The sequence below is a fragment of the Hydractinia symbiolongicarpus genome, chromosome 12 (genome assembly GCF_029227915.1).
Source record: "Hydractinia symbiolongicarpus strain clone_291-10 chromosome 12, HSymV2.1, whole genome shotgun sequence".
NCBI classification, from domain to species: Eukaryota; Metazoa; Cnidaria; class Hydrozoa; order Anthoathecata; family Hydractiniidae; genus Hydractinia; species Hydractinia symbiolongicarpus.
In genome coordinates, this window is record NC_079886.1 from 6,879,346 (window position 1) to 6,940,293 (window position 60,948).

The 60,948-nt window shown below is 35.3% G+C and overlaps 6 protein-coding genes across 6 annotated transcripts; 2 read left to right on the forward strand and 4 right to left on the reverse strand.

Moving 5' to 3' along the window:
• Positions 1-919: 919 nt before the first annotated feature.
• LOC130621199 (uncharacterized) lies at positions 920-3,595 on the reverse strand. The gene is made up of 2 exons (XM_057436515.1): positions 3,482-3,595; positions 920-3,214 (listed from the first exon to the last, which is right to left on the reverse strand). The coding sequence occupies exons 1-2, from the start codon at positions 3,593-3,595 to the stop codon at positions 920-922; spliced, it is 2,409 nt and encodes an 802-aa protein (XP_057292498.1).
• Positions 3,596-6,097: 2,502 nt separating this feature from the next.
• Positions 6,098-10,162, forward strand: LOC130621439 (potassium voltage-gated channel subfamily KQT member 4-like). The gene has a single exon (XM_057436724.1). It carries the CDS (start codon positions 6,116-6,118, stop codon positions 7,523-7,525), a length of 1,410 nt encoding a protein of 469 aa, XP_057292707.1. The 5' UTR covers positions 6,098-6,115; the 3' UTR covers positions 7,526-10,162.
• A 6,246-nt stretch (positions 10,163-16,408) lies between these two features.
• On the forward strand, positions 16,409-23,118 carry LOC130621438 (coiled-coil domain-containing protein 12-like). The gene is made up of 7 exons (XM_057436723.1): positions 16,409-16,543; positions 16,641-16,660; positions 18,069-18,163; positions 18,253-18,311; positions 18,709-18,743; positions 19,194-19,270; positions 22,830-23,118. The coding sequence occupies exons 1-7, from the start codon at positions 16,526-16,528 to the stop codon at positions 22,892-22,894; spliced, it is 369 nt and encodes a 122-aa protein (XP_057292706.1). The 5' UTR covers positions 16,409-16,525; the 3' UTR covers positions 22,895-23,118.
• On the reverse strand, positions 23,003-29,338 carry LOC130621435 (glutamic acid-rich protein-like). Its single transcript, XM_057436721.1, has 4 exons — positions 28,844-29,338; positions 24,963-27,683; positions 24,699-24,787; positions 23,003-23,764 (listed from the first exon to the last, which is right to left on the reverse strand). The coding sequence occupies exons 1-4, from the start codon at positions 28,896-28,898 to the stop codon at positions 23,486-23,488; spliced, it is 3,144 nt and encodes a 1,047-aa protein (XP_057292704.1). The 5' UTR covers positions 28,899-29,338; the 3' UTR covers positions 23,003-23,485.
• A 147-nt stretch (positions 29,339-29,485) lies between these two features.
• LOC130621437 (kelch-like protein 18) lies at positions 29,486-33,252 on the reverse strand. The gene is made up of 3 exons (XM_057436722.1): positions 32,062-33,252; positions 31,176-31,378; positions 29,486-30,987 (listed from the first exon to the last, which is right to left on the reverse strand). Exons 1-3 carry the CDS (start codon positions 33,195-33,197, stop codon positions 30,554-30,556), a joined length of 1,773 nt encoding a protein of 590 aa, XP_057292705.1. The 5' UTR covers positions 33,198-33,252; the 3' UTR covers positions 29,486-30,553.
• Positions 33,253-35,667: 2,415 nt separating this feature from the next.
• On the reverse strand, positions 35,668-58,051 carry LOC130621200 (SCO-spondin-like). The gene is made up of 48 exons (XM_057436516.1): positions 58,006-58,051; positions 57,289-57,460; positions 56,665-56,912; positions 56,175-56,348; positions 55,623-55,793; positions 55,281-55,451; positions 54,753-54,923; positions 54,306-54,476; positions 53,926-54,096; positions 53,529-53,699; positions 53,065-53,235; positions 52,489-52,659; positions 51,967-52,143; positions 51,630-51,800; positions 51,107-51,283; positions 50,453-50,744; positions 48,733-48,751; positions 48,003-48,096; positions 47,177-47,249; positions 47,113-47,125; positions 46,889-46,931; positions 46,509-46,698; positions 45,965-46,215; positions 45,696-45,869; positions 45,440-45,610; positions 45,119-45,295; positions 44,733-44,903; positions 44,257-44,427; positions 43,770-43,940; positions 43,186-43,356; positions 42,791-42,967; positions 42,187-42,478; positions 41,917-41,933; positions 41,123-41,218; positions 40,808-40,875; positions 40,606-40,648; positions 40,161-40,350; positions 39,684-39,934; positions 39,240-39,413; positions 38,984-39,154; positions 38,663-38,839; positions 38,270-38,440; positions 37,841-38,011; positions 37,449-37,619; positions 36,908-37,078; positions 36,514-36,690; positions 35,943-36,234; positions 35,668-35,762 (listed from the first exon to the last, which is right to left on the reverse strand). The coding sequence occupies exons 1-48, from the start codon at positions 58,049-58,051 to the stop codon at positions 35,741-35,743; spliced, it is 7,545 nt and encodes a 2,514-aa protein (XP_057292499.1). The 3' UTR covers positions 35,668-35,740.
• Positions 58,052-60,948: the final 2,897 nt, after the last annotated feature.

Below are 60,948 nucleotides of genomic sequence, written 5' to 3' on the forward strand. Positions count from 1 at the left end.
GTGGCGGAAAGCGATCAGCTTCTGGTGTCAGGATTACCCAAGCGCGTGAGTGGGAGTCACCGTAGATACCACACCAATCTGTGTACCGTGCTTTTATTCTGCCCATTTTCCCCTTGCTTATACGATCAATATTTTCACTATTGCTCATGCGTATCTTTGATAGACTGTTTCCCATCTTTTTCTTGCTGTTCGTCATCTCGCTTTTCATCTGTCTTGGACACATGCTTCACGGAGAGCTGAGTGTGATTAATTGTATGAGCAGCAACCAAGAGCGGAGCCAGATATTTTCCAAAGGCAGAGTACACAAGGATCCCCAAATCTGCCATGGAGTCTTTAATGATGGGGTCCTCTTCGATGTCTTTTCTAAGTCCTTCGACAGAGTCGATTTTGACGTAATTTCCCACAGCGTTAGCGTACAGGTTGATAGCATGCGTAGAGAGTGCTTTGGCGGTCTTTTCTCCCTTTTCGTTGAGCTCTCGTTGAACATAGTCGGCGTACGCCTTGTCGATCGCCTCCTCAGGAGCTTTGTCGACAAATCCTTCGGTACATTTTTTGGGTAAAAGATGCGATTTCCCTTGCCTTATCGCATCCTTCAAGGCTTGGCGATTGTCTGCCGGTTTTTCTTTGGCTTGAAAGGCTTCTGCTGGTGTGTCATCAAATATAGCTGTAATCTCACTCATCTTTATTAGAAGCCTTCTATAGTGTAAAAACCAGAGCACGATCAAGACGTATGGAAGAATTATTGCTACAGTGAGGCTTATGTCGTTCATCATTTTTATTTTTCAAAACAAAACCCTCGTGGTAAGGGTATGATTGGATAGCGCAACACTTTCCAACTCACACGCATCTTTAAGCGAGCATTTGTAGCTCTTTTTTACTTGCTTGTATAGTGCATCCTTTACATTTTTAAATCCGCGACTTACAATTCCAAAGGCACCGTATGTATACCATCCTCGAGTACCTTTCGCTTATCATAAAACGCCGAGAGGCCCAGCTTGTTTTGTTCGTACGTAACCATCCCCTGGTTGCGCACCCTGAAACCTACGTTTTTCACAGTGTCAATAAAGCCATTCAACGCGTTCTTATACCTCTCCCATGTCATAGCGTTCCGCTTCTTCGACATGCCCTTTAAGGAGAATTTTGTGCCCTCTTTACCTTCCACAAAGTAACACTTGGTTGTGTCAGCGATCATCCTAAACCCGATAAATTCCGGTTTGAATATCCCTCCTGTTCGACTTGAGTACTTATCAGTGACGAGCCAGTTTTTTACGTCTTTGTCGTACTCGTCAAGTAGTTCAGGGCGAACGACATCTCGCAACTCTTCCCCAGAGATCGCAAAGTATCCACTGTCTGTGTCCATGTAGACGTACTCAAAGTCTCGACGATCCACGTACTTATTCAAAAAATCGTAATAGAACTCAAGCATGCGCAATTTGGCCAGCTGGTACACTGCAATGCCACACTGGTACGCTCTGTCGATATGCACCTTTTTCTTTCCTTCTCGGATCTCGTAAGCATCACCTATCTCTTCAAGATCTTCAAGGTACGGCGATCTCATCGCTGCATCCACCGTCTTTTCATCTCTCGTAAAGGTGGTGTTCGCATGCCTCGCTGGGTCCTCGATCATTTTTCCATAGAACGTGTTCCCCTTCAACTTCGCCGTATCTCCCGCGATGCGCTTGTCGGGGTCTTTATCGGCTTGTCGTCGTGCATCTGCAATTTCTTCCGGAAACCACGCAAACGGTTTACCTCGAGTGTACTTGATGAATTGGTGAAAAGCAGTCACTTTCAGGCCATAGTCAAGGTACCACTCGAGAAAGGTTGTGAACAGCAAGATCTTTTCAGCTTTCATCAACCCTAGGAGTTTACGTGTGCCTGAAATACGTGTTCGCCCTGTTGCTTTTAGGTACTCGTGCATGTGCTCGGGGATTTGATCGTCGGGTATCTCCTTGACCACAAATAGCGGAGCCATCTCGCTGAATTTGTCATAAAGTTTCAGAGGGACCTCGATGTCGACCTGCGCAAAACCAAAGAGGGATCCATTTTGCATACCTTCTTTCAACAGTCTGATGTTGTGCTCAGCCGTGGGTGGTTTGATCTTGATCAGCTTCTCTTTACCGCATGGAAAGTAGTTCATCAACCTACTAGGGTACAGCAGGTTCGCGTCAAGCCCCAAAACAGTTTTGCACTTCCGTGGCTCCTGGTAGATGTGAGATCTGATACCCGTCACGTCTCTCTCGTGGTACCTACAGAATACGATGGCAGGCCCTCCCACCATGCCCGTCTGCAAGAGCTCGTAGGCCTCATTCTTCGTGCACTCAGTGCAAGCCTTTTGCACCTTTTTGCACGCCTTGCACTTCTTGTTGAAGCAGTCTTCATTACACTTATGCTTACAAGGCTCTCCTGGAGCGTATAGCTCTAGCTTTGGATTCAGTTGTAGAGACTTATTCAAGACGTAGCGCATCGATAGGCCTGAAATAATTACTGCGTCTTTCAAGATGTCTATCTCGTCGTCGTAGTACTGCAACCTTGTCTTTTCCACAGCTTCGATGAAAGGTTCCACGTCGGCTAAATTGTACTCACACAACCAGTCCATCATGGTGACGCAGCCTCGCTTGTAAAACTCTGCACGGAATGTTTTGTACTCATCAAGAGAGGGGGTGTTTTTACCAATAAGACTGCTATAGAAGTGTTCGTACGCCACGGGTCCGACGTGGGTTAGGTCGTCATAGCTCGTCAGCCACTCGTATGGGAACACGAGCTTTTCGAGTTTGCAATCCAGAGACTTGCACCATTGGTCGTAGCTCATACTAGGAGCGAGAAAATTTTTGATATCGAGAAATTTGAACCTCGAGGTTGTGAAGAACATGTGGTCGTTGTCTTTCTTCGCGACGTTGATCTTTTCGCTATCGTCTTTGGCAATTTGATCGACAAAGTACCGCTTGATCATGTTCAGGTCATACTTGCCACTGTTGAAGCCGATCACGGCCACTTGGTTTACCCACTCGTTCCATGCATTCTGAGTCTTATCTGGAAGCATGTCAAAATCCTTGGGTCTCGGGTACATTCTCTCCACCTCTTCCACGATGAGGGCGTGTCTCTTGTCGAGCTGCTCCACAAACCGTTTAACCAAGATCTTGGGATCATCGTGCTCCAGGAACGTTGGATCTCCGTTCAGACTATCGTGAATAGCGACGCTGACTGCTGTTTGCCGCTGATTCAGAGGGAGCATGAGGGCCTCGAAATCAAACACGATGTAGTGAGGGTAGGGTCGAAATTCTTTCTTGAAGTACCTCTTGGCTTTGGGTAGGCTCTCACACTCCCACACTGTGACGAGGTTGTAGCCAAGTTTTCGGATGCCTTCCTCCTTTGATTTGGTGGCCGTATATCGATTTTTGTTTGTTCCTTGGCAGGGGCATCCGTGCCACTTGCAACCGTGGTACTCATAGACTGTCCTGGTCTGAGGTTCATAGCCGTCTACCTTGTAGACCTCATTTTCGTTCTCCCCGTAGCGAATCACGCGTTCTCCTCCATGCCCACAGAGTGCGTGATGGATGTGTCTTTCAGTTTCGCTCGAGCCATTTACAAGCGTCATAGCTGAAGCCCTCACCGTAAAAGACCTTCTATGACTTGCTAGGCATGCGCTTGACCTTCTTGCCTTTGCAGATGATAATCGGCTTTTTTCCTTCACATATCTTCTTATGTCTCGTAAGATCTCCGCCGCTTGTAAACATTTGCTTGCAGGCTTCGCATTCCCATTTCTGTCGTGCCAGTACGTCTAAATCCTTGATGTAGAAACAGTGCCCACCCAACATGCCGAGGTTGATTGTGTCTAAATCTTTTTTGTATTGATTCTGACCGTACACGAGTCTCCATGGCGCTTTCTCAGAGTTGGTCTTGGGTTCAAAGACTCTGATATTGATCTTGAAACGCTTCGCTATGCCCTCGAAGTCAACGAGCTTCGTAGCACGCACTTCTTCCCTCTTTAGTTTAGGATTCTCGTAGTACTCGCGTGCTATTGCGAGAGCTGGTCTCGTGACACGTTTCTCGCGCTGCTCTTTTTCTCCACGGTAGTGTACGGCAAGACATCTCCAGACACACAAATTGTCGGTTCTCTCATCCTCCTTGTCAAAGCTGTAGATGCACCTCTTCTTTCGCAACCAGTCTGGTAAAGGTCCACAGCCTAACAGGGGCTCCCTTGTGGAGATGATCTTGATCTGCACATACTGGAAGACTATTTTCCCTTCGTACGATCCTGGGGTCTCGATTGTTCTTTCTGGTGGCAAGTACGCCTTCCCCCAAAACTCATGATCTCCTAGATCTAATCGCTGCATTTCACATTTTTCGATAAAGGCTTCGATGTCAGCTAGGCTCGTAAGCGATCCTTCGCTTCCCTTGGTCTTGTGATACGGAGCCGTGCCACCTCCTGCTTCGTAGATGGTGCAAGCGAAACTGTAGACTACCTTGAATCTCATGTCTATGTAGGGCGTAATTTTTCGCATGATGGCCTCCGCCAGTGGCTGATTAAGGTTCTTGGAACTATGTTCCGCGTTGCTGTTGAACCGCCATGTCTTGACACGATTTCCGTCTTCCAACATCTGTGTGTCATTTTCATCAAAAATATGCTGAATGTCTTCGACGCCTTTGGATCAGTTTTTCCCTTGTGGGAACATGTGCTTGATGTCTTCGACTCCGCTGTATTCGTCTTGTATGTCTCCAGCATCATAAAAGTCCTCTCGCGCTTCTCTCTCGATTTTATCGTTCAGCGTTGCCCTTCCAGCAATTTGCTCCCTCGCCCTGTTATAATAATGCCTAACAGTGTCTCACACGCTCTGTAGTCGACCTGCAAGAGCATCGCGAGTTGCTGCTACTGGCGCTGAGACAGCGCTATATAATTTACTAATTGCATTCTTGAACCAACTCATTTCTCTTTATTATAAGTACATTCAGACTTCAACTAACAGCGGTCGCAATTTGAGTAGGGAATTTCCCTTTCTATTCAAACAGATTTGCGCGTTTGTTGATGTCAGCAGTTTTGTCGAGTGCCGTCATGATGTCACGTGACTTGTTTACTCATTTGAGGCATGATGAAATCTGTGACGTCACAGATTTTTTAGGGGTCTAAAAGCAGCGTTTTTTAATGAGGGTTTGACCGTCGAAAACCTAAACTGTACGCATAAGGGTGTACTACTCTAGCTAAATTTCTTGTTGTCTTTAACTTTGTAAAAAAAATAACGCATATTTGAATAAGTATACTACGAGTTTTCGATTTTTTTGCCATCCTAACATTTTTAAAAGTAATTTCTGTAGTATAAAAAGACTTTGCCACTACAAATAAGGCTCTTCCAGGCTTCCCTTTGAAATAACACATCGAATAAAGTACCTTTGATATGCGTAAGTTAAACGACATATTTGATTAAATGGGTGAAATGATTCAGCTCCTTTTTAAGCATCACGCACACCACGTTATTAAACTTATTAAGTAACAACTATGCAAGTTTGCCATTCTTTGTATGGAGAAAAATTTGAGGAGATTTAGGAACCTTTTTAATAAGAATTTTCAAACTGTTTTAAAGAGAACGGTGTTTTAATAAAAAGATTTAAGAGGATTTGGGGAGATTTTCACATTTTTGTAACAAAATTTAGAATATTAGAGGAGACTTTAAAAGTGATGCAACAAATGAAAATCAAATTTTTGCTGTATCCATAACGCTTTTTTATGCATTTTAAAAATAAGAAATGCATGCAGGCTGTAAAATTTATATTGAGAAGATTTGAGGAGTTTTAGAGAGGCGTTCCAACCCTGCAATAGAAAGTCCCTGTTTGAGTCATCCAATTTAACGCTCGGCGGAATTGTTTTCTTAATTGGTGTTGGAATTGATATTTAAATAGAAATATATATAGTTGTGTCAAAATTTTCAATTAAATTCAGTTGCGAAACACCTTATCTGAAGAGAACTTCTTTAACAAATTTATTCATATGACTCTGATTTGTAAATAGAGAATACTTGCATGGAAGAGATAACAACACAGTTACTTAGTAGCCGAATTTCAAGAAAGAAACAATAAGAAAAAGTCAGTCATTGTAAGAAACAGTAAGGCGAAGGTCTTTAAAATGTCTGCTCGACATCAAGAGGAATTATGGAGACGGAGAATTTTTTATTTCATGGAACGTCCCGACACAACACTGGCAATGCTATTTAACTTATTAAACTTGGCGTTAATCATTGGGAGCGTTATCATAAGTGTGCTGTCAACAATCCAGGAATACGAAGACAATAAAATGTTGCTTAAATTAACCCTGTATTACGAACTAGCTTTGCTTGCATGGTTTTCAATGGAATATATGCTTAGAGTATGGGCATGCAGCTTTTTGTTGAAACACAAAGGTTTCGTTGGACATATTCGTTTCATGATGTCTTTTCACATGGCTATTGACGCTTTTGTGATTATCTCGACCTTAGTTTCAGCAATTTTGCAGATAAAAACAACGTATTTTTCAATTCTCCGAATTACTCGGTTTATACAAATATTTCGTATTTTGAGATTGGATAGGCCTAGAGGTCATTTAAGAACTATGGGGCAGTTGGTGTATAAACACAGAAGGGAGCTTGTCACGTGTTATTTTGTTGGTCTTATCATTTTATTTGGTGGAGCATATGCAGTTTATATGCTGGAAAAAATGACCGACGAAGAGGTCACCATCAACAATATGGGGAATGGATTATACTGGGCCATTGTAACCGTGGCATCTGTTGGTTATGGAGATATAGCCCCTCAATCATGGCAAGGGAAGTTGACAGCAAGCATATTTGTGTTAGTAGGCTGCGCGTTTTTTGCGTTACCTTCAGGTATACTTGGCTCTGGATTAGCGCTGCAGGCTGCAAAGCAAAAGAAAGAACGCAGGAATATGAAAATACGTAATCCCGCAGCCATTGTTATTCAAAGGTGTTGGAGAAATCACTCACTGAAACGCAACAACTGCCACCTGCAAGCTTCATGGTATTACTTCTCACATCAGTTAAAGAAACCAGACTTTTACAAGATACTCCCTGGTATCATATTAAAGTCTGATTTTTTGTCACCAGTCTATTTGTCTGCTGAAAAAGACGAAATCAAATCGAAAAGAAAAGATCGAAAAAATGGGTTTGACTTACCCTTAACCTACTACAAAAAAATTGTAGAAGAAGGAGAAAAGAAACATCATCAAACAGAAGATTATCCTAAAGCAACTCATAAAAGCAGCCTTTTGCATCTCATTAGTCCAAAGTATAAAGGTGCAATTCGATTCATAACACGTGTTAAATTTTGGAATGCCATAAAAGTTTTTAAAAACATTCGCTACCCATTTGTCACTGTCCAAGACATTATGGAAAAAAGTGCATGTTCCCATCTGGAAACTATGTCTCATTTGAATCGAATACACGATTGCTTGGCTGACTTCCATGCTGAAATTGAAGAAATCAGAAATGTACTAACAGATTTGCAAGTCCAAAGTGGAAATGGTCCAAATTGGCAACGATAATATGGAAACCTTTTAGCACAGAATAGGTTGTAGATACAGATGTATAGAATGCGAGTCAAGAGGACCCGGTGCTAAGATGTTTTAGATTGTGTGTCTGTGTGCCTCACGGTAACACAAATATGCCGGCTTAAAAGCCAATAACAGATTTTCTAACCTTATTTTCTATTGATAATTTGCATGTTATAAACTTTAAGATTAATAACCATAGTTTCTCTACTAAACGGTCGAGGCGCTTATTAAATATTTTCGAAACTTACGGAGGGGTTGGGGGACATCTAAAAGAAGTGGGTTATTTACTTAAATAGCTGTGTGCGTTAATTCTGAAGCTCTAATAACCGCTCGATCGCTTATATGATGACACGAAGAACATTTTTTACTAGTCGTCTGGGCGTTTGTCCACCCGATTAAAGAGAATGGATGGAATCTTTTTTTTTAATCTTTTTGTCAAACTTTTGTTGTCTACCTTTGTATTTTGGTAATATGACTTGTAAAGTAGAAATATAGTATGCGGTGTTGGAGAAGCGTGTATATATACAACTGGATGCAGGTCAGAATCTAGTTTGCGTTTTTGACAATGCTAAAAAAATGCGCGGTAACATAGGGTTTTTGTCTATCAACTATGGCGGTAAAGGGTTTGGCGGTGTCGGTCCCGAAAAAAGTGAAAGTGTTTGTCGGCGGCGGTAAAACTTGCATGAGGAAGATTCGAAATGGTATCCGAAGTTACAGAACCTAGTAGTTTCTGGCTGGTTCTGATAATGTCTGCTTCCACGAAGGATCACAAAGGTGGTTGTTGAGTGTTGAAAGCTTCCATTTGAGTTCTCAGAAATATCTGCTGCATCTCTATACCTAGCTAGCGTATAGAGGTACAATATACCTTTACGATAATGCAGGAAAACTTACACTCTCCATCGCAGCTTATTTTGCGATCAGAGAAGGTAAATATCACATTTTTTAGGAGTTTATTAAGGAGAAAACATGTTCTTTCGTGATAACTTTTCTTGGCGAGTTTTGTTTTTATTTAAAAGTACACATAAGTTGTATCTAATTGTAACGTTTCCTGAAAATTTAAAACAGTCAGGGAAATCCTCTTAACCTGTACATCAGCTTAATTAGGATGTATGATACAGTCTAATTAGGCGTTTTACAGCTTAGTTAAGATGTACAAAACTTTGATCGTCTAAAACACACATTTAACTAAACTAAGCATCTATCTAACTGAATAAATCCAATATTTACGTGCATATAGATGACTTGCTCAAGCTTTGTTTACAATTTTTTTTCAGCAGGCAAATAGTTTTTTAACCAATCAGACCTTCTAACAATAATTATTAGCCAATTGAATTGCTTTATTTTGCCTGCCAAGAAAATAAAAACAAAGAATTTATCAAGATAGCAAGCTATCTAGCTATAAACATCTCCAATATTATTATTTTTTCGTAGCACCCCAGAGATCCACTAAATTTGAAGTTTTAAAAATATTCGCTTAAATAGGATGTATCACGTGATGTGACATCCAAACTAGGATGCAGTACAGCTTAAATAGACTATCCCTAACAATGAACCATTGTTTATAGTCCATATTTTTTGAACCCGGGGTGCTGGAAATACTGTTCCTCTTTTATAATATAGTGGTCAAACTGACGATGAAAGAGCTGCAGCGGTGATTCTGCTAAAATTTACATTTTTCAAGAAATCGAGGAAAAACTTTTTTTACCTCCTAATTTAGATGTTTGTCACCTAATTAAACTGTATGATACAGCTTATTTAGGAGATCTCCAAATTAGGCTATAGAGCTTAATTAAGAGGATTTCCTTGACTGTAAAAGAAATTGATACGAAGGAAGTTAAAAAACTGGAGAAAACACGCTTTCGCTCTAACAATTCTCATTACTTTTTCTATTTGACTATATGGTACTGAATTTTCATTTATACTAATTATAATCAATAATGCTTTTTCATTTTAATCTTTGTAAACTTACAGTATTTACTGACATATGAAAATATTTCACATTTTTCTTGGTGGCTTTCTCCTTTGTTTAGCCTTGGCTATCGGGAAAGTCTCCTTCCTAATTGCTAATTTATTCTTTTAGTAATGTAAATTGTCATTTCTTAGGTAAATAAATGTTTACTTACTTACTTACTTAACAAACTTTTATAAAAACATGTTTTTTACCTCCTTTCTCCCGATATTGTAAAACGATGGAGAGCCATAGGAATGCCATTACAATTGAATTATCATAAAGCAGGTGTATTTTGCCATTTGGTCAGCCCTTGAAATTAGAATTTTTTTACGTCGTTTTATGTTTTATTGCCGACGTGGGATACATTTCAACTGATTTGCGTTGGCATTTTTTTTTTAATGAAATTTCTTAGCTGGCAATAACTTTCGTCATTCACGTTTTATTAGAGGTAGACCTCTCATAATTTTAATGCATTGATCTCCTAAGACAGTGAAAAACGGGAATTGGCATAACTTCCGGATGGTGAACTAACTGGCTTTTTATGTTTCGAGATAAATTCATTAGGTTAGAGCATCATTAGGTTGTATATCACAGAAGTCGCCGGTGACATGCTTAAAAAATGCTTGTCACCAGCACAGTTTAACATGAAGCAAAACTGTACAGGAGACTTAATTGTTAGAGTCTTCGCAGAACATCTCTTCTCACAAAATCGAGGGCAGGGCTGACTTATTGCCTGCTGTGCCATGTGGGAGAAAGAACTTCTGGACTTCTTTTTAATACGATATACAATTTTTTCGATTATTATTACTAAATAGTGTAATAGTGAATTGTTTCAAGGGCAAGGGTGATGCATTAGAAAGGGGTAACTATAGAGGTTTGAAGTTGGTTGATCAAGTAATGAAAGTTATTGAAAGAGTGATTGATAAGTTACTTAGAGAAAGAATTGATATAGATAAGATGCAATTTGGTTTTGTTCCAGGGCGTGGCACTACAGATGCAATATTTTTACTCAGACAGCTTCAGGAAAAGTATTTAGGAAAGAGAAAGAATCTCTATTTTGCCTTTGTAGATTTAGAGAAAGCTTTTGATAGAGTGCCACGTAAAGTTATTTGGTGGGCTATGAGAAAATTAGGTGTGGATGAGTGGCTAGTTACGATGGTTCAGTCTATGTACAGCAATGCTAGAAGTCGTGTCAGGATTAACGATTCACTTAGTGATGAATTTAGTGTAAATGTTGGTGTACATCAGGGTTCTGTACTTAGTCCTTTGTTGTTTATTCTAGTCTTAGAAGCGCTGTCGATGGAGTTCAGAACAGGTTGTCCATGGGAGTTATTGTATGCAGATGATTTGGTTCTCATAGCAGAGTCGATGGAAGAATTAGTTGAAAAGTTTGAGAAGTGGAAGAAAGGACTAGAAGAGAAAGGGCTGAAGGTAAACACAGCAAAGTCTAAAGTCATGATAAGTAGCATTGCAGCCAAGTGTGACCTTGTAGTTGGAAAGTGGCCTTGTGGAGTTTGCAGGAAAGGGGTTGGTAGTAACTCAATTTTTTGTCAGACTTGCAAGCATTGGGTACATAAGAAGTGCAGTAGTATTAGTGGAAGGTTAAGAGCTGGCATACAGTTTGTATGCAAGCGTTGCAAAGGTGAGATTATGGAGATTGAAGTATTTCCAGCTTTAATGATGTACAACAGTGGCTCGTTAGAGATAGTTAAGAACTTCTGTTACTTAGGTGATATGTTGGGCAGTGAAGGGGGTGTTGGAAGAAGTGTTACTTGCAGGATAGGTTCTGCTTGGAAAAAGTTTAGAGAGTTACTTCCTTTATTGACTAGCAGAGTTCTGTCAATTGAGGTAAAAGGTAGGTTGTATGAGGCCTGTGTAAGAAGTGTTATGTTGTACGGTAGTGAGACATGGGCAGTGAAGCAGGAAGATCTTGACCGTTTAGAAAGGAATGATATGAGAATGGTTAGGTGGATGTGTAATGCCAGTCTGAGAGACAGAAAGAGTTCAGATGAGCTAAGAAGCAGGCTAAGTCTCTGTAGAATTAAAGATGTTATCCAGATAAGAAGATTGAATTGGCGGGGGCACTTGGAAAGAATGGAGGAGGATAATTGGGTAAGAAAGTGTAGAGACTTGATAGTTCCTGGGGCAAAGCCCAGAGGCAGACCGAGAAAGACTTGGCAGGAGGTTATAAGGACAGACTTAATAGAGAGGAAGTTGAGTTTAGATCTAACACAGTCTAGATCAGATTGGAAGAGGGTCATTAATATACCCCGTCCAACCCATGCTAGCATGGAAAACGGACGTTAAGCCGAGAATGATGATGAAATGATGATGAAAAATATTTGATTTCTCTTTCCCCTTTTAAAAGGGTTTTTTAAACTTTATTCAACAATTTTTTTTCTTTGGTATTACATCACAAGAACATTCGTCCGAAAGCTGTATTAAGGTACACGACACCTAACCTCTCCCATGTTCTGGTTATATTTAACTTGCATGGGTGTGCACTCTTCTCGCAGTATTCTCTGTGACGATGAAGGTCGGACTGACTTTTGGTATGGTTTCAAATGGTCTTCCGTCTTTCGTTTGAGTCTCAGTGTAATACACCAGCCAAGCATAAGAGTGTCAGCATGAAGAAATGGGGCTGCGACTTTAATGTTCTCTATACCTTACGTTCTTCATAATAACACCGACCATTTTTAATTTTGGCATTCATAAGCTTTTTGATTTTGGTGACGCTTTAGTTCAGCCTAACCTACTAAACTTACTGAAAATCGAATTTAATTATTTTGTAGTCGCATTGAGTGAAAGAAGCTCAAACAAAACTAAAATTATTGTTATTTAAAAATTTCACAATAAAATTACATTGGCAATTTTTTTTGCCGACGCAACAACGGTATCTTCGTATTTTACGTCGGCAGTGCCGAATGCCGACGCTAATTTTAAGGGCTGTTGATACAATTTCGCTATAAAGAAATAAATTGAAGTTTAAAAGGTGACGGTATATATACCTTTAATGTATAAAAAAACAATTTTTTTTATCACCCATTTATTTAGCGTGATGTCATAGCAATTTTTGCAGGTGAAAAGTTTCTGTATTTTAGATGAAGAGAGTGCAGAGCTAGACACATTTTGGAGTTTTAAGAAAAATTTTAGGAAGTTTGAGCAAAGATAATTTTTTGGATCAAAATCTAGATAGCTAAGCATCATTTCCAGACAGATTTTTATTGTGGTTACCTTTCATTAGCTAATTATTCTTTTATTTTCACATTTTTTAGCACTCTTCCCCCTACGAATTAGGTTTGTTTTCACCCTGCGTAAATTTTAAAAATGGCGGATGTAGCATAAATATGATTCGTCAATTAAACAAAATGTCAATCATCACTACGGCAACAAAGCTTAACCAAATCGCGGAATACTAAAGAAACGACGATCTTTCCAGTGGTGAAACTATATATTTATTTTCTGACGGGGAAAATTGACTTTATCCAAATAACTAACTTTTTCTATTGGTCTTTCACACCTTCAAATTGAATAGGAGTTACAAGTGAATGTTTTTAACACTATCATCCTTGTGAGTATAATTTCTCAAAATAATTCTTTTATATTTCCTTACTGAAAGAAATGACAATCTGGAAAAAAACCACCTCAAATCTTTCATTTCTAAAAATGTCAAGTTATTGTAAAACGGCTTTGTGTGTTTTAAAAAAAATTTTGCTTTAATTTCTATGGTATACTCAGTCACGTCTTTGTGAATAATAAAATTTAAAAGGACAACCTTCTGAATATTCATCGCCTTGGAAGTGTGAAAGTATCGCCATTATCATGAGTATGCTTGAAAGGTGTGATATATTTAAAAACCTTAAATTTTTGCGTAGTGTTTTTTCCGTATACCATCTATTACATTTCAAATCTCTTTTACAAAACTACAGAAGCTCTACAAGGGGGAGTACTACTGTGCTGAAGCCAACGTGTTTATCTAAAGCGATTTTTTTATCCTTAAAAAAATCAGGGATTCTTTATATATTACATTTTAAAGACAAAAGTTTGAGATAAAAATGGCCTTTTAAAAAGTAGAATAAACCAAAAACAGCGACTAATTAAAAAATCGTTTTTGCATACATCTATATATCACAATTCTAAAGGACATCGAATGAGAGTTGGAAACGAAGTAGTTTTGTAAATAAAGTCACTTTTTAAGGCAGGGTGTGTTTGTCTCTGTACTTTTTACAAGTTAAAACGTTTCAAATTATTTTTATATTATTTTATAGGTATTTAAAAATGCTTTTAGATGATGTATGAGTGAATAACTTTGGTTAACTATCACTGAAAAAATTGCGATTTTAAAAACTATACTAAAAAGGTATACTGTCACCTTAAACTTACGTTCATTGATGTACGCTTTTTCTATGGATCCATCTTAATAAAAAATACTATGTTCAGATAAACATGACGTGGATTATCTTTTCTTAGTTAGCTAGATCTTTTATTCGCAGTTTTTCATTTACCTCGCAGCAGTGGTAAACTTCGCCTTGCCTCATTTTGATAAATTTGAGGAGGTTCACTTTATGAACTCAAATGCTTTTACGTAGACAAGTCAAAGTGGCTTAAAAATAGTATAGAATGGATTCCCACCATGACGTTTTATTTGTTCACTTTTCAGCGGTAAGGTATTTGGCTCTGGCATTTGCCTGGCAGAAAAGATGCTAGGATTCGGTGAAGAGAGTTTTTTACCTGTGGATATCTTTTCACAGAAACATCGTTTGAGGTTTTAAACTATTATCAAGCGTAGATTTAATGCCTTCTATATTTTTAAAATTCATTTAATGGCCTAACAATGCCTTTGTGTGATGAAATGGACTGATAATTACTTTGCTTCACTGCTATTTTTACCAATAAGGGCAATTATCCCGTTTTAAGAAAATTGGTATATATCATTAGTATCATCATAATAATATAAACCAAGAATATTTTCGCACATTTTCTTTTAAAAAATTAATTAGCAAAAAAAGAGCAATTTTAAGCAATTAACTAAAATTAAAAGAAGAAATAGGAGTCTGTATAACTTATTCAAGTTTACCAAAACCAACACAAGCAGATGGAAGTTTAAACTAAATAAATTTTATTTAGTTGACCAAACAGGTTGTTTTGAGAAAGGCGTGGACATATCGTTTTAAGTTTAGCACTAGATTGTATAACTTATTATATTTTGTATTCTCAACTTTCTAGTCTCAAAACTGTACAACTTGAACTCATATATACTATATAACCAGGAATGCCTTTTTTTTCCAGTTAAGGAGTTTCTTATTTTTTTCGTCACATTCAGCCTTAATTTTCTTGTTTTTGTTTTATGCTTTAAGTATAAAGAATTCTTTACAAACTTTCATGATGACCCCAAATTTAATTTGTGCAAAACCACAACCAATATAAGCTATTGTCAACATCCTTATTTTTAACATTGCTTTCTGAAAAAACTGAGTGTTTTACATGATTAGTAAATCGCACTACAACATTTTCTTAAGATTTTTATTTTCCTTAAAGTGTAGAAATAAAGAAGTACATTAAATTGAAAGTAAAACATGTCTACAAATATACAAGTGGACATTTAAAAATACGTTATTATAGAAAGGCTTCGTAAGTATATAGAGAACAATGCTAGCAACAATGCTAGAACAATGGTAGCCATGGATAAATCCTTAAAGGAATTTAAAACTCCAGCTGATGAAGATGGGCTGCATGTTTTTTATGAGCAACTGAAATTTTAAATATTAGGCTGTGATATGCTTATGCGAAAAACACAAGCATGCTTAGAGTATGCTAGGTACAGTCGTTATGTTCCTAATTTTCAGAAAATTTCGTCACATTCTGTTTGTCATGTTTTACTGACTGTAGGCTTGCCAAAGAGAAGTATTTGGAAAAAGAGTTCTGCATAAAACATTAGTCCATGACATTATTGGTTACCTTTACTTTAGCTGCCATTTTTGTTAAAGTATTAAAAAACCTCTCCTAAATTGTTTAACAAAGAGTCACTTTAGAGGTTTTTAATTGTGTAACCAAAATTCTTGTAGGAGTGACATTATTTGATATCATTCTTAAAACTATAATGTTGGAAGTACAGTAGTTGTAATCAAAGTTTTCACTTTAAAGACAAACTGTAATGTAATTTTTTATAAGATTATCAATTTCTTGCCAGAGTGTTAATTATTCTTATTTCTTTGTTGTTCTAAACAATAGTTCCATTATTTTTAACCTAAAATCTCATTCTGATATCCTTATAAAGTATACTCTTATAAAAGAAAAAGTGTGTAACGCTTCAAATGCTGAATCCCGGAATAAAGGTGTTAAAAACGCAAGACACATCATATAATATATTTCATATAAAATTTTATATTGATGAATTTATTATCAGGCCTTTCCAGGAAAATTTTAATACGTGTGTGCCAAAAAGCACGCCTCAAGTATTTTAGGTGTGTTTTTGGGTGTGCTGCACTGGTTAACTTCTTATAAAATTTGTCATTTTGCAGGTGCTATTAATAGCACGCCTAAGCCATTTTGTGTGTGTTAGGAGGTGTGCGCGTGCTATTGCACGCCTCTCCTGAAAATCATATATCATATACTTAAATTAACTTTATTATTTGATATTAAGCAAAAAGTACTTTTTAAATACATAAGGCATTGTCATATATTAAGTATTCCCTATCATATGAAAATGTTAATGTTTTCACCCCTGTTTTAGTTTTAATCTAGATCAAATCTTGAAATTTTTTCCATTAATGCCAACCATGGTTGTGCTTCAGAGACTATATTTAGGCAAATAGTTCGCCTAAAAATTTTCTTGATATGTCACTGTTTTCCCTGCCTTTTTGGTTTTACAAAGATTTGACACATCCAGTTGTCATTAAGACTGCCTGGGGGTAAAATATGTATTTAAAGTAGAGGACGCTGTGCTGTAGTGTGGTTTTTATCTTATGCTATACATTATTCTTATGTATATAGAGATAACGTTTAATTAAAACCTAATTCATGCAAAATTTGATGGCAATATGAAATCCTCATACCATGTAAGTTTTTGTTTTGTTTTTTAAGTTTTTAATAATGCTTTGATAAAATATTAGAACTTATGTGTTATATGTAAAATTCTTATTTTTTTTTTTTTAGGCAGGAGACAGTGATACAAGGTTTGTATTTTTAATCCTTATTGATTTTGAAGGCTATTTTCACTTTCATTTTATGTGGAAGAGACTGGAAAGAAACAGAAAAGCATCCGAACATGCATACCTAAAATGTTTATGTCACTGCACAGAAAATTTCTTATCTTGTCCTGGCAAAGTAAATTGAGTTCAACTTTTTCTTTGTGTTGTGTACAGAAACGACAAGTAGAAAATTAGTTAGCCAATCAGAATATTTCATTTCGTGAGAATTGCGCAAAGTGTATTTACTATCTGTGTTAAAATGTGCGCAATATTATAAAGTGGAAATTACTAGCAGAAAAAGTTCTGTTCTGTTTCTGTCCATTTCGTTTCGTTCCCCAGAAAACATTTTGAAGTGGAAAATAGGCTTTAATCATTTGACAGTTTCAAATTTATATATGGTTTTCATCTTTATGTTTGACCTGATGAGTATTTACAAAAAGCTTCATATTTTATTGTACATTTAATGTTCTTAATAAAATGTTACTATGCCGAACAATTTTTCTATAATATGTGTTCAAAATAGCGGAGAATTGTAAGTATTCTAGTTAAGTTTTAGGAAATGAATAGTATATATAAGATATTAGTTTTAAATTACTGTACAGAGTGCTCTTTTGTATAACCAGAGCTAAAATATATAATGGGTGAAAAGAAAAACTGTCATAAGCTCAATAAGCTAAATAAAAATATACTTTTATGTATATAAAGGTGAACATGGCAAAACTTTTGTTCGGAAATGGTTTATTTAACTACAAAAAAAATACAAAAAATAAAAGAAAAAAGTATAAATTTAAATAAAAAAATGCCCTCTTTTTCATCTTCTTTTTCAAAAATGATAGGTAATTACCTATCTTTACTGTGGTAGTCACATTTCTCATGGCTAAAAATGTCAAAATAATAAAAGTCAAAAAATTAAAAAATGTACAAGCCAATCTGTTTACAAAAAGAGTTATAAAAAAATTTCAATACAATAATAAAAAAATTTGCCCCGAAATGACAAAGTTGAACTAATATGGCTTTTTTTTCTTGGTACCATAATTAATTATATATCTGTTTCTTTTGTTCAAAAATATACATGTATAAGGGTTAGCAACAACTCTTCTAAAATTCAGGGTATATTACCAACAACTTTTTAAAGTATATCTTCTCCTGGGACCACTTCAAAGTATTTTTATTGTATTTCGGTTGACTGTGTAAAATGCTATGGATCTTTATTGTCAGCTTTGCTATTAACACCACAAGTCTTCTTAATTTATAACTTAAAATATTGCTCCAGTCTGCATTATCCTGTCAAAACATTTCTAAATCATTAGATTTGTTTAAGTAGCCACTGTGGGATAGGATTTTCCCTTTTTAAAACAGAAATTTTCTAATTTTACGGGGTGTTTATATTTAGTGAACCACCGAAGAAGGTGATTAAATTTCGTAACTATGCCCCGAAAGATGATCAACTGAAAACGAAGAAATTGGAGAAAATAAAGCCAAAAGATGGTATCAAAACTGCTTCTTTTTTAAACTATTTTGTCTTGTGCATAATATACAAATAATGAATTTAATTTTCTATTTTTTTGTTGTTGTAGTCTCAGAAGAGCTTACTGAGCATCTGAAAAAAGCAAAACCTGAAAAAATTGAGGAAGTGGTTAGTATATCTTTGTTTGGACAGTCGATTTAAACTGTATTCTTAAGTCCGAAGAGTTATAGTTATGAGGAATGTCGAGTAGATATAGAGTGTGTACCTGAGCTGCCGAACAAAACTGAGAATCATATTGATGAGCAAAGTAGATCTTCTTATATAATATATAATATAACTTACACGGATTATACTCACCGTCATGATTGGAGCATTCTCTGTTGAGAATGAAAAATATATACAGATGTGCCATGAAAGATATTCATCTTTGAAAAATGAAAATAATTGAGTTAGTATGATTTCTTACACTTTGTTATCAGGAGAAGTGCTACAATTGAAATTAACCCAAGAATAGAGACTGTATAATGAGGATTTTTTCTGATGCCTTATTTTCCTCTTTTTTTAGGATTTAACAACTCTTGCACCAAGAAAACCAGATTGGTAAGTTATAGGTTGTATAACTTAAATATTGGAAATAAACCGAAAGATTTTTATTTTTTACAAAGATGTCATCAAATTGGCATCTTTTCAGTTAATGAAACTACCGAGTAAAACCAGATCGGATAAACAGTGATTTGTATTGTTTAACTTTTATATTTTTATTGTTAATGTTAAATTACACTGCCCTTCCCCCATCATATCGTAAAAATAAATAGAGCTATCCCTTTCAGTGCGGAAGGTCATTAGAAAAGAGAATATAAATTGTGAATCGTTCCTTAGTGTAAATTGACCCTTAGTGTGAATCTTTCCTTTCTGATTACTATTCAGTATGGTTGACATTTTTGGCGATTGTGTAGTTGGTTGGTTGCTATACTTGCATGATCTACGGTCTACTTTGCGGTACCCTAGAGAGGCTTACTGCGTTAATAATCACAATAAATCTTTTTTTAGGGATTTGAAGAGGGACATAGCGAAGAAATTAGAGAAATTAGAAAAACGAACACAAAAGGCTATTGTCGACCTAATACGTAAGTGAAAACTGTTTTTACATACACCTCTACGATAATTCAATTGTACATGCGTTCCTATGGCTCTCCATCGTTTTACAATATCCGATATTGTAAAATCAAGGAGGTAACAAGCATTTTTTTATAAGAGTTTGTTAGAGCGTGTTTTTTTCAGTTTTCAATTTTTTCCAGATTTTCAGGAAACGTTAACAATAATAAGATACAACTTATGTGTACTTTTCATTATAAACAAAACGCGGCAAGAAAAGTTATCACGAAAGAACGTGTTTTCTCCTTATAAAAGCGTGATGTTTAACTCCTCCGATTGTAGAGTAAGCTCCGATGAAGTGTTAATTTTCCCGAATTATCGTAAAAGTGTATTGCCATGTAGCCTTCGATGCTAAAAAAATGGGATGCCATTTCACGACTTGTAACCTTTGTTTCTTCAAACTTTAAATACTGCATATTAAGCGAGAACTGAAAGTTAATTAATTCAAAAACCTTAGGTATGTTGAATTCGAAAAGGACTAGCCAAGTTTTCAGGGTAAATAAAAGATGTATTAATATTAAAAACATATTTTTCAAGGAGATAAAAAATAAGTAAATTTATAGTAATGAAACAAATCGAAGGAAAGAGTGATATTAGGTTGTTAAGGGTTAAAATAACTATTAAATACGTGAGTGAAAAACAACAACGCTTTTTAACGCACTAGGAGCGTATATGCTTAACCGCTGAAATACTTTAACAGTTTTTGGTTTTAAAATGGTGTTTTTATTGAAATGAGGTACGATAAATCTAATACTTTCAGGTGTACCTCTGTGGTGGTCAAAATTTTGTTGTTAAGTATAAATTAGTCCATTTTGGTTATCAATTTGAACAGTAAAATCATAAGGATTTCATTCGTTTCCAGTACTTTTGTACTTACAATGATTAAGGTTGTTCTGGGCTTTTTATAATTCTTCAGTTCTAAAGTGTATCAGAGGGGTGCGCTTTATGGAGAGGTATGCTGCTTTTAAATTGGATAACCTCGTTCCGGGGCCTTATCCGAGACATCATTATAAAAAATTTGGGAAAAACCCTCGGAACAAGGTTAGGAAGTTACATACAGGACACTAAAAGTATTTTAAAATTTAGAGAAATATAATGACTCGTTAAAAAGCAATTCTAATTGCTATAAACTTTTGTTATTGGATATTAAAAATCTGTGTTCATTAAAATGTTGATTATTTCCCGTGTGCGGAAGCGATCGTTCGTGTAATTATTTTAATTAAACGAAGCTTAACAGCGCTTTTTTTATTCCCTGCTTCTACCATCCCGTTTTTCAAATTGATTATCTAACACTATATCATGTCTGTTATTTGTATTCTTTTGGAAAGCTTTTGGTTAACTTCCACTTTTAGTTTAATAGCGTCTCTTTCTACTTACGTGTGTGCTATTTTTAATTTTTTCACGACGTCAGATAAGTCTGTCAGTAGTCTTTTGTAATGATATAATTTATTGTCTTGACGTCAATCGAAAAGTGGTTGTGTGCAGCTTTTAGCGGCATGAAGACTGAAATGTTTTAAAATGGCCGGACAAAATTTTGTTTAAAAAAATGAAAAATGAAATTAATGCTACCATAATGAGAAGTGAGGTGCGTAGAGAATGTTATGTTGTTCTTTTTCACGTTCACCGCATTACAATGTCTTTGTGCAAAAGATTACAAGATTTTTAACAAGGTTTTTTTAAAAAAATCATTCTGCTAATAATTGTAAACTTAAACTCTCGATATTAGAGTGCGAGCAGTCCCGTGTAACTATTTTTATTTCTTAGATGCTTATAAGATTTTATAAGATTGACAGGTGAATGATAGGGGAAGGTCAAAACATTAACGTTTGGCTACAAAGAAACACGCACCAAATTTATTTTATCACTATATTTTTTCTTTTTGTACACATTCTGTTTACTTCACGCTACTCCTATATAAACAAACTGAAGTGCAAGAGTGTTCAAAGAAGTGTGATATGTTACTACTAAACTATAAAGTGCTTCACGCAAAGTTATTTATTTTTTGTTTTTTGTTTTTCTTCTAAAATAGTTAGTGCATCTGCTTTTTGTTATGCAAATATCGCAGCTCGTCAGCCATTTACATCAGGTCCATTTATATCAGGTCCATTTTGCCAGGTCCAATTTCATGCCATTTGCCGATTTGAATGCTATCAGAAATTTTCTTTATTTTTGGCCTTCGAGTTTGTTCTTTTCGGAGTTCATCAACTTTTGCGCTACCTTTCGCTCGTGGCCGCTTGGGCTGGGTCGATTGGTGTTGAGTTGCGATTCTCTCTTCGAGCGTCCTTTTCTTGTCTGAGGCTGTGTGTATTTCGTGTCGAAGTTAAAGTAGTCGTATTCGTCGAAATATTTCTCCATTGCCGTATTTGCCGTAAACAGATTCTGTCTTCTTACTTGAACTTTCATATTTTTTCTGCAAAACTTTCCCTACCATTAACTGTTTAAACTTTGCGTTGTTTTGTTTTTATTCAGCGATATAAAAATACACCAATGTTTACATTAATGATTAATCTCATTGGACGATCATCAATTAACAATGTGATTGGTTAACAAATTTTATTCTCGAATCTTCATTGGTTGTGTTTATAATTTGTTGTAATAAATTATAGCGTCATTCAAGCAGCTGTGTTTATATACATTCTTTAGAGACACGGCCAGCTGAAATGAGCAAATAGAGCCGTTGTTTCTAAAAACGTGTGCAAAATAATTTGCAAAGTTTGCAGTGAAAAAAACAAACTCAATACTGTCACATGCTATCACAAAAAAATTAAAATCGATAGATGCTTTTTGCCATAAACACTAACAAAAAATTTACGCCTTTTTCCAGCTTAATTTGTAACCTAGGTTTTAAACATCAAAGAGGATCATTACCAGACCTTTTAGAAATATCATTCTTTTGATGTCATTACTATAACCACACGAAAAAACCAAAATCATTACACTTCTTCTTCTGTCGTAATTACGACGCCGAAAGTATTCGCATTTTCCGTCGTTTTGGTTTCACTATGGTTTTATGATTCGCTACTAAGCAGTAGGCTTTTCATCTCTTGATTGATCAAATCATTTGTTTCAATTTCTACTAGAAAATGTTTAATTAGAAATCATTAGAATGCCAAAATTATGACAAGATTATTCGCTTCTGCCAATTCCACCCCGATACTATCTTAGACCTCTAAATAAAGGGTTGGTTTTTTTTTATTAAAATGAGTGTAGAAAAAAAGGTATTTTAGGCCATAATGTTCTTAATTGGATTTTTATTTCTATATTACATGTTTTTCTTTATAAAAAATTGGTGTCTATAACTACTGCATCCCACGTATCTATATTATAATACCCGTATACGTCTGTCCGTGCGTCTGTCTGTCACGCAAAATGGTAGCTTAGCTGCGCAAGTAGCGACACGCACGCAATATGCGGTATAACAAGGACGGGCTAACCCGTGGATTTTTCCACGGGCTAACGACTAGTTTAAATATATTGTTTAACGCTGAGAAATTGCTTGCAGTTTGTTGAAATTATGATATTTTGTTGCAGGAGAGCGATTGACACCTGAAGACGATTTAGCGTCAGCGGTCAATGCAGTCACTGAAAACGGATAAGCAGAAAATTGGAATTATATGCTTAAAGAGTCAAGATTTTGGAAAGAAAATGGTTTACGTTGGTTCTAATGTCGTGCAAAATAATACGGCGAAAAAAATTCAACTTGGTGGCTGTACCAGACTAAAGGTTTTGGTGTGTACAAAATATAAATATCTATGTAATTCTATGCTCGACAAAAATATTTGTCTTAAAATATATACATTTTAAAGTGTGTTTTTATAAATGTGTTTTTATTTTATCTACAAGGTTGTGTTTGTGTGTCAGCGTGTCATGTCCACTTATTTTTGTCCGTTCTGAGTAACTCAAACTTTATCTTAGATTTATGTTGCTGCTTTAAGGTTAATTTATCAAGTTTCATTGCATCCAAGGGCGTTTTCTTTTTTAGAAATATATTAGAATGGTTTTTATGGCCATATGCGATATGCGATAATGTAACCCATTAAAGCAACCCAAAAAGTGACTTTTGCAATCGTTTTGGTGTAACGTTGATGATGCTATGTGAGCAGCTTCAGTCATTTTTCATGACGAATTCAGGAACATTGTTCTAATTCCTGTTTGACATATCATTAGGTAAATGAATTCGTTAACTTTTAACTTCTCCCTGACGTGATACTTCCTGGTACAAACGATTTCTTCGAATCTTCAAGCTCTTCGATATGTTGTTTATCTTCCGCAACATCTGCACCGCTACTGTGTTTGTTTGTTAGCTTAGACGTCTCAATGGCGGTGGACATGTTAAAAGACTTCGAACTAGGTAGCGTTCGTTTTCTAGCTTGGTCATCGCGGTAGCCAACTCTTGATTTTTTGTAGTCATCAGGCTCCTCGTCATCATCTTTTTCATCGTCATCATCATCATCACGGTCATCATCCTGAATAAATAGAAAGGGAAGCACGTAAATTTATGGTTTGATTTTAGAACAAGGGTAATGCTACTCGGGATAGTAAGAGCCCAGGTTAAACTGTGCATTTATTTCCGCAGCTATCCTATCGGCATATTATAAATTATTTATGTGTTGAGGTTTGCTAAATGGGATCATTTTTCGTGGTTTCCTGACCTTTATCTATTTTTATGGAAATAAAACTCGAAAATAAAACCATTTTTAAGCCTCTCTGAGCAAGAACTTTACTTGGCAATTTTTCGTACTTTTTGCTGTAATGGAACAGTGTGTTGATCCGACAAAAATTCTTGATACATTATACTCCGATCAGCGAAACATTTGACGTTGTTTTTTTTTACAAATGTATTGAATTTCTTTCTCTTATAAGTTTGCCTTCGAAATAAAAAAAATTTGCAAATATTTCTGTTCGTTAAGTGCCTTAACTGCGAACTGAAAGTTACAGTCAAATCCTTCATATAGCCGAGCTTTCTAAGAATAGCCTCGTTTTCAAAAAAATTATTTTCTTTAAATCTAAATAAAATCCCACCAGAATATTGTATGGCTCTGAATCTCCTTATTTGAAGAGCATAGAACCATTATAAAATTGTGGATGACGTCATAGTTATTATAATTTATGAAATTCGAGAAAGGTGTATTAAGTCGGTAATTTTTTGCGACTATCAAAGACAGCAGATTTTTACTGCTATTGTATTTCCCTATACTTCATTAAATATAAATATGCAGGAATATATCAGCTATTCCGGTTAAATGGAATTAAACTAGCTGGAACACAAAAACTTTTCTGTTTTTCGCCAAACCTACTTCAGTAAAATTGGTAATAATAAAACGTAAAATGTATTGCGATTATAATATGCGGCAAAAATAGATGTTAAAAAATCAACCACGATGGAGTGCAAGAGCTTACCTCCTCTTCGTCATCATCAGGTGCTTCGTGATATTTATGTCGATGGTGGCGACGTTGGGGTTCTTCTTCTTCGTCGTCATATTCTGGACCTACATGAAAACACAAAAATAATAAACCATTTTCGTTGGGGTTTACTTGCATTTGGTTCTTACGACGTGTATTCTTTTAGGGTTAAAAAAAACGCCCTTTTAACACCAGTTCTTGCCGCAAAAATCATTTTCTTTGTTGATAGAAAATTTCTTTGCTTTTAAAACATCAACATACCTTCCTCTCTTTCTGGTCCTTCTTCAGGCCCCTCATATTCTTGTGGAGGTTCTTGTTGGGGTAGAGGGGCATTTTGAGGACGTTCGTTAATCGATCCATAAGGATCTGAAAAGCTATGAGTATGTTGGTATCTGGCGGGTTCATACTGTTTCATCGGTGGCGGTACGTACTCGGTGTTGGGTGCTTCGACTGGAGGCTCTCTTGTAGTTTCGGAAGAATACAGTTTATCTTGAGCTGCAGCCACTTGTTCTTCCATATGTGTTGCCTTATCAAGTAAAGCTTTGTTCTCAGGATCATTTACGTCAAGATTACTCCCTATGTTCTTGTTTGAGGTATCTCGATCTGATGCATGCGCAAAAACATCATTTGATTTTTTCGGTTCGGCAGTTTTGGATTTGTTTCCATTTTGGTCTTTATTTAGTACTACCTTATCGCCTTTCGTTTCGACGAGCGGTAGGTTTACGCTGGGATTGGAAGCGTGTTGCGCCATTGCTTTTTCGACAATTTTACGGTTCCGATCTTCTTGACTGCCTTTACTGCCGTCCTTGCCGCCATCTTTGCTTGTGTCAGCTGAATCTGCCTTGCTTTCGTTTCCCATAATATCGGCCAACGCATTGGTTAAGTATTCATCAATTTTATCAGCGGGCGGACCTCCCTTCTTTTCCCCTTTATCATGCGTTGAGTTTGACAGTGGTGTTATACCTGCAGGTAATGCTGCTTCTAGAAGTTTTTTCTTTTGCTTTTCATTGTTTGAGATATCTGCCATATCTTCTTGTATAGCTTGGGCAATGACTTTCAATGTCTCTTCTTGACTTTTTGTTTTTTTATTTCCACTCAAATCATCCAGTTTAGCAGTCGATGGCAGACCAACATCATAAACTTTTTTTACTTCTTCGTTTAATTTTGGATCCTCTAATTCGATTTGGTGCTCCTTTTTATCAATCATACCCATGGTAAAACCTTTATGTTTGCCATCGTTAGCGTCATCCGTACTTATTTTCGATACTTTTTTGCTATGTATGCCTGATAGTGCCACGCCCGGATGACTGTCATCCCGTTTCACGTTTTGGGCGGAGGCTTCAAATTCTGGAGTTGACTGAATAAAGTTTTTGACTTCTAAAATTTGATCACTTGTTTCTTGTTTTTCGTAGTCATTAGCAAGTACGTACAGCTCTTTGACTTTTTCAGCTAATTCATGTTTGGCAATTTCGTATTTTTGCCGTGCTAATTTCGCTTCTTGAAGTCTTTGTACAGCGTCTTGTTGTTTCTTGAGCGTTAAAACGTTTTCTAAGGATTTCACTTGCGAATTGCTGTCGTCATTGGTTTCCGTCGTGTTGCTTTTATTTTCCGTGTCTGTTTTAGCCTTGTCATCGTTGTTTGTGTTTTTCACCTGATCATTGTTCGCAGCAGTAGAGGTATTCGCGTTCTCGGAACCTAAAACAATGGTTTCAGTTTTATTGCTCACTTCAGCTGGTTTATCATCATTTGTTACAGCTTCTGCGTCGTTCTTTGTTCCATTTGTCCATTTTTCAGTTACATCCTTTTTCTCGTTATTTTTATTAGCCTCAAGCGTTTCATTTCGACGTTTTAAAATCTTTTTCAGTAAAGCTACGTACGGATTACTTCGTTTTTTCGATTTCTCCGGACTATCTGGTGCAGTTACTTTCGAAGTACTATCAGAGTCTTTGTTTTGTTTCGCAACTTCAGATTTGACAGCACCTTTTGTGTTTTGACTGTCCTCGTCTGTTATTAATTTCTCCATGACAGAATCTGCTTGATTTTCTCCAGTAGAGTTATGATTAATGTATGTCATTGCTTCGTTTGCAACATCAGCATGAGCTCGAGGTGTTGGAAAGTCCGATTTTTTTAAATTACTTATTTTAGTATTATCAGCAATATGGCTATTTAGAGAAGATAACAGAGCTGATATCTTTTCAGAATTAGGTTTGTTTTTGTCTTTTTCTAAAGCAATATATCGCATTAGGATTTTGGCGGCTTTAAATGCTCTCTCAGCCTTGCTAATAGAAGATGTTCTAGAATCAACGGATGCAAACTCCATCCCGATTTTACCGGTTTGACCGATTAAAGCCGCTTTGAGAGATATTTTATCCGTCTTTGTGATGTACTGGGGTTTGACAAGTTGAAAATCTTCGCTATCATCATCTACAGTATCTGAAACAGCTTGATCTACTAAGGATGCAAAATTTGAAGGGTGCAATGGTATCTCATCTCGTTTTTGTTGTGTCGTATGTTTTTGTAAAAATCTCTTCAAGATATCTAACCCTTCTTTGCTGTGCGCGATATCTGTTAAACTTTTCTTTGCGTCGTTATATGTCATTAGTGTTCTTTTTACATTTTCTGACAAGGTGTACATTTGCTTAAATTGTTTTAGTAATGATGCTGCATGCTTGATACGTTGGACCGTTCTAGAGTCAATAGTCGTTAACACCTCATCTCGTCGACGATGATCCATGGAATGCAACGCATCTGTTAATGCTTTTTTCAATTTCTCGCGTTTCGCAATATCATTAGCTTTTGCGAAATACATCCAAGAGTTCGAAAATTTTTGTATGTAAGATTTACTGAACAGTCGTTGACTCGCATGACCGTCCTTCTCCTGGGTGTTGTTTTTCGGTGTAATAACTGTTTGTATTGATTTGTCAGTCACAGGCGTGATTCTTTTGGACGGAGTGTCTATACTGCAAGCACCTCGAGAGACCACTAAAAATAAAGAATGTATTTGTCACACGAGTTAATTTTGTGTTAACGAACGAAATATTTTATAGCTGAGATAGCAAATGTTATATATTTCTAGAGATTTCAGTGAATTTTCCACAGGCTATAAAATAGCAAATGCAATATCTTTCTAGCGATTTCAGTGGATTTTCCACAGGCTAAAGACTAGTCTTTGTTTTAATAGCCGCGTTTGTCTGTTCACAGGAAAAGAGTCGTTTTCGCGCACGAAATATAAAATACGACATACGTACGATGTCATTTTAAATATGATGCGAAACGGTGTTTAACTTTTCGACGAACGAAAATGCTTGGGGATATAAAATCTATAATTATTAAGGTTAGCACCAGTGTGAATAATTTTAACCATTGGAAGCGCTTAGAGTTGTTACAGACGTAATGGCCACCCAGTCTCGTCCTAAAGGCTTCTTTTTCGCTTTCTGATATGTGGCGTATCAAAAAGCTAAAAAAGAAGCATTTTGGAGGAAGTTGAATGAGAAATATAATGGTATAAATGAATTTTGCTATGTTTTAAACTTCAATTCGATTTCAAAGAATTTTATGGCCTTCTCACCTACAATTTAGCATTGTTAAAGCGAGTTACTGGCCATCCAGTCTCTATAACTGAATGAGGCACAAGATTGAGTGGTCATGAGCAATGACCACCTAGGTAGCATGTCGGTATAACGGACGCCAATCAACTTTTAATTTGTCTGCGCGTCAACATAGTCTTTCCGATCGACAAAATTGATGTTTCTTTCGTTTAACCTAGTCTATTTGCTATGTTTTCACCAGAAACTGAAACAAGGTATGTGAAAGCGTTGTAAACATATATCAACAATGAGCATAAATAGAGTGAAGGATGTACACCACCCTCGTCCTTAGGGTTTTTTGCTTTCTTTTGCTTCATAAAGGCAAAGAACCCTGTGGACGAGGGTTGTATGCACACAAAACACTTGATGCGTTTCGTTGTCAGTTCAAGGACTCAGAATTTTAATTGATTAATGGAAGATATGTTTCAGAAAAAAAAATTACTTTTCGCGAATTAATATTTAAAGCATTTCGCGGGATTACTTTTGCGAATGAGAGCATTTCGAAGATTTTTATGGACTAATTTTGGCAAAAAAGCTAAGCATAACCATTTTTACCTTGCAATATGCAAAACACCACCAACACAGAAGACCACCTCTTCTTTCGCACCATTTCTAATCTCAACCTTTAAATGTGTAAATTTTTCACGCCGGCATTTTTCTTTGTATATTTGCACTTTTTTCGATAAAAATTAACCATGTTTTCGGCATTGTTTAGAAGGTTTGTACCTTGTTATGTTATTTGTGAACATATTCATACAGAATGAGATCAGTTTTCATTTAAAAATGCTAGATTCCAGACTCTTTTTTATGAGAAGAAATTTATGCTCAAAATGTGCAACACTCGCCTGGGTATTTTTTGATCTAAATTTCAATCTCGATATCTTTGAGCATTTATTGATATGTGTGAAACTGATATTAAAAATGTAATATAAAGGAAATTCAAAATGCCGTTTTTACAGACGTGTTTCAGCACGGAATTGGTCAGGGTTTAAGCATTTTAACAGCAATATCAACAACTTTAAGCATTTGCTTCTTTCAGTCAAACACTGATTTTGAGAGGTCCAATTCCACTACTTGACAAACACGTTGTTTCAAAGGTTAATTTAAAATCAAAGATAAAAGACTATGGTATGCAATGAAGCATATTTTTAAACAAGGCAAAATGAGAAAAAAGACGAAAAGAAAAGAAAAACAGCATTTTCAGTTTATTGATAAATTATTTTTGAGAATTTCTGTTGAGCAATTTAAAGTTTGTTATTTACATTTTATAGCTACATAAATACATAACTGGAATAAAAAAAATTAACAAAAGTAAATATAAACCCTAAATAAAAAACCCTGCACCCAAAACCCTCCACCCAGGTCAATCACTACTGAGGATCAAAAGACAACCGCCACCAAAACACACACACAACTAAAAATGTCTCCAGGGTTGAATAGAGCCACTCAGGGAGAAACGGCGATTATCTCTTAAAGTTTCCCTAGAAATTATGCTGAAAAAATAAATCAGGGTTTCCACTCATTTTGCAATTAAATTTCCAAGGACGTTTAAAAAACTTTAGGATGATGATTTTAGCTGTTTTTTAGGAGATTTTTTCGATTGGCGGAGAAAACACAGGCGCTTTTTCCGAGTTTTCACAAAAAGTCAAGAAATTTCAGGATTAGTTAGGAGGACTTTTTCAGGATATTCAGGAGGAGTGGAAAGCCTGAAATCTTATGGATTAACAAACTTTGCTCATCTACATTATGTATAAGCTTTTAAAAAACAAAAGAAAATAAACAAAAAAATTAAGCAAGAAAATTTAATATTTGCTTCACATAAATATTCCTTCCAGAGGAAAACAAATAGTATTTAAAATTAACGTGTTGGACGAAAAAGAAAAACAAAGAAATAAAAGAAATAAACAAAAAGACAACAAAAAACTGCACCTGGAATTTTAAATATTAAAATTATATACAAGTATCGTAAGTCATATTTGTTTTCATTTTTTAAATTTAAGTTTACAGTCAAAAGATATGTATATAGTGTATAAACAGCAAAGAAAATACCATCAACAATAAACAACAGATGGTATAAAACGATATTTCTCCACGAAATGTTTGAATCATGCGAACTTCATCGCAGGTTAAAATTTATGCTGAATGGAGAAAGAGATAAATTTTTATCAATTAGTAAATACAACTAGTCACTTTAAAAAGAATAAATATGAATCATTCAATTTAAAAGCTGAATAAAAAACACCACAATAAATAAATACATTTTAACTACGTAATTCTGGGGAGCACCCCTACCCCCACTCCACCATCGTGCATGCCCATCTCCGTCACAGAGGTCCACTGGTTAGCCCATGGATCATAAGTTTCAATAGTACTTAAATTGGAAGCACCATTGTAGCCGCCGACTGCATAAATTTTTCCACCTAACGTCACAGCCGACACTCTACTTCGACGTTGCGTCATGGATGCTACATAAACCCATGCATTACTGTAAGCGTCGTAGAATTCAACGGAACTCAAAAACGAAGAGCTGTCGTAACCACCGCACGCGTATATTCTGTTGTTAAGAACAGTTAAGCCTAATCGACACCGTCGAGACGACATTGGAGCGACGGCACGCCATTGCCGTAATGTACTGTCGTATGATTCGACAGAGGAAAATATCGTTAAACCATCATGTCCACCGGCACAATACAATTTACCTAGAATATAAATACCAAACATAGAGACTTTTCCTAATTGGATGTGCAGGGACGGGTTTTTTTCTAGCACATGCTTTCAGGAAACACTTTTACAAAGTTTAAAAGGGAGTGTTTTGCTTTAACCTTTTTCACTAACTCAGTCATACATACATATGGGACGAAGAAAAATAAACAAGTCTTCCTTTTACCGTTTAAAGCAGTGACACCTGCAGCACTTCTTAGTGTTGACATGGATGCAACAAATTTCCACTGATTCATTTCAGGATCATAACATTCCACACTGTTTAAAGAAGAATTGCCATCATACCCACCCACCACATAGATTTTATTTCCAAGCACAGCAGCACCGACAGCACTTCGTCGGATGTTCATGGGACATATTTTTTTCCAGCTGAAAATATAAAGTACAGGTTGTAACCATGTTGGATCTAGTGTAACTTTTTGTTTTAAAAATGCTTAATTAATATGATTGCCAGCTTAGCTATATTTTCTCAAACAAATTTATCTCTCTATATATAAAATATCTTCATCTAAAACAAAAACATAAACAATGTACACGTCTTTTATAAGAACCAGAAATTAGGTTGGCTTTTTTCCTCAATTTTATTTGTTTTAAATAGCAAGAACACAATTGCAAAATCTATTTATGGAGAAGAAGAGAAATTTTCTCTAAAACTTATATGTTTATTGAAGAAAATTGGGTGTTTTTTTACCTCTATAATAGTGTTCATAAAAAATGGAGCCAATATGGATATTTTTGCAGGTCTTTTTTTCATTTTTTTATTTTTAGTAAAATCTGAGGTTTGTCTTCTTAAAAAAAGTGTGTACACATAATCCAATAATTGCTACCAAAACACCATGCATTAGGAAAGTATACTAATGCATTAAGTAAATTCCGTTGGCTTTTTATTGGTTTTTGTTTACTTAATACAAAAAAGATGTCAATTATAAAATATATATATATTTATTTCTTTTTTGACATCAAAGTGGAAGGCAGAATTTTTTTGTAGAAACTGTATTTTAAAGAATTGTTGAATATGCTTTATAAAAAATGTCACAAGGGACGACATATACCTGTTAGTATTTGAATCGTATCGCTCAACATCGTTAAGCCTAACATTTCCATCAAAACCCCCAATTGCATACAACTTGTTGTCTAAAATAGCCACACCTACACGACTTCTCCGAACTGCCATTGGTAGAACTGGGATCCATTTACCTGATATTGTATCATATTTTTCCACAGTTGATAGTGATTCTCCACATGATGTTAAACCACCAACAATATAAATAAGGCCAGCTGCATCACTACATCTCCTTGGCAAAGTGCGAGCACTTTTTAATTGTTTTCTTCTTTCTGGCATCAGCATATAATCTTTTGCTTCATCAATGAGATCCCTACATTTGATATCACCATGGATAATATCTTCAGATAAGACACGGTCACTTAAATATTGAGGTGACAAAAGAGGCAAGCGAACATGACAGAGTAAATCATGTAATTGTTGCGAACGGTATTTAGTATCTGTTTTAATCCACGACAAAACAGCTTCAAATATTTGCTCCTCTGAACGTACATTTAAATCATCTTTTTTAATAAGTTCTATGAGATCTTTAGGTTCCAATTGTAAAAAGTCATCAGACTGAGCAACATCAACAAAGTTTTTTTCCAAAAATGAATTAGCAGCATCTAAAAGTTCTTCACATGAGAAAGTATCTGCAAGAGATTTTACCGTTAAGCAATTTTCTGGATGTAGCTTTTTCATAAGAAAATTTACACAAGCATCTTTCACACAGATAATTTGCAACATAGAAGCACCAGACAGCAAATTGTGCACATTGTCAACCTTAATGAACAAGTTTTCACCATACATAAAATTTACTAGTGCTTTTAGTGAGTCAGCATCCATTCCATGAATAACTATTTCTTTAGAGTCACTTTCTAACATACTGTTAGTAAACATAGCATTGAAGTATGGCGTCGTTGCTGCAAGAACTACTTTATGCGCTTTAACTTTTTGACCTTCCACATTTAAAACAACATCGCATAATAATTCGTCTCTTCTGAGCTGTGCCAAAGACTTTATAGTGCTATTTAATATGTCAGGTCTTAAAGAAAGACTAAACACTTCCGACTCTGGCGGGTCAATAGTGTTTGGAAAGTCATTCTTTCCAATATTTGGAGGTGAAATAATGTTGCGAACTTCCATCACTTTTTGAAATCGTCAGCCATCTTTGTTTTGCCTAGTGCCTATCAGAAATGGCCTTCATACTATAATCAAATTATTTCAACCAAGTAATACACTAAACAAAAATATTCTCCAACCTTTCGACAGCCATAGGATAAGTTTTTTTCTAAAATATTTTATTAAACTTTAAACAACTTTATTTGTACCAATTTTTACGCATCAAAAAATCTCTTTCGTTCGTAAATTTTCACACAAGGAACTAGCGTACTTTGCACAAGGAGCAAAAAAAGAAAAAATAGCAAAATTGCTATTGAAAATATTATTTCTGTTTGTCTGTTCAGTATTCATATTTACTGTGGAAAGTTTATCATTTCTTTAACATGATAGTTTAGCAGGCGACGTTTCGGGAGATCCTTCTCCCATCATCGGGCAGCATCAGCAAAAATGCTGTAGACAAAATACAGATGCGTTGAAAACGCCTTTTTAAATAGTTTTTTTTGTTCAATATTTTGCGTAAAAGCTTCTTCAAAGCTATTTTGCACCACTCAAACATTGCTAAATCAAGCGCTGACACTTTGCATGTTTAGGTTGTTTAACGTCGCAAGAAGTTTTGACTTCAGGGCGAAATTCAAGCCTCATTTGTTTTTTAAATACCTTCTTTGTATATTTTCCCCCGTATGTATGTGAAAGAACAATCGAAGCGCTGTATTTCCGTGTACATACAACCGATATTTTCAAGAAAACGCTCGCCAAAAATACACCTTATTTTTGAAAGAAAATTGCCGGTACAAATATATACCTCTAAATCTGCCCCTGCATAGTAAGTGGTAAATGCAGTGTTTTCTATTTTGGTCTTGCACACTACATACAGACATTGACAGTTGTATGCTTAACAGAGAGAATATACCTTCTGAAAACGCAGCAAATATTGCATCTTTAATGTTGTCTTCGCAACCTATATATCCTGGTAAAGTGAAAATGTTTCTTGCAGCCTATGGATGCGGATCATTGACTCGGGTGCTGTTTAACAATTTCGAGAAATCTTTAAAAGCGCTATTTTTTTAAATAATAATGCACACAAATATCTTTTACTCACGGTACGTTTTTATAGGAATAATTATTTCTTATGTTTCTGGTACATCTTTCTAAATTATAGTTTGTGGAAATGGAAGACCGAGCAGTCGGTAAAAAATTTCGCAGGTAATAATTTTCACTGCCCAGCAACAAATTCGTCATTTTTAACGTCAAAATAATAAAAAAAATTTGAACACTATATTTTAAATTTTAAATAGGCCGGGTTGTAACTACCAGTTTTATTTACTTCATGATTTGTTTTGTTTTTTCATCACAAGAGAAGACCGCGATTTACGGACAATAAACATTGCATTGTCTATTTCGTTGATTGAAAAGTTTTTATTATTCGCGCCTTTTTAAAGAAATTAACAAGAACAAATTTGATGATAAGAGGAGCAATAAATAACAAGAAGATTTTGTAAGTGGATTTTTTGTTTGTTGACTATTTTTTATCCTCGCCTTTTGATTGAAATTTGATAAAATTTGTAATTTTTTTCAAAACTGAGATTATTAAAAAAACCTTACAATAAATTGTTTTTAATCCGTGGTCTTAACTCTTTTTACATGAATAAGTATTGACTAAATCTCTAAAGGTTTTATATAATTCATATAACGGTTTAGAATGGTAAAAATGAGGGAAAATAACTCAACATGTGGCAAAATTGACCTAAAATGTTTAAATTCAAAACATTTACACTTTTTGCATTACATTTACACAATTTTCATGCTCATATTATCATTGAATTATTATTATTATTATTATGATAAAATTGTTTTCTCAGGACAGTCTCTTCAGTTTTTATTGGTACTGCTACCAATCCTGCGATGGGAGTCCTAGTGCATTTAAAACTCCTATTTGAGCTACGAAAGTCGTACAACCACATCAATTGGTCTAGACAACCGCCAAATATAATCCCATTCTCATGCTGAACGCTAAACATAAAGGATAGATTCACACTTTTAAAGTCTCTGGTATGATTCGACCGGGGTTTGAAACCAAAACCTCCCGCACTGAAAGCGAACGCTTTACCGCAAGTCTAACAGAACTTATAGCATGTGGCATTCTAGAGAGTGATTATAATCAATGTCCAAAAATTTGCGACGTCATCAACAGATGGAGTTAAAAGATGTGACATTAATACACATAAAGTTTTATAACAGATGCCGAAGATGGTTAAATTTAAATTTAGCACAGGCACTTCATCCTTATTCCCCTTTAACAAATACGGCTAAGCTTTGCAAGTTCTTAGGAGACTGGACTACCTTGCTCTTTTCTCGGTATTCACACTTAAGCAACGTATACTTATGCAAAAATAATCTATACAAACAAGAACACGAGTATAAGTTTTAATCCCCAGATTGAGTAGGACGGTTTAAAAACCTTCGAACTTTTTCAGAAATAAAAATATAACCAATCTCCTTTAGTTTGTTCTTTTTACACAGAGATAAATATAATACAAGTTTTTGCTGTTTCTCTGCGCAGTAGTTATTTAACCAGCGTATGGTCCACCTCTAAAGGAAATAAACAAAAAAACAAAGTAAGTATAGGTACTTCTATAAGTTACGATCTGATACGAATTGTCGCTTAGGTACGTTCACCAAAGCTTCACAACAGTTATTGAACTTAATAGCCTACAAGGTATTTTCAAATGTTAGCTAAACAGAAACAACGTTGAACTATTTATCTCATACCTGCATCTGTAGGTTACTTCTAAGTATTTGTAAGTTCCCCAACATGGATCACCAAAGATACTATTGGTTGCCTTCACACTGCACGATTGCCTGTTGTTGCATCTGACTACAACATTATGATGAGATGATCCTGAACCGCATCTGGTATTATACCAGAAAATATTTCCACAGTGCGCTCGTGATCTTCTTCCATAGTTTGCCGAGTGGATGTAGACACGTCCTCCACTTCCGCAATTAAGGTGCATTGTGTGGTGTTCACAAACTCTTGCTGTTTTGTATCCGCTCCATGGAACTAGATTCAAAAACTCGATTAAAACTTTAAAAATATATTTTAAAAAACAGAGACACTCAAAATTATTTGGGTAATACATACTGTTCTCTAAATTTTAAAAATCTTTTCTGAAATTTATTAAATTGAAGTGATACCTAGGCTAGTTGTTTAGGCCTATGAAGAAGTACATATTTGCTGTGGACTAAAAACTAAATTTAAATTGTTAGCAGGAGTGACTATAGCGCATCGAAAATTCTAATTCTAAAAGTTAAGTTGTTAAAATCCATGTGTTCTTCTTACTTGGACAAGCACCAGTGCCACAGTGTTGTGTTTCCCTTGATGCACCTAATCTGCTACAGCTTCGTCCACCATATTTAGGAGTTGGATTTGTACAACTTCTAGTTCTAGAGCGAGTCCCTCCTCCGCATGATTTTGAGCATCGACTGAAGGCACCCCAACTGCTGTAACCACCATCAACTAAAAATTTAATCATAAAATTCAGTCATAAGCCATTTTAGAATAGGAGATTGTCGAAACGAGATATTTAGTGTGAAGGTCTAGTCCAAATTACAGGCTATGGCGATGAATTAAAAACGCGTGCAAAGAAAAGGAGGCCTGAAGTTTAGATAGCCGTATCTCGTTATCTATGACTCAACAAATCTTTTTCAACATTTCCTAAGTTCTCGAAGTATACCTGGACATTTGTGTAGATTACAAGCTCTGATCATGGTGTTTAATCCGGGACATCCTTTGCCTCCATACTTCGGAGTTGGGTTTGAACAGTATCTCATTTTCTTTTGAATTCCACCACCACACTTGTTATTGCATGGTCCGTAATTACCGAACGCGCTCCATCCACCGTTAACTAAAAGGGGGATGAATTTATGTTGTACTTATTATAATTAAGACATATTTTCTCACTGCAGTAGTCCGAAAGACAAAGATAAATACAAAATAAAATGTACAATAGAGATAATTAAAAAATAGGACTAAAATGGCCTAAAATTACCGGGTTACCTTTCCAGCCACTAGGGGTTTTACGGAACAAGAACAAGTTTTGCAAAGTCAAACGTTTCATGAAGGCCGTCAAGAAAGAAAGCACCAGAAGTTGGTTACGAAAAATTAAACGAAAGCCTTAATTTAATCATTGGTTTAAATTTAGTTTATATTTCTCTACATTCAGAGTTGAGTATATTGCAATAAAGTGAAAATACTAAAGTGGTTTAATCCTATACCTGGACAGCGTTTGGTGTTACAAAATCTTGTTTCAGATGATTTGCCAACGCATGTTTTGCCACCATATTTGGGAGCAGGGTTATTACAAGCTCGGTTTCGTTTTTGTGTTCCAGATCCACATGTTTTAGTACATTTTGACCATGCTGCCCATGTTCCATATTTGCCATCGACTAAATACGCAAACCAAAAAAATTCATTCATGTATTCATTTATTTATTCCTTCAAGTCAGCAACCCCCTTTAAACACTTCTGCATTTACGAAACATATCACTTATAAGACGATTTCTGGTTTTTCACTTTTAAAAATCTTTTTCAATTTGCTTTGTAACTTTATGAATACGTCTATCCAGTATTTCAACTTAAAGTCCCTTAAAGGACAAATTCTCCACACCTGGACATGGGTTAGTTCCGCAAGAAGCAGATTCACTCAAAGCACCAACACAGTTTTTACCACCATTAGCTGGTTCGGGGTTAGTGCATGTCCTTCTTCGTTCTTTACTTCCTCCACCGCATGATTTAGAGCATTTCGAGTAAGCAGACCATGAAGAAAGACCACCATCAACTAAGAAAATAGTTTATACTTCTCAATCGTCAATACTTAAAAATTATCCACTTTTTAAAATAATTTGAGAATAATTAATATACTTCAAATGTATCATAAGCAATTCTACAGAAACTTTTTAAAATAAAAATTTAAACGTTATTAAAATTCAAATTTAATGAGTTAGCTCTTGAATAATAAAAAATAAAATAAAAAATAATTAAAATTTAACCTTTATTATTGGCATTAATAGTGAAAGGAAGACAGAATTAATGTTACCTGGACAAGGGTCAGTGTTGCATTCTTCAACTTGTTGTGTCTCTCCTACGCAGTTCTTACCACCATGTGCTGGAGCTGGTTTAGTGCACATGCGCACACGCACGTGAGTTCCACCACCACATGTCTTTGTGCATGGACTAAAATTACTCCATTGATCAAAGCCACCGTCAACTACATTAAAATAATAGATTAGGATAAAAATAGATTAGCACAAAATAAAAAACATGTCTTTGCCCGTACAAAGTCTCTTTGTTACCACAACAATAGTCATACACCGTCAAAATATTTATGATAAGTATCAACAATCTTCCCTTTCCCTGTCCCTACCAAGTATCTATAAATACATTGTCATTCATGTTTTCTTTTAGTAAAGGAACGAATTTTCAACTTTACCTGGACATTCTTTAATTTTACATGTTCTTGACTCTTCCTTGAGACCAAGTCCATCACATGTTTTTCCTCCATGTGCGGGCGAAGGGTTGTTGCATTCTCGTGAACGAACTTGTGTACCTGTACCACACTCTGCTGAGCAGGTACTGTAGGATGACCACTTGCTGTATCCACCATCAACTACAAAGTAAAATATTATCTTTCACTTCTTTACATATAAAGGAAAAATAAAGTTCAAGTTGAAAAGGTGTTAGGCCATGAATATTATAAGCGTTTGCTCTGATGAAATCTGATGATGAAGGTATAGTCATAGCAAAGCAATACCTGGACAGGGATCCATTCCGCATTCTGCCGACTCTGAAACTGGGCCGTTACATTCCTCCCCTCCGTTTTCTGGAGTAGGGTTTGTGCAGCTTCTTGTACGTGTCATGCTTCCACCACCGCACGTTGCTGTGCAGGCACCGTATTCTCCCCAGGATGTAAATCCTCCGTTGACTTAACACAAAGTAAAGTTTTTCATGAGTACAATTAATCAAAAGCATGCGAAATTGTTTAAGTCTATATAAGTAGAGTTACTTACCTGGGCATGTTGGCAAGCTACAGGCTCTTGTTTCACTTAACATTCCCTCGCAAGGTTTTCCACTTCCTTTTGGAATAGGATTTGTACAGGTTCTCTCCCTTTCTTCGATTCCCTCGCCACAGGTGATGCCGCAGCCACTCCATTCTGACCAATCAGAGAGTCCACCATCAACGTCTTGAATAAAATAAAGCAGGAGAAAGATAGTTAAAGATATATCATTATTGTATCATGCAGAAAGATGTAAAACTAATACTAAGAGCAGCGTATCCGCCTTTATCCTCTCCCGCGACTGAAAAAAAAAGGAAAACGACCAGAAGAGGGAGAAGGAGAATTGTAGTACAATGCAATTGCTTGTTTCCGATAATAAAAGAAGAAGTTTCCAACAGGCGCTTTTCAAATAAAAATAAATACAGATTTCAAAAGAAAATAAGATAGACTACTTACCAGTATCTGTTTTTTCTTCCTTTACTGTGTAGATGTAATCAGCTTGGGATTTGCCAGCACATTCGTGTTCGGCTGAATCATCACATGATTGGAAATGTGGGTTCGAGCACTGACTTGACTTCCAGTTTACGTCAGTGAGAAGACTTTCAACTTCGGAGAATGATTTGCCAGCATAGCATTCACCCCAAAATCGAATGGAAATATACGAGTAGTCCATTTCTCTGGCTTTTTTGGCACATCGACATGCAAGACTATGATAATTCAGAAGTTTCGTATCATTATTTTAGATGTTAAAAAAGTATAATCAAACATGCTGGATCGTTTTAGAGAGAGATGGCTTTATTTCTCTAGCCCTAACCACAATTGCTTCAAGGGAGAAAAGCCTGTGTCAAAAATAGGAAATTCAGACATACCGTTATAATCATCCCTCATCCCTCATGCGTTATGACATCCCTCAAATTCTAACGATTGTCTTACCTGTGTACAGACTTGTCAAATTCTCGCCAGTTGATCATGTAACCTTGATGGTGTGGGCTAGATGGATCTCGATCATTTATTATCATTTTCATGTTCTCAACTCCAGGTCTCTTTGTACTACCCTTGGAAACATGAAAACAGCCAATCTTCTTGTAGTCACGTTCGCATGTAACATGTTCCTTAGCATACGCTAAAATAAGCGTTACAAGGTGGTTAATTTATATGTCTTATATATGCTTTAATTAACTAAGAAATTATCCGAAAAGAAATGCTGTTGAAATCCAAAAGTCCTAATGTGTAAGGCGATCGTTTTAACTGAATTCTAAGTATGTAAAACAAGAGCAAAGTCGATTAAATTGTAATGACATCTCTATAACAATTGTCTTTGCATCGCTTTCTTTAAGTAAAACCTTTTAATATTCTTCGTTCAAGATAATTACCTTACCTTGTAACAGAGAGCAGGTGACTACGACCACAGGTAGCCACATCTATGTTAGAAATATAAAGTACAATATAGTAGAGAAAAATTTTAAAATATACAGCAAACAACGATGGATGCAGGCACTATATATGATGATAGTGACGTTACATATAAAAATATTAGAAGTGACTCTACCTTTAAATTTTATTTCTTAAACTATCTTCACTAACTGTAGAGGCCAGTCTGTGCAAAAAGTCGCATCAATAATAACTTTATAAGGTTGCCTTGTCGCACCTGTTTGAATTTATTCTATTGTAAGTAGGATTATCAGCACTAGTTGTCATATCCCGAAGCGTATACACCTGTTGAACAGCTGAGTAAATAAATATTTTAATCGTGCACATAAAAATTCGTTTTTTATTGCCTTTTTTCTTGTTGTATTTTTGATAAACCAATTTGGCACTTACACCAAAACCGAAATTTATAGTTAAGACGTATTCTTACTATTTTAAGAAAATCACGGAAGATAATCTAGTCATACATTTCTGTAAAATATTATCTTTGTTTCCTGTGAACCTCGATATCCAATATTTTAAGTTATAATACATTTTTAAATGATAGTTAATCTGCTGTAATACTTTAAGAAAGAGAAATAACACCTAAAACAGGATAAACTTTGAGCTTTATTATATCAAATTAATTTTTTCAGTCTCTTGCTAACTATTCCTTGTAAGCTCAACTTAGTAACCCAGACTTCTTTGTAGCGTTCTTTTGCGAACTGACATTTTTACAGCACAAGAGTCTTATTTTTTTCTCAAATTGGGCCTAGGTAAAACTTCTCCAAACTTAAGTATTCTTTAATCAGACTTGTGCTATGTAAGCCAACCGTTAGAAAATTTAATATTTGTGCTTCTTAGAACTCTTTAAGGGACCTTATTTTGCATTGTTTAACATTTCTCAGCCTATAGCCTATAGCACTAAGGTTTGGTTTATAAGGTATAAGGCAGCCCTCATTTCAGCCTGAAATGTCATTTTTCTTTGCTCTTGTTTAACCCTTTAAAGAAATAACTCTTGGTACTGTTTTGGAACACGACAAACGTATTTTGATGCAAACAAAGACAGTTTAGCAGAATACTAAAGAACTAATAAAACCTTCGGTATAATTAACAATAGCCTAGGCTGTGTGTAAAATCATTGTTTCTGTCGGAAAGGTTGTTAACAATCCTTATAGAGGGGACGAACTAAAAAACACAAAAAATTCCTCCAATACATTTCTTACGCAAAAATAAATTTGTACATGTCTTTGCTTTCTCTCTACACATCTCGTTATTTAACCAGCGTATGGTCCACCTCTGAAATAAAAAAACAAAACAACAAAGTAATTATAAAAAGGTATTTCTACAAGTGTTGTTCCAACACGAAATGTAATTTTGGAACATATACTAACACGCGGAAAGGGCTGTGCATTTATCACTATAAAATCATATTTACAACTCAAAGATGAATGATACGTTTTTGTTGTTGTCAAATATGGTGATTACTTTAAATAATGTATGTTCTTTGACTGTTTTTCACTTCATGAAAGCAACGTTAAACAACTCTTACCTGCATCTGTAGGTTACTTCTAAGTATTTGACAGTTCCCCAACATGGATCACCAAAGATACTATTGGTTGCCGTCACACTGCATGATTGCCTGTTGTTGCACCTGGCCACAACATGATGATGGGATGATCCTGACCGGCAGTTGGTACTGTACCAGAAGATATTTCCACAGTACGATCGTGATTTTCTACCATAGGTTGCCGAGTGGATGTAGACACGTCCTCCACTTCCGCAGTTAAGGTGCATTGTGTGATGTTCACAAACTCTTGCTGTTTTGTATCCACTCCATGGAACTAAATGCGAAAAAAATTGGCAAATAAAGAATAAAAATCAGATATATTTAAAATAATCCGACTATTCCCTCAATTTAGAATTGTATTAAAATTTATTTGGCTCCAAAAATTGCAAAATTAAGCTCAAAAACCAGCTTAATATTTTATGTTTAAGTTATCCAGATAAATGATCGAGAATAGAAAATTGATGAATGCCTAGGATAGAAATGCTACAGGGTAAAGGCTATTTTTTTAAACTTAAATTTTGCAGTAGAAGTGGAATTTAAATAAAAGCCCGAAAAGTTTTAAGTATTATTAAGATGTTTTTCTTACTTGGGCAAGCTCCTGTGCCGCAGCGTTGCGTTTCCCTTGATGCACCCAATCTGCTACAGCTTCGTCCACCATATTTAGGAGTTGGATTTGTACAACTTCTAGTTCTAGAGCGAGTCCCTCCTCCGCATGATTTAGAGCATCGACTGAAGGCGCCCCAGCTGCTGTAACCACCATCAACTAAAAGAAATTAACAATAATTTTTTTAGCTATTTCACAATGGGTACTGGTTGGCCAATCGAGACTTTAAGTTAGTAATTTTCAGAACTATTCGTCATGACGAAGCATTAAGTTCCCGTTTTATGCGAAGAAAAGAAAGTTTAAAACTTAGATTGCCGTGTACATGTATGTAATTAAAAACAGATCATGCTAACATTTTCTTAGTTTTTAAACTATACCTGGACATTTGTGAAGATTGCAAGTTCTGATCATAGTGTTTAAGCCAGGACATCCTTTGCCTCCATATTTTGGAGTTGGATTTGAACAGTATCTCATTTTCTTTTGAATTCCACCACCACATTTGTTATTGCATGGTCCGTAATTACCGAACGCGCTCCATCCACCATTGACTTAAAATTAAAAAAAAAATATGTTTTTTAAAAAATTATTATTATTCACATGATCACGTAATTAGTAGGAATTTCGTTTACGCAAGCTTTTTTAATTTAAAGACAAAAAAAATATAAATAAATAAAAGTAATACAAAACTTATAAATGCAAATAAGGATCCAGTTAATTGCAGGATGACCTTTCTAACCATCATTAGGCTTTTATCACTAGCATAAACTTTATGTCAAGGCCTAAAGTCTTTTTCTTATTTTTTAGACGATTTTCTAATCTAGTATACTATATACCTTAGGAAATTAGGAAAAAGCGAAAAAAAATTTGGAATATGAAAATAAAAAAATGTAAATATAATAAGTAATATTATTACTTAAAAAAAAAAGAGAAGGACGTTATATTTCTTTCAATGTATAAGTACCTGGACAACGTTTGGTGTTACAAAATCGTGTTTCAGATGACTTGCCAACACATGCTTTGCCACCATATTTGGGAGCAGGGTTATTGCAAGCTCGGTTTCGTTTTTGTGTTCCAGATCCACATGTTTTAGTACATCTTGACCATGCTCCCCAATTTCCATAATTACCATTGACTAAATACGACATATTTAAAAATAATTCATTTAAGGCATCACCGTCACAAATTATTGTCATGCAATAACAAAATAACCCAAAAGAATGTTCTAACGCCTATGTAACGCATCTCTCTCATAACAAAAAGTCTGGATCATTGTGTTTTAAAATACTTTTCATTTCGACGAGCTAGTTCTTAACCTTTGTTGAATCACTTATTATTTTTTGCGAATTATTTCCCTTCTATTTAACCTGATGAATATTGCCAATAAATAGATTTTTAACTCAAAGAATAGCGTACCAGGTTTCCTCATTTAAAGGTCAAATTCTCCATACCTGGACATGGGTTAGTTCCGCAAGAAGCAGATTCACTCAAAGCACCAACGCAGTTTTTGCCACCATTAGCTGGTTCGGGGTTAGTGCATGTCCTTCTTCGTTCTTTACTTCCTCCACCGCATAATTTAGAACATCTCGAGTAAGCAGACCATGAAGAAAGACCACCATCAACTAAGAGAATTTTTTATATGGAATTTATCAAGTAATACCTAAGAGGTCATTTTTGAGTCTATATTTTCGAAACGTTTTCGGTAAGATGTATTTTAAAGATTGCGTGGACAATTTTGAAGTATTCTTTAAGTTTTAAGGTCACGAGGGAAGTGTAGGGTAACGAAAATACGTTGGAAAACTATCAAAATTATTTCGCGTTGGTATAGGTGGTATGACCGCTTCTTATTGTAATGCCATATTAAAACATATAACCTTTGTTTTTGTTATATAGCATAATCATAGAAAGAAGACAAAATTAATGTTACCTGGACAGGGGTCGGTGTTGCATTCTTCAACTTGCCGTGTCTCTCCTACGCAGTTTTTACCACCATGTGCTGGAACTGGTTTGGTGCACATGCGCACACGTACGTGACTTCCACCACCACATGTCTTTGTGCATGGACTAAAATTACTCCATTGATCAAAGCCACCGTCAACTATATAAAAATATTACATTAGCATAAAGATAAATCAACACAAGTTAAAAACACAACGATAGGTATACATCGTCAATATATTTATGATTAATATCATCGATCACTCTCCCTGAGCCGCCTTAAAACCCAATCGCACTGCTATATAACCCATTGCAGAATAAGTTCCATAATTACATTGTTATTTATGTTTTTTTTAGTAAAAGACTAAATTTTACCTGGACATTCTTTAATTTTACATGTTCTTGACTCCTCCTTAAGACCAAGTCCATCACATGTTTTTCCTCCATGTGCGGGCGCAGGGTTGTTGCATTCTCGTGAGCGAACTTGTGTACCTGCACCACACTCTGCTGAGCAGGTACTGTAAGATGACCACGTACTGTATCCACCATCAACTATAAAATAAAATATTTTCTTTTACTTAGTAACATATAAAGGAAAAATAAAGTTCAAGTTGAAAAGGTGTTACGCCATGGATATTATCAGCGTTTTCTCTGATAAAAACTGATGATAAAGATATTGTCATAGCAAAGCAATACCTGGACAGGGATCCATTCCGCATTCTGCTGACTCTGAAACTGGGCCGTTACATTCCTCCCCTCCGTTTTCTGGAGCAGGGTTAGTGCAGCTTCTTGTACGTGTCATGCTTCCACCACCGCACGTTGCTGTGCAGGTACCGTATTCTCCCCATGATGTAAATCCTCCATTGACTTAACACAAAATAACGTTTTTTATGAGTACAATTAATCAAAAGCATGCGAAATGGTTTAAGTCTATATAAGTAGAGTTACTTACCTGGGCATGATGGCAAGCTGCAGGCTCTTGTTTCACTTAAAATTTCCTCGCAAGGTTTTCCATTTCCTTTTGGAAGAGGATTTGTGCATGTTCTTTCCCTTTCTTCGATGCCTTCGCCACAGGTAATGCCGCAGCCACTCCATTCTGACCAATCAGAAACTCCACCATCAACGTCTTAAAAATAAAGAAAGATTTTTAAAATTTGGATTTCACAAATGAAATAAAAAAAAGAAACAGAAAAAGTAGCATCAAACTAAAAAAATTCTTACCAGTATCTGTTTTTTCTTCCTTTACTGTGTAGATGTAATCAGCTCGGGACTTGCCAGCACATTCGTGTTCGGCTGAATCATCACATGATTCAAATTTTGGATTGGAGCACTGACTTGATTTCCAGTTCACGTCAGTGAGAAGGCTTTCAATTTCAGAAAAGGATTTGCCAGCATAGCATTCACCCCAAAATCGAATTGATATATACGAGTAGCCCATTTCTCTGGCTTTTTTGGCGCATCGGCATGCAAGACTATGATAATATAGCATTTTTGTATTAATATTTCGGATGTTTAAAATTGTTGTTAGAATTTGCTGGCCTATAATGGCATGTCAGACCCGTTGGAATATAACCTCGTCACACTCTGGCTTCAATTTAAAAACTTAAAAACACATATTATTTTTCTAAAAGTATGCAATGCTGACTATGAATCTATTCTGGCAGAGATAGGAGACTATGGCTGAAACAGCTATAAAGTTTTATTGTTCGTCTCTTCAATCTCAACTTTTTAGTTTCAATCCCTCATATTTGTACTAATATCTTACCTGTGAACAGACTTTCCAAATTCACGCCAGTTGATCATGTAGCCTTGATAATGTGGACTAGATGGATCTCGATCATTCACAATCATTTTCATGTTCTCAACTCCAGGTCTCTTTGTGTGACCCTTATTAACATGGAAACAACCAATCTTCTTGTAGTCACGTTCGCATGTAACATGTTCTTTAGTATACGCTAAGAGAAGAGTTAGAATACGGTTAATTTACTTTTGTCCCTTCGTTTTATAATTTGTTAAGGCTATATAATAACGAGATATGCAATATGCCGTTTGTCTGTTTATTTAATTTCTAAAGAGTGAAAGGGCTATCTTACTTTACAGTGAAAGTATAAATCAATTTATAATTCTACAAGATAATCACCTTACCTTGTACCAGAGAACAGGCGACTAAAACCACAGGTAGCCACATCTATTTTTTAAAATATAAAAATAGCATACAAAAAACAGAGAAATATGAGTATAGCAATGTATATAATAAACAAAGTAAAAAGATAAAAAAATGAAGAAAAAAAAGGAATTAAAAATTAAAAAAATAATAAAAAATAATGACAAAACCTTGAAATTTTAATTCTTGAACTGTCTTCACTTACTGTAAAGGTCAGTCTGTGCAGAAAGTCACATCGATATTTACTTTATACATCCAGTTTATCTCACCTATTTGAATTTATTCTATTGTAAGTAGGATTGTCAGCAGTAGTTGTGATATCCCAAAGCCCTTGTTGCACAGCTAAGTAAATATTAATTTAGCATGGATATAAAAATTCGATTTTTGTTGCCTTTTTCCTTGTTAATAATTTGATGAACCAACTTTGCATATACACACGAATCAAAGTTTATGGTAACGCACTATCCTAATAATTTGTAGAAATCACAGAAAATAATCCGGTACAGATTCCTTTTGAAAGGAAACATTATGTTCCATTGAGTCTCGATATTCTTTGAAGGTTTTATTTTAAAATGATTATACATATTTTAATTACATGTAAGCTTCTTTAACAGTGCAAAATCTTTAATTGGGTATAACTTTCCCAGAGCACAAGATTTGATGTTAAAAGTTTATGAATATTCATATAAATTATGAATATTCATATAAATTATGATACAAAAAAAATTGATTATGGTTTTTTTTTTATTTTTACTAGAATATTACGCCATATTTTCATCAATAAGATTATAGTCCTGTCTGCTAACAAATGTTACACCAAAGGTACGTGCAAACAGGTGAATATAACACGGACCAATGCTTTTGTATTGTCAGGACCAGAAATGTATATTTTTTAGACCCTCATTACTAGTACTTACTGGTACCACAAATGTTTTCGTAAATGTGTTTGTGTTAAGCTATTCTATCATTTTGATAAGTCACGACTTATAAACCCTTCAAGTTCAGGAAATATTAGCTTGGGATCTTTATGCTGCCCCCTCCAAGGAACCACAGGTCAAAAAAGTCTAGGTATAATAACGTTTACTCTGTTCAAACTAGACTTTTGTGGGGCTCCAAAATCCATTGGGGAGGCGAGGATGGGTAGACATTGGGGTATGGTAGGCAGACCTAGCTCTTTAGCTACCTCTGGCTGGATAGATGGATAGATAAATAGATGTGCATATTTTACATGGCTAGCCTCGCAAATATGGAGGAATATGCCCATTCTATTATTTCCAGGATAAATCATGGCTTAGATGGGTTGTCCTAGAGTATTTAATGCTCATTTTGAGCTACGCATACCCGGTTTGTGTCCGCGTTCTATCAGACAACTTCCTGCAACGGCCACACAATGTGCATCTCCCCAATTTCCCTCAAATGGCTTGAGTTAACCCGGCGCTATGGTATCATTGAATGGACCATGTTGAATCGGCGCCAAGAAAAATCAAACCTCGCTCTCCCGCACAAAGTGCAAGAGTTAAACCACTAAGCTACGGCACCATAACAGTTGAATGTAGCCAATGCAGTTTAACTACACCAAATTGTTGAGTGATTAAGGTAGCATTACGCTTATACGGATGGACGACACTGTTTATCTGTACTGAGCGCTCATCCCATTGTTAAGACGAAATGTTTCCTGTGTTTTTATTTAAACCGAAATTGTGTGTTAATTGTTATATATAAGTATTTTTGTGAATTTTTTTTGTATTTTTTTTAAAATTTTTTTTTGTGAAGTTTAAAATTCGGATTCCCCGGTATAGATATGCGAAGCTTCATTCCGGCTCACCTGCAAAGTAGATAGTGTGCTGACGGGTGAATTTTTCCACGGTTAACAACTAGTCTGTTTAATAATAGCTGTATTCTGTGTTTTCAAAAGAGTAGCTTGACAGTATTATTCTGGAAAACTCCGCAGAACCCGCTTTTTACGGTTACCCGATTTTTGTTTTTATGAAACGCATTCTAATTTTAGAATCACGGCAGAACCCGAAAAAAACTGAATCCTGCTACGAAGGCCATTTTGGTTTGGAAGTGGTGTGAGGTTTGTGGGTCTACTTTTAAACTTTTTCTTTTCTAAATATTTCGTATTTGGAAATATTTATTTTCTGCATGTTTTCGCATGTCAAGATGCGCTACCATTACACCATACCGCTACACTATCTTTGCTAATGTTCTTTTTCTTTATTTATGTTGAGCGAAATAATAATAAAAAGAATAAGCTTGGAACGAGTTTTGTTTTTCCGAACATCATGCAAACATTTGTGCAATCTAGACTACTGAAATGTATTTTATATTTCGCTGCCGAGTTGAAACTCTGTAAAAAAAATTTCTAAAGAACAACAACACGTCTAGGAAAAAAATTAAAAAATATTTTTTATTTTTGTTTGTTTTATTTTGTATACTTTCCTCATTTAGTACACAGATACAAAACATGCTTCACATGTGCCAGTTGAATACGACTTCTTTATTTAGTTCCAGCATATGGACCATCCCTAGAACAGTAAGTTATAACATACTTTAAAGTCAGCCTTTATTGAACGTTGTACTACATTTTAGTGTTTCATTTTTGTGGCTGGGGGGAGGGGGTGTTACTAGGGCACTTTTTTCATCACCGTTGGACTTATTTTTTGTCAGATATATAAATATGCACAGTGCTAGGGAGGAACACAAAAAATTTTTGGTTGAAAATTTTACACTGACAAACTATATCTTAAGCTCGTTTTGCGTGCTTGCAATTTTCAGAAAATTTCCCAAAAGAATTGCTTGTGTGAGAATCTTTTTAAAAATAATTTTCTCTTTGTTCAACAGGTGACTTTGAAGAATATAGCTCTAAAACGTCCGGGCTATAAAACAACATTTTGATTGGATTTGTCATTTAGCACATATGCGTAAAAAATTTTTCAATAAAAACACAACAATTTTGTTTGTTCGAATTCAAAATTTAATTAATAATGTAAAATTTATCAACACTATGCAATGTCTTGAACAAAAATGGCATGTCCTTGCACGAACTGATTGCGAGCAAAGTTGCTCTTTTAGTAAATTTATATGTTCCTGATAAATTCAGCTGTTTAAAGTAATTGATTCGCACTGTTCTTTTTTCTCTTACTCAGAAAAGGCTTGTAGCTTGACTTTTGTAGTCGCACCTAAAGAACGATCGAGCTATGTAAAGGAAATTGGGTCGAGTCGAGTCATATCATAGTGCAAGAAACCAAAATATTGAAAATAGAATCGATGTTCTATCCTAAGCATTTTAGTAAATTAAAAATATCAAAATTTGACTCTTCATAAAAAAGGCGACAATTAAGGTAAATTAAAGTGTAGGATTTGGCCAAACGTTGTTTTAGTGAAATTTCGAAATGTAAGGTTTAATAGCTATCGTTGTTTCTTTAAGCCTTTCTATAGAACCTTTTTTTGTCTGAATACGTTGTCCAAAATTTCATTGTGGGCAGGGAATACAGAGAAGTAATAATATTAAAGTATAATATAACAATAGCCTTTCTACTTACTTGCATCTGTATTTAACCTCAAGATACTTCGCAGTACCTCGACAGGGATCTCCAAATATAGATACGCTGGCCCTCACAGAACAATACTGTTTGTTGTTACATCTCGCGATTGTCTGTATGTGTGATGAACCAGCACGACAGCTTGTACTGTAATAAGGACTCCATCCACAATATCGTGTCGAGAGACGACCAAAGCATGCGTAATCAATGAAAATTCGTCCCCCTATACCGCAGTTTATGTTCAAGTATTGGTTCTCACATACACGGACTGTTTTTTCTTTACTCCATGGTTCTGAAAATGGCAAGTTTAATGAAGTTTAATAGAAAGAATTGGATATCTTGAAATTTGTTGTTGTTGGAATAGATACTATGGTATGGGACGATCAATAGGTCCGTCAATTTCTCTATGATGCAATGAGGAATTATACAATGTACGGAAAAGCGGGAAAATGTGTGTTTGGCCTGACCATCTGTATCTGAAAGTAATAGGCACTATCCTTCTAGAAAGTTAAACTTCTGTTACTTTTTAATCTTTTTGTTAATAATTTCACCACACAAAAAATAAAACAAAGCAAAACAAAAAACAAATAAAAATATAAAAAAGTAAAAAAATAAAAATTTCGTAACAAGCTTAGATTAATAATCCATGCACACCTGGACACTTCTCGGTATTGCATAATCTTGTTTCAGCTGCTTTTCCTAAACTAGAGCAATCTTTGCCACCATATTGCGGCGCAGGATCATCACAAGTTCTGCTTCGCGTTTGATTGCCAGAGCCACATGTTTTTGAACATGTGCTATATTCACTCCAAGGACTATAGTTACCATCAACTAGAAAAAAAGACAACATGATCTGTATTATTATTTTTATTATTATTTACCAATATTTACAGAGGATAACCATTCAAAAATAAATACAATATTTACAAATATATAAACAAATTTCTGTTTTCCAATGGGTCCACAAAGTAGAACTTTATATGAAGTAAAAAGAGTTATGGCATATAACAAAATCCTCATTAAATAATATCCAAATAACACCCAAATAATAACCGAATAATACATGAATAATACACAAATAATACCCAAATAATACTCAAATAAAATATTCAAGCTATCAAAGGGAACATTGACAGAAAGGCAGATTGTAATAATCATTGATTAACGCACGACTTACTAGGGCATGGACGAATTGAGCATGATTTGGTTTCTGATGAATCTCCACTGCATTGTTTACCACCAAAAGCAGGTGGAGGGTTATCACAGTTTCTGTATCGTGTCGAGTAACCGCTTCCACAGGATAAGCTGCAACTTTCCCATTCTGACCACTCGCCATAATTACCGTCAACTAAAATGGTTTTAATAACATATATATATATATGTTTTGGTAAGAAGAAAGGAAGAAGGTGTTCGCAAAATCGAGGTTACAGTTTAACTCAACTTTAAATAATTGTGTGTAACAACCCCTATCGGAAAAGATAGGTTGATGGAAGGGTTAATAAGATAACACATACCTGGACACTTATTTGTATTGCAGCCTCTCATTTCACTTGCTGGACCAAGACTGGAGCAATCTTTTCCACCGTGCTGACTAACGGGATTGTTACATCTTCTGCTTCTTGATTGACTACCTGTTCCACATGTTTTCGAACAGGTTGTATACTCGCCCCAAGTGCCGTATCCTCCATCAACTAAAGAGAATGTGTTTGTATGAATTATTAACTGGTTAATTGATGGGTTACACAATGCTTAATTACACTCTACTAGGATAAACGTCGTGACGTAAGAGATTAAAATTTAACAAATCACACTCAACAGCGTGACTAATACTTAATATCTCATCACTCCATTAATTAGTATGTGTTTTTACATCAAGGGATGTTAGTTAGATTAAGTCGCAATGCTAAACTATCCCTGAACAACATAACAACCTTAATCAGCACTGCGTCATAATTTTACTTCAACTTTAACATTAACATAAAAAATCAGAAGATATGTCATTTCCACAAGAAACATATACTGTTAGTCACACAAACCTGGACATGGTGATGTGTTACAAGATTTTGTCTCTGAGGAATTATCTGAGCAAGGTGAACCGCCATGTGCTGGTGCAGGACTGTCGCATCGTCTGGATCTTGATGTAAGACCTGTTCCACAAGACTGACTGCACACTTTCCAAGAAGACCAACTGCCATATTGTCCGTCGACTAAAGAAAACGTTCCTGAGTACCATCTACTATATAATTTTAAAGCATGTGTTATTGGTGACGAAAACACATATGTACATTTCCCGCATGAGAAAAATAATAAAGGTAAATAAAAAAGATCAATACTAAGCTGTGCAAAATTTAGCCATGGTTTGAAACTTTTAGCATAGGGTAAAAAAGTAATATGACCAGAATTAAACAGTTTAACAGCACAAGTATGGCAAATTTTTCTTTTATGACTCTCTGAGAGTTACAATATGTTTAAAAAACTTATGCTAATTCTTTCAAAAAAAACAAACGCAAAACACACAAAATATTATGAAATAAAAAGCGTGCTTGCTTATTTATTTCTATTTATACCATTACTCTGTTTTCTTATTATCCGTTAAATTCCTAGTGGCTTACCTGGGCAAGGGATCGAGTTACACGTTCTTGTATCCAATGATGGACCCTTGCAACCTTCTCCACTTTGTTGGGGAGACGGGCTATCACATTTTCTTGTGCGTGAGGCTGATCCAGTGTCGCAAGATTTGGTACATTTAGTCCATAACGTCCATTGTCCATACTGTCCATTAACTACGTAGAATTATTGCAACATTGCAGGGAGCAAATAAAACAATAAAGCGAATAGATTACGAACTTATGTAAAGTAGAAGGAGATTGCGTCTATATTATAATACCTGTATACGTCTGTCTGTCACGCACAATGGTAACCGCGATTGCGAGACACACGAAATGCGGTAAAAAAGGACAGGCGACCGACTAGTATTTATATATTCCATTGATATGAATTCTTGTTCGCTTTTAAACTATCCAAGGATAATTTATTGTTTTTGAAAGTTCAATTCTAAAATAAAAAATATATTTACCTGGACAAGGCATGCTGCTACAACTCTGTGTTTGCAAAAGTTCTCCAAGGCAGATTTTACCGCCATGTTCAGGTTTTGGATTTGTGCACGAACGAATTCTGGATTGTGTTCCTCCTCCACACGTTGCTGTACATTTTGAATAACTGCTCCATTCAGACAAACCGCCGTCAACTAAAACAATAAAAACTTATTGAACAGTCGGTGTCAGAAATTTCATCAGTCACTACTCAACATAAAACCCAAATGAAAATACTTGAGGAAGTGTACCAGATATTTTTAAAAAAACTAAGTTTTTATGGTTAGCTATCGATTTGTTGGAAGACTAAAAACGACATCAACAAAAGATAAGTCAAACTAATCTTTCAGTGTTAATCAAAGAGTAGTGAATTTTTCATACTTGGACATAGTTGTGTATTGCATGTCTTTGTCTGTGAAGAAACACCCGAGCAGGGTGCCCCTCCATAAGCAGGAGAAGGGTGGTTACATTGTCTTGATCTTGAACTAGTTCCATTTCCACATGATTGACTACAAGCACCCCAAGGTGACCAAGCCCCATATTTACCGTCAACTATAGAAAACAAAGTCAACAAGCAGTCAACTAAATCAGCTTTGCTTTTACACATGTGACTTATGTAATATTCTTTTTACTTTTAAATGATTTCTTCTCGGAAATGTTTCCATAGCTATCAAGAATTTAAGACTACATAATACATAATTTCGAATAGCTTCTTTCTATGCTCATTACGATACTTAACTTAAATCCTTAATTTTCTTTACCTGGACAAGGCATGCTGCTACAACTCTGTGTTTGCAAAAGTTCTCCAAGGCAGATTTTACCGCCATGTTGAGGTTTCGGATTTGTGCACGAACGACTTCTGGACTGTGTTCCTCCTCCACAAGTTGTCGTACATTTTGAATAATTGCTCCATTCCGACAAGCCACCGTTAACTAAGGCATTGGAAAAGTGTGTGAAACGTTATGTGTCTTAAGAATATCTAACTAACGGCAGGCCTTGATTAAATTTAAATGAAAGAAGGTAAAAAGTTTTAGTTCTATCTTCACACAAGCTGTAAGCCGCACCAAAATCTCACAGGGATTTCCTGTCGTACATATTTCCGTAGCGTGCATTCTTGCCCTGTAAGCATGATGAGATAAAAATATACTAGAAAGGTGCGATTATAATAACAACAGTTGTTGTGTTAAAAAATTCAAAAACAAACTTACTTGGACAAGATCGTACGTTGCATAATCTAGATTCGTCTGAAATGTCGGAACATGGAATACCACCATGTGCAGGGGAGGGATTATTACATTTCCGGGTCCTCCATGCCACTCCTGTACCACACGATGCACTGCAAGCTGCCCATTCACTCCAGTCACCATAATCTCCATCCACTAAAGTACAGAACTGTTAATATTTTTTGCCATAACTGTGTATTCAAAAAGACGCAGAATGACAGATAAAAGTTTACATGGTTCTAGACCAGTAACTTGACCTGTACTACTTCCCAGCAGAATATGATAAAAAACAACGCTTAGGACGTCTGGAAACGCTTTATTTCGTTGGTTACTCTCTCACCCACACAACAACCACTGAAAATACGATGCTTTGAGTTTTCCGGAGATTAGGTACAACTAAGCAAATACGTAATGCAAACATTTGGGAGAGTTTTCACATGCTAAAATAACGCTATTGCTGTGCAACTAGCATATGTTAAAGTTTAACACTTTTACCACATTAAAGAATCATACCTGGACAATGAATGGTGTTGCATTCTCGTGAGTGTGTTTTATCTCCTGTGCAATTTTTACCACCATGTTGAGGTGTAGGATTTGTGCATGAGCGGTTTCTAGATTGTGTTCCTCCTCCACAGGTGAGAGAACACTCTGAGAAATCACTCCATGAGCTAAAAGCTCCATCAACTAAAATTAAACATATAAAAATCTAGTTTTACACTAGCGTGAGAAGATAGAACTACTTTATTATAATAAACAGAACCCAGGTTTTGCAATAGATAATGCAGGATCAGCAAAAAGAAAGAAAAAAATATTATTTTGATTATTTGTGTAAATAAAAAAAAATTCATTCCCTACTTGGACATTTATTTGTGTTGCAGCTCTGTGATGTTAAAACTGGTCCAATGCATTCTTTTCCGTCATGTTGCGGAGCTGGGTCTGTACAAGATCTGGTGCGTGTTTTACTTCCTCCACCACAAGACTTTGTACACAGTGTAAAATCACTCCATTCTGTAAAACCTCCATCAACTAATATACAGACAAAAAGGTTTTAAGCATCGTTTGCACGATTCAAGTAGTTAAAGGAAATTTGAGTTGGTTTAACAAGTTGTAGGGTGTGTAGACAAAGTGGACATTTCAAGTTTTTAACCTGCTTCAATTTTAAGGAAGTCGAAAGGAAAAATTTACGGCTATGTTGGATAAAACCAGAAGCAAGTAAGATTCTAGAAATAACAATAAAATGTTGAATCTTATAACTCATTAGATGCGTCAGTTTAGTGGACCATACACACATCTGTTTAGATGTTAATCTTAGGCTATTGGCGTAAGTAAAGATGGGAGTCAACCTCCATCATGCTGCTTTTAAGCAACATCATATAAAGGTTTAGCATATAATAACATAACACCTACTGGGACATTCTTTAATCAAGCAAGGTTTGCTTTCAGTTAGTTCGCCATCACATGGTTTACCCTTTCCCTTAGGTACTGGGTTAGCGCATGTTCGCTCTCTTGCGATAATGCCTGTACCACACGAAGTGCTACATTTGGTCCACTCCGTCCATTCTGACAATCCACCATCGACATCTAAGAAATTTGAAACGATGTTTACAAGATTAACCATATTACATTTCGTATAGGATGCAGTTTTTGTGTTTTTTATAACTACATATTAGCAGCAAAACAAACACTGACACAACCAGAAGTGATGGATTTGAAATAACTCAAATTTGTTCTGACTATGACTGTGAAAGCTGACTGACCACAATAGAGAAGCGATTTGACATCAAAAAATGTGACGTCATTATTTTTTCCGGCTTCATGAGATAACAGTACACTGAAATAAACTTCCAACTGTCTATTCGCTGCTTTATTTTAATGCTTAAAAGCTTAAAACACGTACCCGTGTCTTCTTTCTCTTTTCCTATCTTATAAATATAAGCTGCGTTCCCTTTTCCAGCACATTCTGTATCCACTTTACCGTCACATGAAGCAAACAAGGCATTGATGCACTCAGACGACTCCCAACCGCCAACAAGAAATTTTTCAAAATCAGTATAATCTTTACCACCCCAACATTCACCGTAAAAGCGAATGGAGAAATATATGTAGTCTAAGGATTTTGCCTTTTCTGAGCAGCGACAAGCCAAGCTGAACGAAACGAACAAAAAATATAGACTCTTCACCAAACCGCGTACTATTCATCTTCAGAAATAGAAAAAAGTTCGTGTGCTAGATTATTCGTTAAATGCAAGGAACTTGAGTATTTGCAATATTAACTCAAATGTTGAACTATTTGATAAGTGAGAATGAAAATTTTGGAAAAACCCTTTGTATGTGGTTGAGTTTTTTTATTATTATTAATGCAACACTATGTCCTTTAATTTAATGCAGATCATAACATTTTTCTGAATTTACCACTTCACTTCTATTACTGTACCACTTAAGAAAAAAAAACTTCCAAACATTTATTGTTGATTCACTTTCTAATTCGTCAAAAAATCTTCAAAAAAAATCCTATTTTTACCTGTGCATTGATGCGCCAAAATTTCTCCAGTCAATCTGGTGACCTTGATGTGCTTCACTGGTTGTATCTCTATCGTTGATAAGTAAAGTCATTGTAGGAGCACCATTATAGGTTTGGTAGCAACCAATAGGAGTGTATTTTCTATCACATGTGACATGTTCCTTTGAATTAACTATAAAGAAACATAGTCCTAGCATAGTCCAAAGAGTTCTTTTCCGTGGTTGACGATCAGTTTATTATAATATCTAGAACAAGACACCTCAAACTAGGGAAAATGCATTCCATTAGTATGAATTGCGAGTTGTGTTGTGAAAACAGGTGCGACACTCTTGTACTTCTCGTTTAGTATGTAAAAATACATCGGTAGTTCAGCAAATATCTTGATTTCTTCTGACAGGGACAAACAGCTCACGAGTAGTTATAAATACTACAGGTTACGTTTTTTTTTGAACCGTATTTCACTGCAAATGTATTAATTGTAGAGATTGAAAATAATAGATGCAGAGAAAGGCTAGTTGTATGATCAGGTGCGGGTGTGTGACGTGCTAATTCCCGGATCATAGTGCATAGCCTTCAGAATGGAATGATAATCGAAATGCGAAACTTACAATAATTCATAATGTCTTTCGTTTATTTTACCAACAAAAAACAAATGAAGATTGTAAAATATAGCATGCTAAGTATACTGCAACATTTAAGAATGAAGAAGATACATACCATGAATGGCACAGAGGATTAAGATAACTGTTACGGAGTAAAGCATCTAAAAATTATATTTATAATTATATTTATGTACTTCGCTTAGTTAGGTTCTAACACACCCTAATAAAGTTTCAGTTACACGTGCATAGGTATGTTGGTAGGTGGTATGTATTGTGGCTTAAGCTCACATTTTAGAAAATCAATAATATGCTTTATTCCCTACCATATGTTGATGTATCTATTTAACCTAAAGCTGGGTTATTATTAGTAAACCAAAGTAAGATGTGACAGCGATAATGACTAGTGTTTTTACGAACAAAAATTGTCACTTTTATCCCTACAATTTTATAACAACGTTGATTGATTGATTAACTTATGACACAAATGCTTAAAAAGCCAGTTAAACTTTTAATACAATTTGTTTTAGTTTAAAACCGGAAATTCAAATCTACAAAAAAAGAAAGATTACCTTGTCGTTTTAAAGACGAGATTTGCCTCTTTTAGCATTTCTTCCGAGGCTTTTATTCATGTCGTGAGCAGGTGTGTCAATATGGTTACCACAAATAATTATTGAAATGTAACACCAAGTAACAATATATCAACAACTTGCACTGCTTTTTATTATAACTTGTTTAACATTATATATAAAGAAATATTTTTCTCATTATTCTTTCATAGAGTAAACACAAACTTAAGAGTTTTATGCATCTTTTTAATTTCACGTGGCATTCATATGTATACGTGAATTCAATATGACCTTTTTCCTTCAATGTTAACGTTTAGTCGCTTAACAAGTCCCATATCTGAAAGTGAAAATAGCATTGTGAGATCTAGAGTAAACACTGTGCCGTTGCTGGGTTACTCAAAACTCTCGCTTGAGGATTCAGTTGCTACCTCGAGTAATCTTAATACGAAGTTAAAAGTAACAAAATTTGTTTTAACTACCTTAGAATAAACAATAAAACTTTCCAATTCAATAAATGCTTTATTTTAAACTCGTGTTTATTATTAACAAGCCAGTTGCATTTGATGATTCTACCAAAGCAAAGAAGGTTTGCCGATATTATTGATAGATATTATCATATAGAGAGATTATTGCCCAACATGTCATCCCCACTACGTAAGCTTTCAGCTTCCTTTCTTTTTTTCGATTTTTAATACTGAAATTAAGTTCCTATTTTATTACTCATTTAAGACTATCTATTAACCTGAGAAAGTTATTTTTTAAACTAGTTATTAAGACCTGAAAAAAATATATCGGAATCTCTTCTGTTGCTACTTGCAGCTACTATGTTTGGCTCACGGATACAACCGACAGTATAACATACTAGCCGGGGGAAGCCACAAGTAAATGCACGACAAATTGTTTAACGCCAGGTCGAGGGTTTATAATAGCCGTAAACTGTACCAAGCATCCGGGAGGAACGCTTCAATACAGGTATATAAATTATGTCGTAAATGGAGTGAAGCGCACACATCATCATATTGTTTTGGGTGTAATATATATTTTTCAAAAAATAGCTTTCTCGCAACTTTAGCTGAAATTTAAGCACAGTTTAAAACCTGTTGTTACCCCGCCGTAGCAAAGGTGTCTGCCAGCATTGTTTATTTTACAAAACAAGTTCCTGGAAATATTCTCAAAAAAATAATCGTGAAACCGACTTGAGCGCTTAGTACAGGTAAACCGTGTCGCACATCCGTATAGATGTCATACGTTTTTCTAAAAAACAGCCGCAGGAAACAGCCCGTCTTTACCCTGTTGACCTAAAAAAATCAATTAGCTTTTTTATTTTGTGGAATAAGTTTTCATGGAATTTGCAAAATTCACTGTCGGTTTAATTAAAAATACTATATTTACACTGTTGTCTCATCAATAAACCTTGGACTTTTGTAAAAGTTAATATTACAGTAAAAGGTTAACTAACTGCATTTACTATTATTAGAACATAATATTTTTTTGCACAAAAAATTCTTGCCTTGCGCTCATTTTTCCAAAGTCTTAAAATCTTGTTGCTTACCGTATATAGACATTTAAAGCATGGAAACGTACATTGCAACAACCAAAATATAGCAATTATGTGTATTTCTGTTTACGGCAGCAATTACCACGTGACTAAAGATAAAAATTAGGTTGCCATTTGTTTGCATTCAAAAAAAAATTAGCAAAGGCGCTATTCTCGTGGTAATCCCTTACATGTTTCCGTTTTTTGAACATTTGACTTTGTGGTTATCATATGTTCGGTTTCTTGTTAATAATCCAATAACATTGGTGATATTGGTTGTTAAGTTGTAAATACTAGCTAAATTGCGAAATCGTCAGTTGATTACTACCGTCATCAGAATTTTCAGCCTCGCCTAGGTGTGGACTAACAAATAATTCCTCGTGGTAGCAGGCCAGGCTTTATCAAGCATTCTCTACTAGCTAGGAGTATCAAATGTTGTAAAGTAGGTAAATGTTACTCACCATTTCTTTCCACTGCATACACACTCATTTTGAACTCTGCGTGGGAAACTTTCACATGTTTTTGTTTTCTGACTTTTTGTTGTAATTTCTCACTATTATAATCTATAATCTGAAATACATGAGGATTGGAGTGGTTTCATGTGTATATTTATCCATTTTAAACGTTTATTTTATCATTATTATTACTTGCTAACGCTAAAAGTTTGTATTTTCACTAACATCTTCAGAATAGTTTTTTTCAAAATATTTTTTTTTTGTCATACAAAAATGTGTGTAACGGATGTTGTTAAAAAAAATTAACCATTGGTAAATCTGATAGTGGTGACCAAACTTTATTTTTTTTAAATTTTAAATAAACGCTCTTGTTTATTTCGATGCACATATCTCACAAACAATACATAAAAACTGATTTTGCAAAAAAACTACACCATCTGCTAACGAAGTATTTTAACTTCCTTGTAGATAAAAAAAACCTCACCGAGTGTTCGTGGTAT

Bases quoted from the DNA above. Each gene is read 5' to 3' on its own strand.
- LOC130621438 (XM_057436723.1), top strand. The intron at 18,744-19,193 runs GTAAGTTATAGG...ATCTTTTTTTAG, and splicing joins GCACCAAGAAAACCAGATTG to GGATTTGAAGAGGGACATAG. The intron at 19,271-22,829 runs GTAAGTGAAAAC...ATTTTGTTGCAG, and splicing joins GGCTATTGTCGACCTAATAC to GAGAGCGATTGACACCTGAA.
- LOC130621199 (XM_057436515.1), bottom strand. From the start codon at position 3,595: ATGACGCTTGTAAATGGCTCGAGCGAAACTGAAAGACACATCCATCAC. The intron at 3,215-3,481 runs GTAGACGGCTAT...CCTCTGAATCAG, and splicing joins ACGAAAATGAGGTCTACAAG to CGGCAAACAGCAGTCAGCGT.
- LOC130621437 (XM_057436722.1), bottom strand. From the start codon at position 33,197: ATGGAAGTTCGCAACATTATTTCACCTCCAAATATTGGAAAGAATGAC. The intron at 31,379-32,061 runs GTATATGTCGTC...TTATATTTTCAG, and splicing joins TACGATTCAAATACTAACAG to CTGGAAAAAAATATGTCCCA. The intron at 30,988-31,175 runs GTAAAAGGAAGA...TTTATATTCTAG, and splicing joins AGGTGTCACTGCTTTAAACG to GTAAATTGTATTGTGCCGGT.
- LOC130621435 (XM_057436721.1), bottom strand. From the start codon at position 28,898: ATGGTGCGAAAGAAGAGGTGGTCTTCTGTGTTGGTGGTGTTTTGCATA. The intron at 27,684-28,843 runs GTAAAAATGGTT...CTTTATTTTTAG, and splicing joins GGTGTTTTGCATATTGCAAG to TGGTCTCTCGAGGTGCTTGC. The intron at 23,765-24,698 runs GTAAGCTCTTGC...CTATTTATTCAG, and splicing joins CTGATGATGACGAAGAGGAG to GATGATGACCGTGATGATGA.
- LOC130621200 (XM_057436516.1), bottom strand. From the start codon at position 58,051: ATGCTTTACTCCGTAACAGTTATCTTAATCCTCTGTGCCATTCATG. The intron at 43,941-44,256 runs GTATGGAGAATT...TGTCGTATTTAG, and splicing joins CGGAACTAACCCATGTCCAG to TCAATGGTAATTATGGAAAT. The intron at 40,351-40,605 runs GTAAGGTAATTA...CGCTTATTTTAG, and splicing joins CACCTGCTCTCTGTTACAAG to CGTATGCTAAGGAACATGTT.
- LOC130621439 (XM_057436724.1), top strand. From the start codon at position 6,116: ATGTCTGCTCGACATCAAGAGGAATTATGGAGACGGAGAATTTTTTAT.